We start from the raw sequence: 53,883 nt of genomic DNA on the forward strand, positions 1-53,883 counted from the left end.
CCAGACAACTACTGAAGTACCATCAGCCAGCCTTTCCCCACACATGATTACCTTCCAAAATGTCCACATCACTTACACAGTTTAAGAGGTTTAATCCAAAGTTAATGATATTGGTATAGTATCATTGATTGCTCAGTTTGCAGGAACCTGAGTGGTATTTGGAAAGTAATGAAAGAAATACAGAAAAGCTCAAAAGGCATCCTGAGGCCACAGAAATCAAGGCAGTTCTTTACTACCTTTAGGTCTGAAGAACATTTTGCTTTTTAAAAATCCAGAGCTGAGCTACACACCGAGAAAGTGGAGACTGAGGGGAGGTGACAGCACAGTCAAGCAATGGATTTGTTAAGAAGCATAATTTGGGCAGGAAAGGCAAAGAGGAAATCTCAGGACTTTAGATCAAGAGCATAATTTGGCCTCGACAAGGACCTAACTTTTGCCAGGGCTGGTTGGAACTGTTCAAGACAAAGTAATTTTGAACTGCAGAAGAACTGGGAAGGAAAGCGGCAACGTAGGAACAAACAGTGGAAGGAATGCACAGAGAAATGAAAGAATGAATGAGCAAAAACAGATTAAGAAGGAAAACAGGAAAGTTAGAAAAAATAAAGGAGGAAAGAAAGACTAGGAGGTGGTATCCAGAGATTCAGAAAGCCCAGAAAAACCAAAACCACACACACACGCAAATGAAAACCCTCATGTCAGCTAACACAATCAAAGGAAAAGTTGTGACTTGTCCTGGATGGTGTTTTAGCTGAAACTTTCTCAAGCTGTTTTTTTGGTTGTTTTCTCGGAAAATATACACTTCAGTCCAAGCGCTCTGAAGGGCAGTGAAAGCCACAGAACCCCAGGCCATCGCCAAGTATTATCTTTTCCTAAAAGTACTGTTCTGTTCTGTTATTTATTTGACAAAAATGTTGAGAACATTTAAACCAGAGGGAACCACACACTAGAGAAAATGCTTATTTAAACCAGCCTCAAATTACATTTATAATTTGGTACTCTGTTTTTAAAAGTACATAACAATAATTCAACTTTTCCAATAGAGTCAGGTTATGCTGCCCAGCAAAACACTCTGGACAATGTTTCCATAGGGGAGATTTTTCTGATCATGTTATTCTCTGACCCTACCAGCATTTCATACACTTTCTTTGGATCACCCTACACATTATTTACACCACGATACAACACAAATGGCCACATCCCATCTACACACCTGCAAGAAAACAAGGAAACTCATTCCAAGGAGGGATCAGGTTTAGTCTCCAAGCAATAGTTCATACCTACCCATTGACTTCTTGAAGAGGACAATCCCAGTTGGCTCCTTTGAAAGGCTTTGCTTTCAAAATATAGGTGCAAAACACACAAGCCACCATGGTCTTCCTGGAAAAAGGGCATAAATTTATGCTGTCCACTCCTTTCTGACACTCCAGTGTTAAATACTCTAGAAACTCCTGTTTTATTACCTTAAAGTGAGAGTTCAAGGAAGGATGTGTTTCAAAGCAAGCAAACCTGCAGCTGCTTGATCAAGATAAACACATACACAACAAGAGAAGAAAACGTTCATTGGTAAGCCTAGGATTTGAGGGAACCCAACTGCTCCACAAGTTTTATGCAACAAGTCCCTGCTCCACAGGTTTTATGCAAGTAACTTACCATATCCATAACTGTATTAAGACTATAACTGCTGATTAAAATACCCCTGAGAACTAGGTACTTACATAGTTTTATAAACTTGGACCTTAACTTCTTAATGGACACATTTCTGTGTTGTAGAAGTAGGGATGTAAACGCAACTCGTGCCTCACAGAAAACAAAACAAACAACACATTACTTATCTCCCTCTGCCTGGAGGGACATCCTGGGAGCCACCAAATCTGTTGCTGAGCTCTTCCGGCCAACAGACAAGATTTTCAGTCATGGGCAAACTTGCTGAGGAAGATCAGAGGTGGACAGAGCCCAGCCTTAGAAACCGAATGACAGACATTGCGACAGCAGCAGCAACGCAGAATCCCAGTGCCTCCTACTGCTCAAACATATTGAAATGAGCTGTCAGGTATAAAAGGGGCTTGAGAGCACCGGCTTGCAGAATATGTTCCCCAAGTCTACACCAAGCTAAAATTTTGCAGGAAAATCCTGACTTAAGTATCCACATAGTGCTGAATTGGCCTCATCACCCCGGGAATTACGAGAATCTCAAGACAATTGCAAGCTTCTTATAGAACTGGGGATTTTAATTTTTTTTAATTCCCTCCCTCAAAAAAAAAAAAAAAAAAAAAAACAAACACAGTTTTGGGAGCTTCTACTTCCATAGGATCTGCAGACCCTTCAGACAGCAGGCTAATTAGCTTTTCATTCTGAAAGTCTTAAAAGGGTGTCAAGAAAAAAAGGACATCAAGGTCTTTGGGTGAATGAATACAGAATAGCAAGCAGTAAGTAAGCCAAACGTTCTAGTGTTTCTGCGGTTACTCTTACTCCTAATGTGCTTTGGACCTGGTGGAGCTTAAGTTATGATAGACAATTTGACAGCCATCTGAAATGTGACATATTCAAAGTAAAATCTGTGACAACAAACCATCCAGGCAACAAATACAAGATTTGAATATGCAGAGTAGCATTAAATGAGAATTTGAAATGCTTTAGAGTTGGACTTTGTTACCTCACTCAGTGCCTCATTAACTAGGCTTAATTTTAATCAACCAACTGTCTTAATTTAGCAGAATTGTCTTCTAGGGGATGGTGAGAACTACAGGTCACTGCCACATTACATCTATCCAAGGAGCAGCATTTCTGGAGTGTTTGTCATTCTAAATGGCTTTGTTTCAGAAACAATGGGTAGGACAATTTTATTCAGCCCTGATGACAGTCTTGAGATCCACTTCACCATATTTCTCACAATGACAGGATTCTCAGAGATCCAAGTTTCCAAGCCGTTCACTTCAGCAAGATCACCATGACTTTGCTCCCATCTCGCAGAAAGGTCAAGAGAAAGCCGAGGTCAAGACAGCTCTTGGGCCAGAATACTTGGACCTTTCGCTATTGGGACAGTTCATCAAAAGATCTCTAAATTTCCTCAACTCCAAATGGGCAAGTTTTCTAGGAGCTTTTTTTTTTTTCCGCTCTTTATTAAGACAACCTGGGTTTTTTTAATTAAAAGAACAAGTGCCCTCCTGAGAGATAAACAAGAGGGAGGGGGAATCACAGGCAAGTGAACAGGATCCACTCTCTGAGATGCAGTTTGTGCATGGTTAATGGATGTTGGGCATTAATATTTCTTACCCTTTTGTCTGTGTTCACTGTAATAGAAACCCCTGTCTAGACTGAGTGGCTACTACAAGTAATCCCAGTAATATCCAGTAAAATCACTCTGAAATGCGATAGCTATAGTTATCAAGGAGCACCAGGATTAACTTGATTGATTGAACAATGGACTTCTGGTTTTTAACATGATCTATATATGTCCCAAAAAATAAAAAAAATATACATATGGTTGTAAACCCTTCAATGCAGGGCAACTTATCATAGTCTGTAAATGTACTGACACACCCTAAAAGGATTGAGATTAGTACTGCTCCAAAATGAAAGGATAAATGGCAATGGCCATAAAGAAACACTTTCACTCAACCAGCTCCTGCAAGGACAGGACACATCAACTACTCTGCTGGCAGCCAGCAAACAAACAATACACACTTGGTTCAATCTTTCCTTAAAAGTCCTTTCCTGAAAATGCATCACAGAGGAAGACGTTTGCACTAAGTCAAACCAAAAGAGCCATGTTCTCTTCCTAGAGAGACTGCTGCAGTATCTCAGCAAGTAACTAATTCAACAAGTAACTAATTCAACAGCAAGAGCTAGGTTCTACGGAGAGATACAAGATTACATTGAATGCATTTACTGGATTTAAATGAGCAGTTAAACTTCTAGGCCCAGGTGCAGATCATCATCCACTTCTGTTATGAGCACAGGAAGGTTTTTTTGCTGACCTAAGTCTGCAAGTGTGCAATAGATACCTTTGCTTGAGTTGAGATAATCTTTAGTATGGCTGGTCTTTCTAAAGACTGATTCACATTAGTGAATAATTAGCCAAAGAAAAAAAATAAGACTTGAAACCAGAAGTCCTGCACTCATTTCCAGCTCTGCTCATAGTCCTCCTCATGAACTTGATCAAACCTTTGAGTTCTTTGTCTGGGCTAGCACAGGTCTGGAAATGAGAAAAATGCTTCAATCTGGCACAATGGATCCAGAATTGAATAACAACATACGTAGTTAGATAAGAGATAAACCACTTTGCAAGCTAGAAAAGTATTAAGCTTTAGAAGAGTTACTTCATAAATCACTTTCACCTAAGGAATCACCACCTAAAGAGCTGAATCTCTAGAGTTCATTATCAATTCCCACTAAATTGAAAGAGAGCTATATTGACTCTACAGTAGCACCCATATGTAAGAAAAGCAACAAAAAAATACATATATGGTTACCAAGTGTTTTAGTACAGCGATATTCTCTTTAGGAATAGCTTTTTAGAATTACCTAGCAGGGAGGTGGAGTTTTTTACTCATCTATAGTGCATTGATAAACAACATGATTACAAAGGAATGGAAAACTACTAACCTTATCATATTCCTCTGATGTTCAGGTTATTTCTGCCTCAACTGTGCAATAACAAACAATAGTCAATCACTGAATTTTCAGGCTCTGTCTCATGTTGTAGTAAAAAGAGAAGTTTCCTTCCCAAGCATCTCTGTCTTCCCTTTCATAATACACCTGTAAATCACATTGCCTTTGCTTCCTGCATTTAAATGGCAGAACAGGTGGCTCAGGTTTGTCTGAAAAAAACAATTAAAAGGGCTCTCACCATATTGCTAATTGTTAAGTAGCTCATACTTACTCACCTGGGACTAGTCTGCTGTAATAAGGTGGAAATACTTTTATTTCTGGAAGCTGGGTCTGTACACAATATTTAATTTAATACTTAAAATGAGCAAGAGGTGAATGATTTAAGTAATTTCCACTCCACCAGCTGCTATAGAGCTGTGACAATTTCTTAGGTGAAGACATGGTCCATGTCTACAGAACACAGTTAAAGAGCTCACTGTGCTGACCTGATATTGAACCTTGTGCTGAGCCATTCTCAGAGCAGGAAAATATTTATTTTATTACAGCCCTGCAGAACTCATCCCAGCCTAGGCACTCAGATTAAGACCAAATGTGTTGAGTTTGCGTTAGGTGAAGTTATGAGAGATCTGTATTTGGGATTTTATCTGACTTCTTTTGTAGAGGCTAGTGATGCTGAAATGGCACAAACTAAAAGAATTGCAATAATAATAGTGCTCAAGGCATCTTGCATGTTCTGCTGGGGACTTCATAAAGGGGATAGCCTTATCCTGTGTCAAATATTGTTTTCAAAGGATTATGTAACACAAGTATCCGAGAATACTAAGAAATTCCTTTTACAGGAATATTCATGAGGCTCTCCTGGCTGGCTGAGCAACTTCAAGCCTTTGAGTCTTGGCTTAAATCAGTTCCTTGCGTATGACAGGGCCTGCAGACATCTCTAGACCTTCCTCAGTAACAGCACAAACCATCCCCACAGCAAGAGAGAGGTGGAGGAAAGAACCAGAATTGGAAAAATGTCAAACTGTGGAGAGTTCATAGTGGACATGTGACTCCAGGCATAACCCAGATCTAACCTTGGGAATCCTCAAATATGACAGAAGGGACCATCTGACCTGTGCTGAGACTTACGTCTGAGATGTACAGTAAGACACTGATGAAACACACTTTTATGTTTCTGACTTTCACTGCATTAATAGCTATTTCAATAGCAATGAAAGAACTGAAATCTCCTGGGGTTAGACATTGATGAAGCCATTAAAGACTTTTCTCACCAAAATTTCTAAGTAATCCATGTTCTCATGGTAACAGCAAAATCCCTGTTAAAATATAGTTGCAAATATCCTGTTTCTTTTTATTGCTGAGCTGATATATCAGACCTGGAATATGAGATATATGATATTTCCATTACAACCATAATGTCTCCTTGGGACCTATATGGTGTCACTGTGTATTACCAGGCTTCAAGAGTGATCCTGAATACAATGATTTTATTTACTAAAATATCACGTATACTAGTTCCTGATCCATTTTCTGTAATGCAAAGAAAATGAAAACTAATGAAAACTAAAAGCTAATCCTAGTATTTTAAAGCCCAAATGTAAATTTCAAACTTAGAAAGTGTGGTAGGGAAAAGCAGAGGAAGAAAGTGTTAAGTTAGAAGTTCTTTTATCTGAACATGACCACAAGAAAAATGCCAAATGAATAGCACAAGGCTTTACTAGTGTCTCTGGGCATATTTCTGTGACTGTATGAAAAAAACCCTTATAAAGAAGGCGTTATTTGAAGACGCTGCCCGGTTCTCATACAATTTTCCAAAAGTGTAACAATATATCAGTAATACAGAAACCAAGATCTGCCACAGTATTATCTATCCAATCTATTTGGAAGTAGCTTGAGAAGCAAGGAAGAGTGTTGAGATGCAGATGTTATCAATTAACCAAAGAAGTTAACAAAACAACTTCAAACCGCAACAGTTGTTCCAGCTGAGAAGTTTGAAGAGTGTATTGAGCTGTTGCTGTGCACTCACTTCTTTCGTATGTAATGATAGGAAACCAGTCAGACCACAGCTGTGAAATCCCAGCTTTGGGAACCAGATCCTCCCTGTCAAATCCAAGGCTTGAATTGCAGGGGATGCCCAGTCCCCAGGCATAAATCACAACTGAAGCGCAACAGGTCTTGTAAAATAGTTATTGATAAACAGAGTGATAAAGAAATGTAAACCCACTTCTGTCAGTGGCCAAACCAGCAGTGATACAAAGGTTATGTGAATTGCTGTTTAAAATAATTCCTCCAAATCATGACAAATAAAGCAAATGTGTGGGAAAGGATGATCAAGTCTAGAAATGGAGAGGAAATTTGCTTGTTCTGTGCCCTGAAATGCCATCACCTGACTGAGGTGCAGTAACATGAGAGTATGTGGGTTTTTGCAAACACCTCGTCTTCAGACTGTGCTGAATCCTCAGCACCGTCCATTGACCACTACCTAGAACAGCTGAACTATGGCAGAAGGAAAATCAGGGATTTGTATTTGTTACTGACAAGAAAAATGCACAGGAGAGACCCAAGTCCCTCCTCATCTACTGCAGCTGCTGGACTCCCAGCCCCTGTCTCTCCCTTGTGTATTTAGTGCACCCTCTGACCATTCTAGCAGGTCCATCACATCTAACTAAACCTGGTATTGAAAGCCAACGTACAAATGCACCCGGGGGATGAACATGATTGTTCGTTCAGCCACTGAAGGCACTGCAGGTCCAAGAGAAGCCTGAGGATGCTGTAGGACTGGAACAGGCTGCCCAGAGAGTCCAAGGAGTCTTCTTCTCTGGAGACATTCAAAACCTGCCCAGACGTGATCCTGTGCCATCTGCTCTGGTGACCCTGCTTTAGCAGGTGGGTTGGACTAGATGATCTCCAGAGGTCCCTTCTAACCCCAGCCATTCTGTGATCAGGGTAGTGTCTAGAAGCTGTGGGAATGAGCAGAGCCTGTGGTGCTTCCTGCAGGACCCCAGTGAGCCAAGCAGAAACTGCTTATCACCTCTGTAAAACTCATCCAGACTACAACTTCTGACCTACTTCCATGGAATTTAAAACAGAGTAGAGGAAACAAGTAAATTCAAGATAAATGCAGGTTGCCTGCAGAGGCATGATGTCTTGATTGTGACAAGGCTCTCAGTGATGTCCCTGGCTCAAAATCTTTGGTGAGAAACAGCAATATAACACACTGTTGAGCCAACAAGGCTCTTCGGTGGCAAGCCCACAATGTAGAGCAAACCAGGGAGAGATTGTGGGTTACATGGTTGGAAGCACTAAGAGACCAGAACAATCAAGGACAGCTGAGTAACTGTACTTCTCACAGTTAATTAAAAAATCAGTATGATTCAGAAGAGTGCAGCCAGAGGTTTATAAGCCAAAACGTGGTGTGGAATGTGTGTGTGTTGGCGTGATTTAAAAGAAATAACAGCAAGAAGTACTACATTCTCTGATACTGAAGGGACGAGAGAGAAACAATAAAAAGTTGCTGTACCTGCAATTTGTCAGTGAGTTCTACAACATGCCAAGGGCAAATGGGAGTGAAAGAGTTTATTTCACTGCCTTGGAGCAAAGAGACATCCCTTCTGTACCATCAAGTCCTGCATGCCATGGCCACTAGCCCAGAGCTGCTCCCATCCATGCTGTGTCATTCGGATGGCATCTTATCTAAGGTAAAACACTAACTTCATTGAGTTCATAGGCAAGTGGTTGCACCAGCACAGAGCAGTTCGAACAAGGTCTGAGTCACACAGCCCTGGCACCTGGTGCACCAATCTTTGCATAAAACAGGACTGAGCAAGGCCTCCTGGGTTGTCGAGCCTTGTCTCCTGCTATCACAGGCACCATGTCCTCTAATCCCCTTCATAAACACAGCAGCAGCTGTGCAAGAAAAACCTGGACCGGCTAAGGATGCTGAATGTGAGGTGTTATAGGCCCCTGTGTCAGGGACATTTGGAGTATGCAAAGAATGCAGCTTTGTGCTATTTATAAGAGCAACATGATATTTTATTAATGAAGCTGGAAAGTCATATATGCAGGGAAATACCCAAGACCTTAATTATGCCAGAGAGGCATCAGGGTAATGCAGTACTTGCTTTCTACTTCTGGCCTTGAGTTCAGAGAATTATTTTCCTCTGTTTCAACATTTGGTTGAGCACAACATGCCAGCAGGAGAGAAAAAAAAAGCACGGCTTTCCATTCCTGCAAGTACCGTGTCTGTTTTAAATCATGAGAGAAGGAGACTTCTAATGAGGCTGATTCATATAATGATGTATTTTACAAGCTATTCTCAGCAGATTCACTGCAATATGTCATTCTTTATGCACCATGAGAGATATATGAGCACACGAGCTTATGAAGGGTGGGGAAGTCTGAATAACTGACCAGTTTTGCACCTCATGTGCTGGAGAAGGAGAGAAAGAATTGGAAGTTCACATAGACTATTGCTTCCAAACCCTCCAGACCTCAGGTCCACTGTGAACTCCACTCCAATAAATACGAACATTACAAGACTCATGTCTTAAAATTTATTTCCAAGGAAGTGTCTCATTTTATTGCAACATGAATAAGAGACTCTAAGGCAATATTTAGTTTGTTTTATGTTTCATAAAAAAAAAAAAAAAAAAAAAAAAGACTGTAATTTCATGGAGGCTCTAACAGAAATTCCTCTTTCCATCCAAGCGGAAGAAATCATGTTCAGGACCTTTCCCTGAGGGCTCGAGGAAAGCACATTAACATGGAAACTCCCACTTTGCTTTATTTGTGAGTTACTCTTCCAGTAGGATGAGGCTGGAATTGAGGGAAGCTATAACTGCACTAACTGGCCAAAGCCTGTGACATTAAGGGGTAGGCAAGGATGCTGAGAGGATAATCCCAAAGATGCAGCTCTCCAGTTGATGAAAATCAGAAGAGACAGATAATCACTGGAGAGATTCCCACCTAGAAAGAAGCTAATTGCATGGGCTTTAAGTAGAAGGGTGTAGTTACTCTAGTTCTGCCTGTCACTTCTGTCATTGCTGGCTTTCGCAGCACTGTCTTTTAAGATGCTGGAGGAGGGGTCAAGGCCCCTTTTAATGAAGTGAAAGTTTGAGTGGGAGGCCTGTCCAGATCAGCAGTGGAAAGAGAAAAACCACATGCAGAAAGCCCCATGCATGGGGAAACCAGAGTTGCAGCCTGTTCCAGACGCAGGAGCTGCTGAAGCACAGATGTCTTCAGGAAATCTCCACGGTGAGCCCCAAAGAGTTTTGACCAGGTGAGAATGTCAGTCCACGCCAGCGCCTGGTTCTGCCACACACCAACCAGCAAGGACATCCCGACAGCGCCTGGTCCCCGGGACCACTTGCCGGAGGACAGTGCAGGCATCTGACTGGTGAGTCCCACCTGGCCGCGGCTTTTCAAGCCACGACATCCCACCAGCACGGTCACAGATCTTTTCCGGGCATCTCTTTGCAAGCCCCATGCCTGCTGTATGGAAGGGGCCCTGCTTTAGCCTTTTTCCACCGCCAGTGTAGCAACCTGATTTCTGGCAAGCAGAGCTGGCTGCCGTTCCCTCACTGGGCTGCCAATATACCTCTCTTTCTGGCCCGAGGGGCCACTGGAGAGCGATAAGGGCTGTTGCCAACTCCCTCTGCCTGGGAACAAGGGACTCGGCTTGGAGCACAAGCCCAGATCTTAGCGGTTCCCTGCTGCAAGCCCGCAGACCAGCCCTTCTGGATTTCTTAAAGGCAGGCTGCCTTTACATACTAATTTTCTTAATTTTTTGTGGCCTTATCGGTGACTTAGTCATAACACCGGGGTCAGGCACCAGCTGCTGCCTATTCCCACGGTGTAACCTGCCCACTTCACTGTCTATCTTTAAATGTAATACGTGGTGCATTTGTGTCTGGTACTTTCTCTTGTTTCTGCAATTGAAATTTTATCCGTTCATGCAGTACCCAAAATTCTGCAGAGACACTTGGCCTGAATACTCATTTCATTGTTGAAAGCCAATACTGTTTTAACAGATGCAGTAAAATTGTGAGAATCTAAAGTTCACTTTTCTGCTTTAACTACCGCAGATGAAAGGGGGCTACTCCACACAGCTGAAAGCCTCTCTCACTTGCTGGCACATTAGTTTTTAAGGTGTTCTGGTAGTTTTCAGTCCGCTGTGTTGCCTAAGTACTTTAGTCCAGATCCTCAGCTGCAGTGAATAGATACAGCTATGCTTCAGTCAGCAGAGCTATGCTGATTTATACCATCAGGCATACTCTTTTTTATATATAGATGTCCTTAGAAAGTAATCAGCAGGCTCCCTCAAGCTGATTCTACACGACTTGCAAAACTGTTCCTGAAGTTTCAGCACACAGCACCCCTGGCAGCATCTCCCCTCACTGCATACGCTTCTGTCCAGGGCACAAAGGAATCCAGTGGCAAACTCCCAGCCTCCGCTCAAAGTATTGTTCATCCTCAGACATGCTTGACCGTATAAGTTTTGTATTGCCTTGCACAATTTCAAACATTTCATAATGACACGGAAATCTCCAGACCAAGCTGTCAAATGATTTTCATTGCAATAATTTAAAAAATACCAAACCTGTCATTTCCTCACCTCTAGGAAACAAAACCAGATCATGCCAAAGCGTTAGCAGTGCACACTTAGTCTAAACCCGATGTTTTTAGATTCTCTTCCAATATCATTTTTGCCCTGTGAGTTAGACCAGTGCAGACCAGTTCCCTTCTGCGTTTGCAGCAACTAAACATCCTGTGGAGATGTCAGGCTCTGTTTAGTGTACAGAACTCACAGTCCTGCACTACATGGCTGTCTCCATTCAGCAACACAGTTCCTCTGTTCCCTGCCGACCTTGCAGGTTTGTCACCATTTGAAAACAATTATTTTCCTCTGACTTGGCATTTTTGGCTGCTGCCCAACTGCTTGCGGGCACTTTGGGATTTATAGTGAGAGCACCTCAAAGGAATAGTTATCTTGAAAGCTGAAACTATTTCCAAAAGGCTAAAACGCATCTTTCAGCTGAGTGCGGTTTTCCCTGCTAGAATTGCTTCATATGGACCCAGCCAATTCATTTTCCTGCAATGAAGTGGTTGCAGGAATACCCAAGGGTCGGGGCAGAGTGAAGAGGCTGATTGCCTCTTACCTCCAAGGACTTTAAGACAGCTGTACAATTGACTGCCCTTTAGAGATGCTTTATATAGTGGATGAATGTGAATCAGATCTTCTAACCAGAATAACTTCTTATGAAGAAATAATGTAGAACGAATTAATTTGGCTAGTAAGCAAAGCTAATAAAGATTTTTAATGTTCACGAGAGAAGGACAGAGGAAGATCCAAGGGTTAGCGCCAGTCTCAGCTCTCACTGAAGTGTTTAACACCCAGACCAGGAGTCCTCACACACCTAAACATGAAGGTCCTGACCCTGACAGTCTGTCTACCGCCATGCACCATGAGACTGCATCACTGATGAAGAACACTGGGAATGGGAGCTTAGGATAAAATTACATCAGCTGTACCTGCCCTCCAGACTGTAAGTCAGGATCTTGACATCCTCATGTGCTGTATAGTGATGAAAATGATTGTGTGTAGTCCAAACAGGCATCTGGATCCCAACTTTCCTGGCTAGTGTTTAGCTGTAGGGAAGCCTGAGCAAGCCCCTAACTTCAAAAAGGGGGAATTGTGTATGTAGCAGAAATAAGATTCCAGACTTGGAATTGGCACCATTTTCCTAGATGAAACTTTCCAGGTCTTTGTTTCAAAGGTGACTTTCTGATAGAGAAAAACAGAAATAAAACAAGAAATGTCAAAATGTTTACCTTGCAGTTTTCTCTTATTCAGTGCAGCCCAGACATCTTTGACTTACTTATCACAAAAACACTAGCAACAACAACAACAAAATCCCTGGTTTTGGTGTAAAGAACTTCTTTCTTGGGGTAACACATCTAGCACCTTATGCTTTTCCCACTTTTTATAAAAGGGGAAGGCAAGATGTTAAACTAGATTTGGAATTTGTGCTTTGATCACCAGCTATGCCATAAAGGGCCATGCCAAGTGGAACTTTCTACAGTCTTCTTACAAAACACCCTTCTACAGATCACATAAAGATCTGGACCTCACTCTGGAACATTTCAGACTTGCTGATTTCTGCAGTTAAGAAAATTAAAAAAGAGCAATATCACTAACAGCACTTTTGGAAATGTTCAATACCCCAGCCTTGTCATGCAGCTTGTTCATGGTGCCATGAGTCCACCTCATGCTCCAGCTCACATTTCTGCCCCCTATTATGACCCACTCATTTAATAAGAAGCAAATACTTTAGTCGTCTTTCAAGCCTTGTTTCTGCAGTTGCAATATCTTCCTGAAGTGTAGGCTTTCACCTGCTCATTAGTAAAACATGCAGATTACTATGGTAAAAAGGAGTGAATCCATGCACCTTTACACTGCCAGCAAAATGTCAGTAATTTATGATAATTACTTTAGCACAAGTCAGATGAATTGAATGGTCGGTGTGATCTGTGTCATTGTTCTGATGGTGACAGTCACGCGTCATCTGGAATGACACCACCACTTGACCAAAGGGGACAACAGGAAACCTACACAAACTGACACACAGACAAAGAATTGGGTATGCACGGAATTCATTCCAACATAAATAAAGTAAAATCGTATCCACACTGGGTCTAAAAAGGATTTTCAAGGCTCTGTCATGGCATGACAGGGTTGTCAGGCACTGGAACAGGCTGCCCAGGGAAATGGTGGAGTAACCATCCCTGGAGGGGTTTAGCAGGCATTTAGACAAGGTTCTGAGGCACATGGTTTAGTGATAGAGTTAGGTTATGGTTGGACTCAGTAATCCTGAGGATCTCTTCCAGCTGAAATGATTCTATGATTCTATGAGTTTATGAGTCTATGAGTCTATTCCTTTGCAATTAAATGAGCTTTTTCTCTTTCCATACACAATAATACATATATGTAGCTATCACAGCAAAAGTAAAGCTTCAAGCTCACCTTTAAATAGATATTTAACAGTCTGTATTCCATTATAATAGGTGGACATGAGGAAGAAAGCCATCACCACTGGACAAAAAGTTTCATGCTGCTTGTCAGCTGTCTGTGAACTGCGATCTGGGAAAATATTCGCTTAGGAAGATCAGTCAGAGACAGACATGATATAAGTTGACACCTCTGCCTTCTGCAGAGCACTCAGACTTACACAAGCAGATGCATGAAATGGAATTGAGCCTGCCTGTTTTACAAAAAAAGCATCTTATGCCAATGCTAGCTTTGGCCATACTTCATTCTCAGGAGTAATTCCTGGCATTCCCTTTGACTGTTTCTCAGCACACCAACAGCTGAATGATCTCACAGGAAAGCCCTTCTCACAGGGTGCACCATCCTGCCAGGACTCTGCTTCTGCTCGTGCCAGTGCTACCTGCATGCACTGATCCATTGGAGTGCCTGCAGTTCCTTCGAATGCCTTTCCCCACTGAGAGACTACCATTAAAAACTGTTAGTAAATTCTGTTTGTAAGTGCTTAAGTCTGTTTTCTTATAGAAAAATGAAGCCACAAGCAGGATAAGAGAGTTGGAGAAAAATTCCTAATGCCTGGAATTCAGCGCACTTTAGAATAAAATACAATAAATTTGCTTAGTGAGTGACAGCAGCACTTGGTAGGATAGTAATTGTGAAGCACACTATTTATCAAAGCTGTGCTTTGCATCGCAGCTTTATTGGGCAGATTTCTTTGCAGAGCTTGACTACATCACCATCCAAAAAACTCATAAAAATGCAAAGTTAGGTCTTACCTGCCTTCCCTGGCCATGCAGTTCCTTGACTTGCACTGGATTCCTGACACCCTCACCTCTTGCAGACAAGAGCTTCGTTCAGCACAAGTTTTAGATGATATTCAGATTGCTTTTGACACCCAGAGTGCTTAATTCTTCGGGCTGTCTGGAATATATTGGCATCAGTGGTGAATAATTCCTCCCAAGTCATCACATCAAGCCTGCTTTAGTAAATCTTTCCACTTATTAAGAACAAATTTAAACTGCCCAAATATGCTTATTTTTTGTAAGGAGTCCTTTAAAAATAGTTCATAAATTTATAAGCCAGCATGCACTGCAAAAATACAATAAAAAAGTAAAAAAGTCAGTGACGGATTTTAGCCCAGTTTAAACTGTCAGCCAAATCCTCCCGTCTTGTACAAAGCAAGCAAGAGGTTTTGCATAAAAGCAGTTGGCAAAGTCCTGCTGGGGTTAAGATGTTCTTTCTTAGGCACAGGGCAACACTTCATCTGCTTTATTAGCCCATGGCTGAGTTGGTATCCACATTCCTGAACAGGCAGACAGGATTTAGAGAGGAACATGTGCAGACCCAGTGACTCCGGCGAAGGGGAGGGGATCTCCCCTGGACCCAGCTGGACTCACAAGCTTCTCGCATGAGCTCCCTGTGCCCTTGTTGCTTACAGCCCTGACTCAAGCAGCAGATACAAAATTGAGTCACTGAAGCCCTGGTGTATCCCCTGAAATGTTGCCAGACGCTAAAGGGGTCCTTGGGAGAAGTCAGGGGACCAGTTGCTTGGAGCAACCTGTGGGTTGTCTGTGGCAGCCACAGGGAGCAGGGCTCACGGCTGCCATCTGTATGCCCAGGTTTTAGCTGAGCAGTGGGGCCAGAACGTTGCAATATTGTCTAAGAAATATCAGCAAAACTCAGGGGAGTTACTGTAAAATCTTAGTGACTCAGAGCTTTGTACAACTGAAAGCCAGACTTTCTTCAGCAGCACATTTACGGCTTTCCTCAGGCCGGTGGACCAGCGCAAACACACCAGCCACTGCCCGGTGAGGGGACCTTGCACTCTCTTCACACCACTTCTGCTACAGGGTAGTGGCTTTGAATTCTGCTGAGATCTGCCCTCGCTGGTGGGTGTGCAAGAACAGGTGCAGGTCCAAAACTGGCTGTTATCCTACTCTGCCCGAGAGTACGAGCTGTGAAAATTGCAGTGGTTTGGTCAGTGTGTTCTTAAATCAATGATTCTTTTAAAGAAACAGACTGCCAATGGATGGAGAATTCATTGGTATTGCAGGAGTGTCTTTTAAAGATGTTCCCCCAGGACCAGCTTGAAGCTTCTGCTTGACAGGTGTACGTAATGTACCGAGATCCAGGGAGAAATCCTGCCCTGTCAATTCATCTGAAATGAGGCAATGAACAGAAATGACAGAGGCAGAGGTTTCACATGTGAGTTAATTTACAGCATCTCTAAGTGTCTGCCATTTCAGTACTTGGAAATCCTGTCACATTCTGTGAGAATGTATGAATTATAAATTCCCACTAAAGGCCTCACACATACAGATATTTCGAGAGTTAATAATTGCTTATTTTTCCTTTTTTATGTAACAGAAAAGACAAAAGGAGTTGCAGCCCCTTCCAGAGTAATCTATTTCCCATAATGATGGTACTTTCCTATGCTAGTAAGAGTTGTATTTATCATTCAGGAAATTATTCTTCTATGCTTGCAATATAAGTAGATATAAAGCATTTTGGTCTAGCTTTTATTCAGGCAGATTGATGCCTTGAATAAAGCCCACATCTCAATGTACAGACAATATTAGGCAAGTCAAAACAAAACCTGATTTTAATAAATACACAGTTTGGGGTTTGAAAAGATTTTGCTTTTTTTCCTCCAAAATATACAAATGCCAACTGTGCACCTCACAATATTCCCACTGAAAACAAGTATGATTCCACTGCATGAGGCGCAATCAAAACAAAGTGTGTCTGTAGAGCACAGAGAAAGGTTATTGAGATACCCAGAGAAGATTATGGTATCCTGCTGCAACCCTGGCCTCTGGGTTTGAAAATAGCAGTTTTGCTGCAGAGCACTGTAACTCTGATTTCCAGTTGGAACCTCTTGATGGGAAGAATAACATCTCAAAGACCTATGGACTTGAGGAAAGGGTGGTTAATATTTTAGTTAATTAATTACTTTGAAATGACTCTAGATTATACCTTAAATTATTCCCCAACTTTTCTACATCCCCATAGGTTCTCTTGATTAATTTGGTACTAAGTACTATTTGAAAAGCTGGCTGCACACAAGTATATATGATGCTACAGCTAGTTTGGAAACATTTTTTCTACAAGTTTTGTGTTTCTGTGAAGAGCTACAGTCACTGCACCATAGGTACATCACAGTGCTTCTGTGCCCTGTGTTCAGAAAATACAGAAGAGTAAGCAGGGGGATATTGCATTCTGCATCAGCAGTTGTCACAAGTCCACCAACACACATCAACGTCAACACATTTATTTTTGCCACGTATGGTCTTGCGGTATTGCAATACAGGGGATAGACCTGACACAGTAAAGGAAATTTTTATTTTGTTTCTGGAGGTACATTCACTCCTCTGCCAGATTTCCTCCTGCAGTCCCAGCCTCTACAAGGCTGTGATAAGGGAACACAACTCTTAGAATATCTGCCCCATGCTGAACTGTCTGACTTCGGGATCCAATTTTTGGTAACACATACTGCTGTGACTACATCAGTAAGCGGTGATAACAGCTCTTTTCTCCAGGGCCACATTAAGCTGCTTCAGGGCAGACTTTTTTATGTCCTCTTTCTCATGCCATTATGCACAAGCTTCATGTACAAAAAAATCATCTGTCACTTCCAGTTCCTGCAACATTATTCTGACAATAGTCAGTCACTAAGAAAGTCCTTGATGTCAGAGGTTTCATCAAAGCAAAGTAATAAATATTGCAGAAGTCAGCTTGTCTTCAGAGTCCTAGTGCTTTTGCCAGAAATCTCACTTAGTCCTTCAACACTGTGTTGTCAAAAGAATTTCATTTGTTGGAGTTTCTCTTTCCTCCCGCTGCCTTTTTTTTTTCCTCCCCTTTTCTTTTTCTTCTCTTCCCAAGGAAATCAGGGGCAAATACAAGTGAGATACTGTACCATCTTTATCACTCCACCATCTGCAAATGGTTTCATTCTTCTGACAATTTCACATGCAACCTTATAAAAAGACCTGGCTCACTTACGCTGCTAACTTCAAAGATGTACAAAGCTCTGTTGGACCAGTCTATGCTGGTGGGGCAGATAAGAGGAGGCTGTGTTTGATTTCTGTGAGAATCTGTCTCTGTCTCAAATGGCTAATGGGTGAGAAAACATTTCTTCCAGTTGTAGAGCTCAATCCTTCTTCAAAATGAAGGCAGAGAACAAATTAGCAGCCAAGTGAGGTAAAGGAACCCTAGAAGTAGGGAACAAACCTCAGAATTTTTCCTGTCATTCTACAGAGAAGCCTATGTAAGCTCTTGGCATCCCTGTGAATATTTCAATGGAATTTAATATTTTTTCTTTCTCCTTTTAATTCTTTCTCTGTGAGGGAAGTTTAGTGAACTCCTCGAAGCAGGATACAGAACTCAAGTCAACTGCATAGTGCCCATCTTTGCCCAAACCATCTTTTCCTTTGGATGGCACAGATGTGATGCAGCGATGTCTGACCCTCCCTGTCTTTCCACAGCTCCATCCTGTTGATCCGAAACAGTTCTGCCATGTGCTCGCCCCTCCAGCTGCTGTTAAAACCAGGAGGCTTTGGGGATGCTGAGGAGCTTGCAGTCCTGTGCTGGGTCTGGCCTGCAGCCCACAGTTCAACACAAAACCTTTGTACCTGACAGAAGGACAGAGAGAAACAAGTCTTTGTTGTCTCTTTGTTAAAGGCACCTCTCTGAATGTTTCAGTAGCTGTTTTGTCTTTTTTTAACATTTTTCTATTTTCTATCTGTTGGAGAAGGTCATGACATTGTATTTTGCCCTGTGGAAATGTTAAACAAAAATAAAGCTACTTTTATTTTCATTTCCAGTTCCTCTGAATATCAAAGGAATGTACATTAGCCCCTTTTCTTTCAAAATGACTTTTTAATGAGAACAAGTTTTTCCCAACGCTGAGGACATGGCTTTCTGTTCCCCTGAACATTCTTGGGTTTGCTTTAAGAAGTTTTGATGAAAATTACTTTGGTTCTCTTTTACTAGAAAGCTTCCATGTAGCAAGGCAGAACGTTGCTTGGAAATGAAGACAAGAAATCTCTGATTTTAATGCTTTTATAAAAAGCCTTACTTTTTTTCTCCACCTCATTGCTCATATTTGAAAAAAAAAATCAGAGGACAACATTTTGAATATTGCTCTTTGGCTCTGTGCTCAAACCGAAAGTTTCTTAAATTCTCCTTGACTGCTCACAAGCCCAGAGGATTTCTTTTTATTTTTTAAGCCTCTCTAGAAAGTGCAGCTTTTTCTCTGGGGATGAGTTCTGAAAGAAACAAATGAGAGATGAGGAATTTTGGTAGTCCGTTCCCTCTCTGGCTCATTCCTTTGTCTTTCTCCTGTCAAGACACTTTGATTCTGCATCCCCCACATATCTCAGCCTTTTGAGGCATTTATAAATTATAGAAGTATTTATTATTGTGGGGAAAATACGATCATTCACTGAACTCATCGTGAACTTTGCACACATGCTCGCTCCTTTGGTCTTCAGATTTTTTTTCATAGCAAGCAACCCCCTTGCGTAAAGCCTGCAGACAGAATTCCAACGCTGAGAGCTTGGCAGGTGATTTCAGGTTCATACTGGGGACCCTGGAGTAAGAGCAACATGTTAAAATGTCCACTGTATCCAACTCTTTTCTAAACCAAGTCTGCAACTTTCCTTCCTGTTTATCTCGTTTATCACATAAATGCAGCAGGCACCATGTCAGTGTGCAAATCTCTGGGAAAAATAACAAACAAAACAAAACAAACAAAACAATCCTACCCATCATTGCACATAGCTTTATGAAGAAGTTTTTGTGAGATTTTCCATTCCTCTTGTTGCTAAAATATATGCTTATGAGGATAGGATGTGAAAAACTGAATGCAATTAAACTGTAAGTTTCACTTTCTCTGCTAAATAATACAAGGATCTGCTGGTAGATATCTAACAGGCATCTTATTGTTCCTTCACTGTTCTGAAAACTATTAAACAGGATAGTTCAATGTAGAAGAGGATTCTGGATATCCAGGTGTGAGAGAGATTGATAATTCCTAATATGTGCGATCTGATTGTGGAAATACATGGTAATGTCACATTTCCTTCCATACTCTTCCTTAGAGCTGAAAAGAAGAAGAACGTTCTTCTCAGTGTGTGCTGTTCTGCTGCAGCAAAGACACTTCTTGGCTATAGACACCCTGGATTTGAACTCAAGCCCCCAGAGAAGGTCATTTAATCCTCAGAAACACCTCCAGTAGCCCCCTTAAAGACTCCTCACTTACTATGTCTTGTGTGATATCTTCCATTAAAGCTACCATGGAACCCATACTCTGCCTGATCACTAAATGATCTGTTCTCCACCAGGCCAGAAAATGAGTGCATTTAATAAGGATTAACCCCTGCTGGCACTAGGGAGCAATAAATATCATAACACCGACATTTGTAACGCTATAGTTATCATTGTGTCAGCATTTCTGTTATAAACCAGGGTTTGGGGTGGATTAGAACTCAGCCATAAAATTTTCTCCAGGCTGAAACTTGGCATGAAAAAGAAATAACAGTCTATGATTATTTTTTTTTCTCTTTTTTATTTTAGCCTTTTAAAAAAAGAAACCTCTTCAGTCTTTTTTAAGTTGTAAAAGGGAAGAATATGAGACTCTTCCCAAATTCTTGAAACTGGCATCCGTACCTCTGGGAACAAAGAAGGACTCTGCTGCGGCTGCATTTAGGGGTGAGTTTTCATTGGGGTATAAGAAGTTCAGGGATTAAAGATGCTTTTTGGTATTTCTTAAAAGCCAAAAGCTTTGTCATATTATACGCAAGAGCTCAGTGCTTTAGCAATGGTGCTTTAAAAGTATTTTTTGCCCTCCTTTTTGTGCAGGAAAGTGGATAACTTTAAATGACCAGGACCTCCAAACCACAGTCGGTACCTTGACCACACTCCGAGCAAGGAGTCGCACCAGGCTCCCTGTTTGTGCCAGGCTTTCGTGACACAGGGGACAGGCTGGGCTATCTGAAATCAGGTTTGTTTGAAGGTCTATTCTGAGCTCAGCTCAGTTCCCTCTCAGAAAACAGATGCAAAGAAAGACAACCTGATGCTGCTGATGGTGGGAGGTGTGGAGGAAGAGTCAGCACAGACCTTTGCTGTGGGATGTCACACGTGAGTCCGAGCCGGGTCACAGCTGCAGACATTCATCCCCCTGCTCCTGACTCGCTGCCGTCCAACAGCACCACGGAGGTTTCACTGTTTCTGGAAGTGCTGCTGTTTGGAAAAAAACATGATTTACCCTGCAGTGTATAAGCTCACACTGCCAAAAGGGTCACCACTGTTTTGTGTAGACCTCAAGAGGAAAACATGAGTTAGTTTGTTCCGCCAAAATAAGGTTTTCTTTTAGAAACAGGAGTGCTATTTTTTTCTCATGCAGTCTGAGGTATAATATTGAGTTCCAGTTTCCCTTAAGAGTTCAACTTCATCATCCTCCTACTAGCATGGTTTTATTTTAGTTACCAAATATTTGAGGTTAAAGTGAATAGTTCATCTTTAATGGGATTATCTCTTTCAATGTTTGCTTTCATTACAGTTCGAATTGCTCTGAGCATGAGAATCTAACCTCACCAAAAGCATATTTTTGTAATTTGATACAAACTAAATTTAACCTTTGACTCTCATCTATAAAGACGTTACTTTTTTCCACCAAAAAGCAGAATGTTAGATTAAAGATCTGCCAGTTTCAATTTCCAGGTTGCTAACCTTCCTGTGATTGGGTCCTGAAATGTGGAAAGCTCTGTATTTAGTAAAGGTATTTAATATTAATAGTAACAGTCAAGATGGTCTTATACCTGCTGCTTACAATAGCTAAATGGAGGTTCTCTGCTGGCTTTTAAAATAGAGAATAATTTTCTTGACCCACACCGTGCAGTACAGTAGAACTCTTTGGACAGAGATATTTAAAATAAAATCTTCCCTTTGAGATACTTAAACAGTTTATCGCAGTTCTTTTGTTAAACAAATAATTCTCATGCGAGTGCTTTGGAATATTAAGCCTGTGCTTAGGAAAAGAAAGATTCATGTTCTCTCTCCTGACGGCTTTAAATGTGATACAGAAAGGGAAATGGATTCTCTGTATTAGTCTATATTTTCCCCAGTAAATCATCAGGAAAATTGGAGAGAAGGGATTGCTTTTTAGAAAAAAAAAGATATTTTTGTTCTCTGCCGGAAGAATCCTTCTAAATACGTGAAGTTTTTCACTTCTACTTTTATAAGATGAAGTGTTGAAACTTTCAGTGAAAAATCTTTCCAGATATTTGTTGGGAATTTAATTTAAAAAATAAACAAAGCACCACAATTAAGCATGAATGAAAAATTACTATGTCTCCTGTTCTGCAAAAGATAGATCGAAAGTGGATCGACTGTCAGAGCTCTGGTGAAGTCTGAGATATTTCTTCCCTGCATTTCTGCAGTAACGAAGTAAAGGGGGAAACGGCTCATCGCAGGCGTCAGGACATGAAGGAGAACGTGGGCGCGTGTATTTATTTAACCCAGGAAAATTCACTATGAATTCTACAAAATCCTTCCACTGGATACAGTTCCTATGACTCTATTTTTGTACAATTCATAGAAAAGCCTTTGTGTTCAATTACTTACTCAGGCTCCATATGGAAGACGGATTTAGATATAAAAATTATACTCTGTAAAATCTGTCCATTCTGTACAGGGAAGCAAGCAAGAAAAAAAGAAACCCACCTTATATTTCAGCTCTGCAGTCATCAGAGAAGAACACTGCAACCAAAATTCAAATTTTAGTTTGAACACATACTGCGCTAATAAATGGTCAGCTTAGAAGCATTTCCTGTTTATACACTGTGTTAATAAGCATCCATCACCCATGTCACATATACGGGATACCAAATTCAAATGTCAAACAAAATGTAAGAGGTCACACATTTTCCTTTGCTAACTAAAAGTGTAATTCATAAATATTATTGCTACCAAACTCTCCATCTACAGCACTTGTTTAGAAATATGCACATGTAATATAAATTGTGATTAAGTTAAATGGGTATATTATTTCCTGTTTTAAGGGTGAACAGCAGCATGAATTATGTTTTACTCAATAGGCATTTCAATAAAAACCTATAGAGTAACAAGCTGCTATCATATAGTTCAGCTGCGCAGACTAACGTAGAAAGGGTCTTATGATCCACCACTGATATTTAAGCTGTTCCTGTGTCTGTTATTTCTGCTGATGCATAGAAAAATATTTCCCTAGTTCAGTACCCCTTTCTATTTTTCGATATAAAAATAAAGTCTGCAGGGGGGTTCTACGTGCAGAATAAATAAGATAAATTTAATCAGCAAACATCAATATTTTTATTTTTACTGACTGAAGAAATGTAGGATTTGAGGAAATATCTCTGTGAGAATAACCATCAATGCACACATTTAGAAATGACTCATTTTAGTTCACAGAAATCAAATACTCAAAGAACAAAATCAGCCAAAGATTTTAAAAATGGCTTAAACATATTTTTGAAAATGGGAAATATACTTTCTACTGTCATGTAGTCATTAGATTTTGTAGAATTTTCCGAGGAGCCTGCTGTTGTGTCTCTTTCTGTTTGATCTGTATTTCCAGTTAATTTGAAGCATTTTAGGGCCTGATTCAGAATTCTCTGTGGTCATCTTAAAGACACGCAAAGCTGTAAACAGATTAGATTTAAATGATCTGAAGTAAAAAAATGAAACTCTAGTGTTACAAGCAATAATGCTGTACTGACAAAACGTTCTCCCTTCAGGCCCAATTGAAGATTTCTCACAAACAAACACAATGAGAACATTAAAATTGAATTAAAAATATACCATTCTTGCCACTGTTATATGAAAACTGCATGAGTTACTTAGCTTTCTGAGTGCAATTAAGCAACAGGAGCAAAGGCACATTATGCTAAAGAAATATCTTAGATTGTATGCAAAGAGGGTTATTCCCAACGAGGAGCTGCATAGCCCAAGATAAGGAAGCCCAGTTGCTGCTTGTCTTGAACAACTGCATACAAAACGCGGTTACAAACACCATCAAATCAAAGGCTTTTGAGGCAAATAAGAATGCCACACATTCCCAAGTTATCTACTCTCTTTTTTTTTTAAGCTTTGGTAGAAAAGAGATTTTACCAAGTCGCCGGAGTCTGGTGTTCTTTTAAAAGCTTGTAAAATGGGAGTCTGAATATTTTGTTTTATTAGGAGGAATATAGCGCATAGCAAATGCAAAGATTACTAAAAAGGAAGGGGTGCTAAGTGCTTTAAGATACTCAGAAAGGAAAATGAGTTCCATATTCTGAAAATCATAGGAAAGCAGACATATAGGAACACTGTACATTAATACAATTCAGACTGTTTTACAGTAGTATAAAATATTTTATGTGTCCCTACTTATGAAGTGAAGGAGACACCAAGGCAGATAATATCAAAAAGGGAAAGACATCATTCCATTTAAGTGTTCCAGTAACACAGAGTCGTATCATTAAAATTCCAACAATAATGAATAACTAATTTTGTTAATTTTATTCTCCATGGATTGGCCACTGAATTTCAGTAGTTGAAAATACAATAACTTGCATTAAATTATTGTCAAGTTTCTGAGTTTTTTCCTTGAAAGCAGCTGAAAAATACAAAAGAAATCCAAAATCCATGTTTATGAATCCCTGTGCTGAGTTCATTTTGCTGTAAGGTCATATTGTTTATTTTTCACAACAGTTTTTGGTACTCCTGAAAAATTCCTGGATAGAATTTCCCAAGAGAGGGTCTGCATTTCCACCTTACCCCATGGGGACCTGGATTGTCTGTCCATCTCCAGGGTAGAAAGATAAACCCCCGGCTGGTCCTGGGAGCAGCTGCTGGCAGTCGGCTCTGGAGGGAGAAGACGCTGGGCAGCGGCAGCATGGAGGCTCTCAAGGTCATCTGGACAATAAAGGTCTCACATGGGAGCAACCAGGATTTTCTGGATCCCAGGGGGGATCTGGAGCTTGGGAACCACAGCCCAGTCCACAAGGGAAGCAAAAATAATTGGGGAAGAGGAGGCCAGCAACTACATATCTCTTGACTGGATGATGTATGGGGAAGTCCACAGGGAAAAAAACCTCTCCTGGCATTTAATAGGGGAGGGGTGGGGGTGCGATCCAGCCCCAGGTTAGGAACCCCCGCATGTTCAAAGGAAAGCTTTTATGACTAAAGACAATGTCCTTATATGAGTGAAGATCAAACCCTTCCTAATCTTCTGTTGCAACAGACAAATGACTTAGTAACTGTCTGCATATTCTCCACACAAGCTTTTTAAAAATAACAGACAAAGTTAGTAGAGTTGGTATCCCTAACTATTGAAAAACAGAGACTGGATAAAGTAAGAACGCATTTGCTTTCCTCTCCAAGAGGCCAAATCGTTGGTTTGGTTTGGTTTTTTTCCTTTCTCACACAAGCAGTACCATTTTCTTGGGAGATATAACTTTTCCTGAAGACAAATAGAACTAATGCCACCATGTCCTTCTGGCCCCGAAGTGCCCTACGCATGTTTCAGCTGATCCCAGTTTGCTGGGAGAGCTGCTACAGAATCTCTCCTTTTTTTCTACTTTTATTGCCAAAATCCATATTTGTGCTCATATGAGATTTTGACACAGTTAATAAAATCTTTTCCTCTTCTAGATGTTTTGTGAATGTGCATTGACACGCAAGTAGACCTCTACATAATAGCAGTAATTTCTGTTTGCGAAAAATTAACCAGTGTTGCCACCACAGATCTTTACAGTCCAGTGAGGTTTTAATGATACACATTTCCCCTCCTCCCCAAGATCTCTTTTAATTAAAAGTAAAACTTTTTAAAATTTAATTAAAATTAAAACTCAGTAATTTTCATAGGTTGTAAAAGAGCTCTGTGCTGTTTTCATTTCCTATGTACATTGTTTAAAGCACGTCCTCCACTGGAGGTAAAAGTGCTTCACTGCTAGGTTTCCATTTTCTTTTCATTCACACCTGTGAAATTTTACAATTGAAAGGAGATAATACAACACCTAGACACTGATACAGAATGCAATGTTGCAACTCCTCCTTCATGTCAGAGGCAAATGGTGAATCCTGATGGGAGGAAGGCTGTGGGACACAAATTCTACAGTAAAAGCCAAATGCTATTTCTTCCTGTTTATAACTGTGGAACTCTGGCTCAGCAGTGCACCAACACATCCCAGGCACTGAGCATGTGTACAGCACAGAGCTAAATCTGCATTAAGCCCTCAGACAGCAAATGTAACACGACTGTCAGGTAAGAAGAGAAATTTTATCCATCCATAGTCAATTAAGCTAATTTAATTCCCCAGCAACTCAGTGGATAATGTTCAGCCCTTTCCATCACTTGTTTTGTTCCACTGACATTCAATCACTTATTTATCTCTTTTGCCAAAGGACCACACCTGAGTTGTGATTTATGGAGCACAGTCACAAGGGAAGAGCAGCCTGTTTTACTGTTGAATATTACATTTCTATTTAGTGAGTAACAGGTTCAGCCTGCACTGGTAACTTGGAGGGAAATTGGCAACTGACACTTGAATCCTCCCTCCTGTCCAACTGCATTCTCTGCTTTTGTTCGAAGTACCAAGCTTTTCCTGTTGCCTGTGTGGACTTTTCATGCGCTGCTGGGTTATCTTGCAATATTTCTTTCCATGTACCAATGGCGTGTTTTCACTTTTAGGTATATTTAACAAACCTGACACTTCTGGGAAGACTCAGTCCTGTGCAAGCATTGGTAGAGGAAGCCTACCATGACTCAAACACATCATGTTTATCACTAACAAAGACTGTGTCTACAGCTCCTGAGCAGTAGGTCTGACTATCCCCAAAGCACTTATCTCACAGCACATTCGTGATAGCTTTGATCTAATCATGGGCAATAGATAGAGCTGAAATTTCAGGATGGCCAGCAGCTTAACTGGCACAAAAACCCACTTGGATTGCCAAACATCTGGAGATCCACCCCTAAAATTAAAAAAAAAAATAAAATAAAAAAAGAAAAATCTACAAATTACACTCAGACCAAATTTCCAGGAGAAAAGGGAGAATGTGTCTGGGAAAATGCAGTTGTCGAAGTAGCTCTCAGTTGGACTGTGTTTAGATGGGTAGGGTGGGGGAGTAGGGGCAATTAGGATTTTTTTAATAGGAAAACAAGGTTGTAAACCAACATGAACTAGTAGTGGGCTTCATGAATAAATGCAGGCTTCTGGTTTCTGGCCCTGTTCTCGGAGGTTCTGAGCACTTAAAATTCATATTTAAGGCAAACAGACCTTTAGATGTTCAACTATGTTAAAGTCATTGAAGTCTATTGTGTCCCTTGAACCCCGAGACACAGCAGCCTTTTAACTGCAACTTCCCGTGGCTCATTTCCAGCACAGAAACATAAACATGTGAGGTCTGCTGACTCTCCTTCTCCGTTTAGACTCTGGGAACTTGATAAATGCAAAACATTTGCTTACCTTATGAGAAGAGGAAGTCGTGCTCTCGATTGCAAAATTTTGATGGCAGAATGAAGGACTTGCTGCTGTAAACCAAGAAAAATAATGCTAGAAAAGTGCATTTTCAGACAGATTGCGTGGATTATTTTTTATGATTTCTGACTGTTTTGACTTGGCAAAGCAGGAGTCTAACAAAACAAGTGATGAAGGCTCCTGGCATGTGACTTCTCAAATATTTAGCAAGTATTTGTAAGCTTTATTAAGTCAAGATGAGTCATCCATCTTGACTTGCTTACATGTATGTATCATGTACTATGCTACGTAGACCAATAGAAATTGTTAGTCATTTGTTTTATTACTGCAGGGTTATATTTCAGTAAAACTATCTAGTTCTGATGCTGTTTATTTTCAGAACAGCTCGAGGTGCATTTTATAGGTCTGCAAAGCCACTGGCCTTTCTAACTTATTTTCTTGGCAGAGGAGACCCAGAAATGTGAAGTAGAATCTCAGTTTTCAGTTTAAAATTAAAAGAATAAGTTGCTTTCCCTTTTCTTTGGGGATTGTGTTCTTGGAAATATAATTCTGGTAAAGGCAGAGCAATTACTCTTGCCAAAACTCTTTCATTGCTCTTTGCACAAGGCCAGGTCTTCTGTAGCCAGGAAAAAAGAAACCCACAACTGTAGGTGTTTTGATTTTGGGAAAGCATCCACATGAGGTACAGTTTAAGAAGGGAGTGACAATGACACAGATATTTGCTGCAGGGGGCATGGGCATTTTAATATTTCTGGGGTTCAACTTGTTCCACTTAAACGCATTTTATATAAATGTTTTTATACACACATACACACACACACATATGTATTATGTATAGTCTCTTTAGATCTGTAGCAGCCACTGGCTGCCCAAAAGTCCTGCACCAGCAGCCACTGGGTTTGCACAGACTGCCTTGCGGTATGTGCTGGGTAATTCAAGACCAGGACAGAAATATGGGATTTCTCAGCCTATAATAATATCATAACTGTGCCATATTATTGTATAATCATTGGAGTAGGGGTTATGGCCAGCTGTGCCATGGCTGGACAAAGTCATTTCTTCTGTAACTAATTAATGAGGTGAGTCCTCTGCTTATCACAAGTGGGGTGAGCAGGTTTTTGACCAGAAAAAAGGGTCAGCCCACTAAGAAGATTGCAGCATGATCTAATGAGCTGTTTATCAGTCTGACAAAGGAATCAGATTGTGCCGATGAAACATTATGAAGTCATACAGGCCACAAGGCAATAATTTGGGACATGAGTGTTCAACATATGACCTAAATCTAACTGAGGTTTGTTCATCTCACCAGATCTTACTTTAAGCCAGTTCTGGAATTACTGTCTGAAGCCAGGAAACCACACAGCTAGGACTTATTTAAAGAAATAAAATAAAATAAAATAAAATAAAATAAAATAAAATAAAATAAAATAAAATAAAATAAAATAAAATAAAATCTGTTTTTTTTCTGTGAAAAATTGTTGTTCTGACTAAAAGAAACTTGCAGACAGTGTTTTCTTTCTACTAAAAACTTTGTCTTTTCACTGAAAAAGGGAAATCCTGGGCACTGAAATATATCTGCTGAAAAGTGCAAATTTTATGTATTAGTTCCTGCCAACAAGTTGCTCATAATGGAAACTTTATTTTCATCGTACTTTCTGCAGAAAAATCTTGCCCAATATTTTATCAGCTCCACACATCAGTAATTTCCATTTGCAAAGTCTACGCTACATTTCTTCATTCATGTCTTCATCATATAAACAGTCATTTTTATTGCGCTCTCTCACTCTTGCAGACCAACAGCACTTCTTCAGAAAAGAGAGTAAAGGAAAGTTAACTGTTTTCAGTAGATGTGTTTTTTAAATCAGTAAAAGGGAACAGATGGAATGACATGTGAGAGATTCTGGAACTGAAAAATATTTCAGTAGTAAATACATATATTTATGTGTGTATAAATCACATACATGAACACACAGGCACACGTGTACGCACAGATGTGCATGCACACGCAAACAGCATATACATGCTGCAAGTTAAATAAATGCAGATGGAAACAGATTTATGTTTCATAGCCAAATGCTCTTAACAGTATCCAAATGAACCCCGAGAACGATGTTGTGGAAGTATATTGTATCTGCAATAGCAATCTACCTAATCTGTTCTGGACCTCATAGGTTTTTGGCTGATGTCTCGGCGTGCTCTAATGTTGCCAATTGTGCAGTAAATCTGCTGGGTCATATTACTAGATATATCATACCATTCACGGTACAAATGAGCCATCAGCCAAGAGCAAACACCAATATGGATGATTTGTAAAAAGAAAAGACAAAAATAAGTGGGACTGCCCTATCATCTTACAGTTGTGTGAGTGAAAAATGAATTCTAATGCAGAACACCTGCACCACATAATGAAAGTCCTGGAAAGCAGTTATGGCTCAGGAAAGCTGGCTCGCGAGCACAACATATCACTGCGTCCACCATCCAGGAACGTAAAGCACCATAAACAAACCCAAACCAGCTCAGACTGGACACCACTTTTGCCTAGGTGTTTTTCTGATTTCTAAAAAGCAGTAACAAACTTCATTGCTTAAGGTATTTTGGGGGAAAACTTAATATAAAGACTTTCCCAACTCAGTCTGGTAGATGGGTACTGACACAGGGTGAAGAGTCGCCCAATTTGAAGGCCCTAGGGAACACAGAAATAATGGGCACTGCCCTTCTCTTAGCTCAAGTCAATAATTTCTTCACCAAGTTCAAAACCATATGGATGAGCCACTAGATTTATTTTTCAGAAGACATGATTTCAAGAGGCACAGTCTGTGAGTAGATGCTACTTCTTTAGACTAAACATTATTGGAAAACAATGGAGAAGTTTTAGGGCACAAAAGCCCTTGTAGAAGTCATCAATGTCAAGCCCAACTCAGGCTGAGAAAACCTTCTCTGCTGGTGTAATTACGTTAGTAATTTTGTTAGTCTGAGCAAAAAGGGTGGTTGGTGTCTGAGAAGCTGAGGAAGGTGATCAGATTTTAACCCTGTGGGACAGAGAGCAGGAGTTTTGGAGGGTTAGCTGGAGAAGGGCGTTGTGTGAGGAAAATTGTAATGGCCAATAAAACCAGAATTCAAGAGACTCTACCATGTTCCTTGGGAAGCTGTTTCTGTTAATCACATGTTTAAAAGTTTACCTCTTCATTCCGGTTTTGATTTTTTCATGTCTGGCTTTGAGCCAGAGGGTTTTGTGTGCCAACCTTAAACAGATTTTTACTTGTGATATATAAAGTTTGGTAGGACAACTCAGAACTACATTTCCACTTACAGACCTTTCCTTCCACTTCAGAGTGTTTCCACTGATTTTTAGACAGTGTCTTCTTTTGTATCAGAAGGTGGAGTTCCTAATTTCACTCTTTGGAGGTCAAACATAATACAGCACAGACTGCGTAGAAAGGCACTTAGAAAATGCATACGGAAGGTCTAGAGAGATCGTGAAAATGCTGCAAAGCTCTGCAATTAACACAAACCAGAACTGGTTCACGGAGCCTTCTAAAACAAAATGGCTGCCTTATTAAAATTTAACGTTTTAAACCTAAATCTCAATTTGAGTGGCAAGTACAGGAAAAAAAAAAGCTGAGAATTGGTTTCCAGGGGTCTGGTCCTGTGTGGTGAACCCACTGGTGGAGTGACTGTGGATTTATGCTGTTGTAAATAACAGCAGAATTGTCTTCCTTATCAGGAGATTTAACTATATTGTGCCTTGTAGTCTTGTTATTCTATGGAAGGCCTTTATGTAACATTACTGGTTGTCCTGAAAAGATCTGGATTAACTTGGAAGGTATATATATTGCAGATTGGATTAGACTTCAAAGAGGTGTTGTCAAAGGGAACTTTTTAAAAGCTTTAAAAATTAGTTGTGCCAATATAGGCTCTTTCCCTTTGAACATAAAAAAAAAAAAAAAAAAAAGCAGAGTTTAATATTACTTATTTAATATTACTTAAATACATCCAACAATTAAATTGCTTAGTACTCAAGCAAACCACACAGGGGGGTTTTCAAAGGAAAGTGATGGTGATTCAACCACTTCCCTGGGCAGCCTGTTCTAATGCCCGACAACCATTTCTGTGAAAAATTTTCCTCATATCCAATCTAAACCTCCTCTGGCACAACTTGAGACCATTTCCTCTTGTCCTGTCACTTGTTACTTAGGAGAAGAGACCAACACCCTTCATGCTACAACCTCCTTTCAGGCAGCTGTAGACCATGATAAGGTCTCCCCTCAGCCTCCATTTCTCCCAGTTCCCTCAACTGCTCCTCCTAAGACTTGTGCTCCAACACGTCTGACCATACCAGCAACTTCGGCTCTGAAGCACCATGCAGGGTTTAAACTGGGGACAATGAGAAAGTGATGGGCTAATTTCTGGCCGGTGCCTCATGGCCAGTATCTGTCCCAAAAGCTCCACCCTGGCTTGGAGGAACAAGCAGGGAAGAGGGATGGCTTCACACCACCCCGTGTCCCCCAGCCCCGGTGCTGCTTTCCCTTGACTCTCCCCATGCCATTGCTGGAGGCAATGGACAGTAAAGCTTTTAGGTAATTTGTTTTACTTCAGGGAAGATGAAGCACTAGCAAATGAAGTAAAGTGCTTCTCCAAGTATACTTGGTTGTTTGTAAGGGCACATGAAATGAGGGTAGAAGTGCAGATTTTCTATTGGGAAGAGTAAATACAGAGGGTAAAATGTCATTGCTTTTGTAGAACATAATAGATCCCTTTCTGTTTCTCCTAAGAAGCCTGGGAACTCCAAATGAATTTGGGGGCAGTTTTATTAAATGAAAATATTCATGCATTATGAGCTAATATATATCTTTCCAGCCCAGCCCCGTGAAAGGTCAGTTTAACAAACCACTCTCTCAGGAGCTGGGGAGGAGTTAGGAGCTCACAGTAATCTTCCAAATTGCACTCTACCTTGGTTTCTCATTTTGCTAATCAGTGGCCAACAAATCCCAGCTTTCAAAATTCATTATGAACCTGCTCTGTACTATTACCCCTGCCATTTCCCTTGGGATACACACTCTGCACATCCCTCTGGCTTAGGTATCCTCCAGGTTGCCTTCTCCATCTTTCCCATTCACAATCATAACCAACTTCTGAATATAGGTCAGCTATAAATAACTGGGGTGCTGCTGTAAGCATGGATTAGTGCCAATGAAGAAGCAGAACAGAATGAATGCTGGTGGCCAGCTCTGTTCCTGTGGGGAGCTTTAAAATCCAGTCTGGGTTCCAGAAGATCTCTGCCAGTGGAAACTGCCCAGGCCCAACACTTCATCACTGTATCTCCTGGCTGGATCAGCCCCACCCAACTTTATTATTAGACAAAACTTTACAATTGGAAGTTCAGGTCAACTTTTCACAATCTGCAAATTAAAAAAAAAAAAAAAAAAAAAAAGAAAAAAAGTAGTTTGAATTTTCTCCAAACTTTATGTGACCCGTCTCCCCTTTAGAGTAGATCTGGCAATTTTAGGGTCTAATGAATTTTCCAAGTCCCAGTAAAAGGGGAAGCTGCCTGCAACTCTGCCTATAAGCTTCCAAGCCTGCCAGCTCCTCAGCTCCTCAAAGCTCAGCAGTGCTTTCCACTAGGGTGCCTCTTCATGGTATGTGCAACAAAAGTGTAAGTTTCTCCTGGACTTTCTTCTTTTTTGGTTACCGTCTGTCTCAAAGACACACCAAAAAAAAAAAGAGGATTAGAAGTGGAGTTTGGCTGAAGAACCATGACATCTGTTCCAGTGCCAGGTGAATGCCATTTTTTGAGGGTTTTGTGACAAGAACGCTACTTAAGAGTATGGCTAGATGAGAAACATGTCCCACCTCTGTCCTGTGGATTCTTGATCTAAGACTGTGGAAGCTGTGAAAGATCTATTTTCTGCAGCTTCTTTAAAAGCCAGAATTTATTTTATAAGGACACTCAACTATTTTATCAGCTGTTTTAGATCAAGTATCCACTTGTATCCAGAGGAGCAGTGGCTACTTCTTTGCTTCCTCCCCAACCCTCTGGAATTATATTCTCAAGAAATAAAATAACAGTAGTCATTGTTAACTAGCCATAGCCCATCTGTTTGAGTTTGTCCTACAAAAGCCATATGAAATATCAGCCTTTGGCATTCTTTTGGTGTCTGGACATTACAGCACATTATGCTCAGCCAGCATATACAAGAGTTAACCTAGAATGAGGTCAAAATACCATGACAGCAAGATTCAGGGGGATTTTCTCTCTCAGTACTCAACATCCTTGATTGCATGGGCTTGCAGCACAGCTGCATTGTCATACTCAAATAAAGAGAATGGAGATGGTTGAGTTTCTTACACTGGGATCTGGGGTTTTGTAAGTCACCAGTGTGACCTGGCTTCATGCTGTGCAAGACAATGTGGGCACCTCAGAGTTAGATATAAGTGGATAACATGCTCCAGCTCATCCTTAGGATGAAGGTGATGGAATTTCCCATTCACATAGATGCATTGACAAGAAGCAAATATAAAGCAGTATTCAGAAGCAGACAACTTTCCCTCCTCACTCCTGATCAGCCACAAACACTGCCCACAAACATATGGACCCTTCTGCTAGAATCCAGCTTTATGTGCATGGACTCTCATAATGACATAATATCCAGATCTCCTCACCAGACTCAGCTGTAATTCTTTCCCAGGACTGCTCAGCCCAAGCTCCTTCCACCTAGGAAGATTCTCTCACTTCATGCACATGGAGGCTGAAATAAATAGCCACCTGCAACAGGATTCACTGAGCATCTCCCAAAAGAACCTATAATGTTACATGCTGCATGTTCAGAAACACTCCTGCAAATTTAAGCACACTATTGTTTGCTTTCCATATGTAACAGAAAGGCCACATCACCATATGTCCAAGAATAAAGCAAATCCTCCTCCATCTTGCATGCAGAAGAAAAGGACTGACCTAATTCATCTCAGGTTTCCTCCACTTTGACTCAGATTTTTACCAGTTTCTCAACATGCAGGTAGAAATCTGAATGGGTTGTTCCAAAGCATGTGTTTACCTCCTTCTACAACAGAAGGACCTTAAAGACTTCACCAGATCTTACCCTTTGCCTATCTTCTGTTGAGGAGTTGCCACCATCAGAACACTGCCCACTTCTTTTTGGAGGCTGGGGGCCATGGAAGTCATGTCACTTGTCACCTAGTCTCTTCACCAACATCTGTTGCACCATCAGCCCCCACCATGTCACATGAACTGCAGACTCTGCACCAGAGGAATTACGTGGAGCTTGAGGAAGCCATGATTTATGTTGCAATACAAATTGCATCGTAAGTTATGCTGCGCTCAAAGGCAAGGGATGCTGACAAGAGCACCTGTTGTCCAGATTCTTTCCTTCTCTCCAGACCACTCTCCCTCAAGGTCAAGTCATGGCCAGAATGGTTTAGGGTTCAGGTCACAGGGCTTCACAAGTAGAAGGTGTTGGGGACAGTTACTTAGTCAAATTTTCAAGGGGGAGTTTTAAAAATGCTTAGTATATAAGAATAGAGGAATTTAAGTCAAAATTTGTAGAGACAAAGTAAATAATAATGGCTAGACCTACCCTGGCTCTCTAGGCTGAATGTCTTTGATAAAAACAGAAATCATAGTAACAAATACCCATCAAGCAAAAAATGAGACAGATTATCTGTGCACTGTAATGGCTTATATTTTTTAACTGTTCTTTTTCTTAGTTACTAGCACATGCTGATGAACATTAGCAAAGCTTACAAGGCAGACTTAACAAAATTTGTATAGTTCACTCTCACACTTTAAAAGTTTCTCAGCCTCTAGGGGTTTAAAGCTGTTCGTGTCAATAGCTGTGATCAGTTCACATCAATAAACCAGAGATGAGCAATGGCCAGCCATGCAGGAGAGCTAAATATTCTGTTTTAATGGGTAATCATCTCTGTTTTTTGGAAGTGTTTTTTCTCCATCACTTTATGGAAGTGTTCAGTTCCCACCAGGCTGTCAAGGAACACAGGGTTTCTCTTTCATTTAGTTGCCTTACATCTCGCCTACACAATCTAGAAATTAAGAAAAGTGAGATGACCTGGTGTGATGTTCTGGTGTTAGTGTGGCCCTGCAAACAAATATCTCCCATTCAGGCCAGAATAGCAAAGGAAACGACATAGCCGTCTGCTGGGTTTTTCCACATCATGCCCTCGTTTTCCCCTGGGAACATTTGCTTGGGCACAATCTGAGGAACTTTAAAAAAAAAAATTCTCCAGCATAGCCAGTCAACTGAAGTGACTCTGCTCCCAGAACTACCTGTCGTGGTTATTTCAGGTGCCCAAAGCAGCTATTTAGAGCTGTTCGGTGCAGCTGCTACAACCTGTCCTGAACATATTGAGGTCTGCAGTACACACAGCTTTCTGTCTTGTCTGTGGCATTCAGAAGGACATGGCAGCATAGCAGAGGTAAGACACAGCATTAACAACTGCGCTGAGGCTGAATCTTGGACTTTGATCCCCCCAGTGTCCTTTGGACTCCCCCCTTCATAACATGCCTGTTGCGATGCACAAATCTTTGAGATGAACTATAGGAAAAGGTGTGCCGTATTTGTTCAAAAATTAATTATTGATGTCAGTCAAACTCCTCAGCCTTGAAGGTGTGAAGGGGAAACATTAAACCAGTGCAAAGGTCAGCTTTACTAGGACCTGCCTATACAATGAAAAGAACTAAGGCAGAATGATGAATTGCCAGCAAGTTCCTGTGTGTTCAAGCAAACGACAAACTATTAACCTGTAAAACTCAACATTGCAATACAGGAATTCAGCTTTGGGATAGATTTTCCACTGAAGTATGTAAGCAGGAGGTTCTGTGAGTTGCAGATCAGATCTGTTGATTTCTTCCTTCATATTTTAATCTTACGCTCAATAACTGAATACTAAATGTGGAGAAGCAAGATCATGCAAAAGAAAGTAGAAGTTGACGAGAACAAAAGAGTGGCTCCTCAGCTATACACAGGTGAAAAGTGGAAGACACTTTCACCAAATTAACTGTACTTTTTGTTACAATGGATATCCAGATTCCTGTGGACTGAACAAGAAAGTGCTGGTGGCATATGGAAAGAAGATTCAAACGGACCTTCCATTACTGGATACTGGAGTCTATTAATATGGAACCATTTGTTAAACTGGGGTAGTAAAGTACTCCTTTGTTTATAATCCTCTTGTTTCCAAAACACGCCACTTGTGAAACAGGAAATCTCTTGAAGTCAAAACTTTCATTGAGTTACACTTAAAGACCAAGTGTAACTAAGCCCAGTGAATTATACAACCACACATTGGTATGGATAGAAGAGCAAATAAAATAAAAATGGCAGTTTTGACAATAATGTACTTCAAATACCCAAGATCAACACTTTTCCCAGTTTTCCTCAGTTACTGGGATGAAGATTCTTCCATTAACCTGTTTTTTCTGCTATAAAATTGGAGTGCTTGTTAAGAGAAGGCTCAGGGGCTGAAGTAGTACATAGCCAGCTGCCATGCTTGCATGTGATCTATAGTCCCAGCTTGCAGAGAGTTTTTAATGTAATGATTTTACAGCCCCAGGGCTCCCACACTTGTTGGGATATGAACAGACACTCACACATTTAGGAACCTAAACCAGACCAGACATTTTTGTTTAGGTCCTTCAAAAGTTGCTCCCTCTGTTTGCTTTCCTTAGTAATCCACCAGTGTTCAACATCTGGGACTCATCATCTGTTTTCTGATGACGATGAGGTATCTCATATTTTGAGCAAGCCCAGCAAATCTCATTGTATTGCCCAGTAAGTTACTAGGCTATGTCAAAAGAACCCAGTGGGCAGTCAACTGAGTCTCTGGTCATCCAGCTCCATCTGGGCAAGGTCTACCTGATTTGGATGGGATGTCACATCTGTTTCAATCTCTCCGACGCAGTTTTGTTATGGAAATGCTAACACTAACTTCATCTAGGACATAAGCTGACAACAAGACACTCAAAAAAGCCAGGAAACATTCCATTTCCAAGATAGAAATGAATTTTCAAGATGCTTCTTGGAAATATGCATATATTTTAAAAATAAACCACAGCAAAGAAAGCAAAAGACTCTGATAGTTTATGACACTTATCTCAGTTTAAAGTGAATTCAGACCAATGGCTTGGGTTATGTCTACACTAAATCTCAAGGTCTGCCAGCAGGCCAGTGTTAGACAAACTTTCCTGTAGTTCCAAAGAGAGAACCTGCAAGCACAGCTTTGTGCTCAGAAATTATTTTCTGACTGGGTAGGAAGTTAAAAAATTGATAAAAAGCTGGTTTTATCTGTAATTGTTTTAGTATTATTTACTAGCTGGCACTTTGCAAACAAATACAAACTATGCTGTCCACAGTCCCTAGTTCCACTGATTTCACAGGAGAGAGTCTGGAGTAACACACCTTCCTCAGAGCTTGTACAGTCCAAATTATGAATAAGCGGAACTACTAGTTTCAGATATTGAATAACTACTTTCCTGTAGTTCCAAAGAGAGAACCTACAAGCACAGCTTTGTGCAGGGCTACAGAGTAACTCTGCATCCTTCCCCAGAGTATGAGGAGACCTCAGTCCTCTCATGCTGCTGTGTGTGCATGGTCCAGCTGCATGGACAGGGCATGGGTGTGCAAACACATATCACACTCAACACCGTCCTTGAGGGTGCTCTCTGCGTCCACAACTGACACAGGCACCAGTCCCTGGGAGGTAGAGATGCTAATGCAAAAATAGTCCTGCAGGATTTTAAGAGGAGCTGTGGGTACTCACCACCTTGTCTAACAGAATCCAAGGCTATAAAAAGCAAGAAAAAATAAATAGTTCCTATTTTCATAGGTCTGCAGACTTGGCCTGCCTGAGAAGTGAAATAACTGACTGCATTGCAGCTAGACTTGGATTGTACACACAGGAGAATACTTAGACCCATGCTTGTATTTCACATGCTTCACAGGTTCTGAAGATTATGAAGATCAGCTTTGTTTGGCTGTAAGTTATACTGACCAGACAGATGCAAACACACCTGAGTAATGCCACTTCAACTTGGAGTTTAACACAGATAAGTCACCTGAATCGAATTTATTCACATGTGTTTTTAAAGACTTCAGTTCTCAGCTGGAGCAGCCAAGGCTCAGGACTCAAGTGCTGACACCCTTAGTGGAAAGACAATTCAGCTGGCTACAAACATCAGCAACTATATTGGCATCTGTCATCACAAATATATTTTGGTTTTAGATGGAAGGAGAAAAGAAAACAAACACAACATTTTCTGGTTAAACAGAAACAGAGTAGGGAATCACTGAGACTTTCTAAAGGAGAGTTTATTTAATTTATTCTTCTGTACACACAGCCAGTTTGCCAGTATATTATAACTCAACTCATTTCTCTGGTGACCCATGGCAACCTCTGGATCAAAAGGATTACTTGTGACTCATAACTTACCTTGGCTAAATATAAATATAGGGGTTCAGGTTAAGTAATCTAGGCCTTAATCAATAAAACATTTAAAGTGACAGTACAAGGAGGGATTTCAAAAGTTGTGCTATTATAGTGTTAACTCCTAGTACCTGCATTTCTGGGGCTGTCCTTTCCTGATTTTAACACAAATGCCCCACATCAAGGATTTTCCATGCATTTTGTGCATACAAGTACAGCTGCATACAGTTTGAATATTCTCCTGCTCAACAGAGGACATATGCTCCTTTTTCCCCACAGGAATACAAGCAATCACCCCTATGTGGAATACCACAATTAGGTGATCATAATTGCATACTTAATGGGCTTTTATATGTCTTGACTGCCAATTTCTCATATGTGGCCACCTGAATGGATGTCTAAATATCACTTTTGGGTGGTGAGGTTGATAAAAAATGTACAAAAGTCTTATTTCATATACTTAAATTGGACCATTGAAGTGCTCAAAACTTGCTTAGGTGCCTGTATTTCAATAGCAAATCTTATGTGCAAATCAGCCAGCCCTGTGGGCTAGTGTTGGCAACCAGAGGTTGAGAAAATACAAGTCGGATAAAATGCGACTCCTTTAAAAGAAGTCTGGAAGCTTTCCAAATAACTACAAGGATGTAAAGATTACAAAATTGTTTCTTCTCAGTCAGGGGAACCTGCAGGATCATTCCTACTTATAGCCATGGTGGCTAGTTGAGGGATGTGGTTGTCAGTCCATTGGGCCTTGGGACAATTTCCAAGTGTACAAGCATTAACAGATTAGACTTGATATGGAAATTATTTTCTGACTGGGTAGGAAGTTAAAAAATTGATAAAAAGCTGGTTTTATCTGTAATTGTTTTAGTATTATTTACTAGCTGGCACTTTGCAAACAAATACAAACTATGCTGTCCACAGTCCCTAGTTCCACTGATTTCACAGGAGAGAGTCTGGAGTAACACACCTTCCTCAGAGCTTGTACAGTCCAAATTATGAATAAGCGGAACTACTAGTTTCAGATATTGAATAACTACATTTTTCCCTTTCTGAAAGAAAGAGCCAAATTTGTATCTGGCTTTTATTCTTGCCCAAGGTAATGGAAAAGAGAAGATGAATTGCAGCCTTAAAAACCCTTCCATGAGTCCTCCACTATGAATTATTTTATATAATTCACAGAGAAGGTGACATGATTTACATCAATATATACAGTTAAATTGTTCTATATTGTAAACCATTAGCAAAGAGGGATGAAGGGCTTATAAAGAGGAGTGGGGAGACTACAATGTTATGACAGAATGAAAAATTTCTTGACATGCAAGAAGACATCACATTGTTTCCATTGGAAGATACTTGTGTATGTTTCCTACAGCAACTATAAGATCTTTGCCCTGTGCACTGGAGACTATACTTTGTTTATTTTTATTATATACCAGAAACTTTTGTACAGAAGAGCAGGGCAGATCACACTTCAACTCCTCAAGTACAAAGTGGGGTCCATTATGGAGGCATGTTTCAGGGGATGTAAGTCACAGGTTTTATCCAGTCTACAATGTTCATACAAGTCCCCAACAGTGCCAAAAGGACAATTTTTATAGCACAAGGCTGGTGCTTGAGAAAATGTGAGATCCAGTTACCCCGTGTGTCTCAAGTGAAGAAGACATGTTCTCAGTGTCAGCAAGTTGGGCATCAAAGCCAGAGCTGCTGCAATGTGAATCCCCTGAGTTCAGGGAGTAGGAGGTAGAAAAGTCTCCTTCCTCCCTGTGTGCAAGAGCTTCGGAGCGTGGTGCTGCATGGTCTGGGCTAAGAAGACCAGAATTTGAGGTGGTGTCCCCAGCTCCCAGTGTTGGGTTTCACTGTTGGAGGATCCCACAGGAGGTTGTGGATGGAGGAAGGAGGCAACGAACCTACCAAATACTTTGTTTTGAGAACTAGAACTCACCCTGGACAAAAAGGATGGGAATGCTAGGAAAAGAACTAGGAACACTAGGAAAGGAACTGCTGAGTGTCTGTCTTGTTGCTGACACAGACAACTTTGTCCTTTCCATCATCTACTCTTGTGTTCTGCTACAACTCCGGGGAAAGGAACAGTTTCCAATCCAATATGGGGCTCTGATACTCTCTTCATCTTGGTAGTGGCTTCAGCCTTGCTTATTTGTTATTGTTTTCTGTCTGGTGCTGAAGATTCCTAAGGAAAAACTGCCAATTAATCCCTTAATCATTTCTGCAATTGTGTTTCAAGAAACATTCTTGTTTTCTAAAAAGTTGTTTAATTTTTCCCCCCTGGGGACCCATTAAACTTTCCTTTCTAATCTCCTAACAATCTGGAATGAGGTCTTTAGTAGTTCTGCTTGTTGTGAAACAGCTTTGGGAGATAACTCCTAGTCCACGTTAACTACACTTCAAATAATCTTTGTGTAACTGTGATGCAAACCCATAATCTCCCAAAGCAAGTTTATAACCATTTTAACAACCGAGTCTTAGGGAGGTTATTGCAGGATGGGCAGGGAGAGAAGGGTGAAGAACTGCCCAAGGAAGCACAGTTCAGTTTGTCTTCCAAACAGCTCCATATCTCTTAAAGCTTTACAAGGATGAAGAGACTGGTGAACAAACAAGGAGACCTTATCTCAAATAAAGAAAGAGGATCCCATTTTGACCAGCAGCCTTCTTCTGGAAGGTCATATAAGCACATACTTGTTTCCTTGCAATGAGACAGATGCATGAGTTTCATAGGACTCAACACCTTCAAACATAAATGAAACATACCCTTGGGATAATGAATATACCGAGCTCTGACGTCTGAATGCACACACATAACAGCTGTGTGCTGTCGTCGGGGACATCAATGGTGAGTGAAAAGACAGGTTAAAGCTTTGTATTTGAACACTGGAGAATATATTGCGGTAAAATGTTCCTCAGACAAAGTCTGCCTCTGACTACCATCTTGTGGCCTGCCTTTCGGTAAAAGAAACCTTGCACTATCAAGGACAGAAAGCAGATTGGAATTTAAAAATAAGGTGGTTTCAACATCTCTTCAAATAAGACTACCAAGACCACAGCAAAACACACAGTAATATACAAGGGCAGAACTGCTTCTAGAAGATAAAAGCCTCTAAATATAACTTTCGAATGTTCTGTTTACTCAATTGCTTTTAATTAAACCCTGCTTGATTTGGGGAGTCAGCCAAATGTGAAGAACAAAAAGGAAAGCAAGAAACCCAACCCCTCAAACCTTTGCTCAGTAGTTGAATTTTCACAGCTTTAAAACACAGTCTTCCTCCATGGGGGCACAATGCTTCTGTCTAAACCTGCTTGTGAGAATTTATTATCCCTGTGTGCAAGTCTTTGAAACCATGATTTTAACGGTAATAATTTCTAAGCAGTGAAATTCATGAGAGGCTGTAATATAATGCCAAGTCTATCCTATTATGGTTTTAATTGGAATATATGTTTTATGTGTTATTAGAGAAATGTTACTGTCCTCCTTATGCTTAATACTGTATGAATAGCTAAAGCCGTTTAATGACTGTGTAATTTATTGTCCCTATAGTTATGGCATTAAGCTACAAGTCACCTAATACTTGCAAACATTGTAAACTCCAATTACAGCTACACCAGTGATCCTTCTGTCAACTGAGCCAGAAATGACTGAATGATAAGGTTAAGCACTGAGCCACGTAGCACAGTTATCTGGAGCTCAGCACCTGTACTACAGAGAAATGTCCAATAAACTATGGTTAAATAGTTTTACTTTGTTATCAGATATAAGTATAGCAAATACAACCAGCTTCCCGAATTATGTTGATTGCTTGGATCCCACCAATCTTATATGTATTTGTCAGCTTTATCCTAATTTACTGCTAATTGTCAATCACTGATTCTCAAGAACCTGAGAGATACCACAGGCACCAGAGTGGATTCTGCCTACCCCTACAGAAATCTTGCAGTTTCATGAAAAATTGCCTGCAGTTTCTGTGGAAGGTGGGCTATTCTTTTCAATTATCCACACCTGTTTGAGAAAGTGCAAAACTAGATGACAACAGAATTCAGAGAATTTGGGACCAAGTTAGACAGCTTTTGGCTTCTAAGTGACAGTAACTACTTACCATTTGAGGGTAATCTTTACCTAGAAAGCAAGGTAACCTTCAACAGCAGTTGTAAACTGCCAGAGTACAAAAGCAGACCTGAATACTGTGGTCTGGCAACTTCAACCAAGGAATCAAAAATTCACTCAGCACAGAGAAGTCAATGCAAAAAAAGTCCTATAAAGACCAACCTGAAAAAGCCCCCCAAAAACAAGAGACTTCAACCATGACAACAGAAGACATGGCTAGTGTCATAAAACATACACAATCCTAATTCTTCATTGGCTTTTTCTGAACATGAATGGTACAAGCCTAATCTGTAGATCAGAAGACCAGCAAGCTACATGCAGAAACTAAATCGCCTCCATGCAAGCTTGTTATCAGCACAAATGGCTCTTCAGAGTCATTAACAATTTTATCTTCAACGAGATTTTTATTTTTCATTGCTCAGAAAAAGGGTAGGTGGAAACAAAAGGGGCTGTCTAGACTGATCCCCTTTCTGAGCAGTTCTGCACCCCATAACTTTTAAGCGGCTTCCAAATACCTATCTCTAGTGTTAGCTTTTCAAACCTCTCTATTCCAAAAGTAGAGTTGAAATTCAACTTCAGAAGTGACTTATGAGTTAAGGTGGGCTTACAGAAAGAAAGGCAACTTCAAAGGTTCGTTGGATCCAGGTACTCTGCACCGTACCACTCAGGTACCATTCCTGGGTCACAGTCACTGTCATTTCTGGTGAAGCTGTAAGTGAAACACAAACACACAGTCTATCCTAGGGACATTCTGTTTCTATGTAGTAAAACTTTTCCTAAACAATCTATTTGAAATATTCCTGAGATGTGCCATGAGGCTGAGGGAAACTCTATCACAGTATTAAATTTCATTTCCTTTTTAAAGGTGGAGATGTGTGAGGATTACAACTTCATTTATTGATGATATCGTGTTTACCTGCAGAGTCACTCATGGTCCCCAATTTGCTATTTACCACATGCTTTGCAATACTGTAGTGTACAAAAGTATCATAAAAAACATCGGTCTGGTTTATTATACTTCCTATAAAAATAAGTAGATTATATGTGTGTATCTATATTTCCACAAACTGTCACTTGTATTTGTTTTGGAGGGTTTTGAGCCAAGCAGAAGGCAACAGTTAAAGAGAATCCCAGTACCAGTTGCACTGAGATTATTACAAATGTTAGTGGAATTCATCTACTGGATGATCCGTGATGCCTGTGTAATTCCTCTGGCTAAACATTCCATTCAAAAAAGACATGTAGCAAATCAAGTGCGCAAAATGGATAAATCACGTTTCCTCACTCATTATTTGTGATTGCTCACTGAAGCCACCTAACACTTCTGCAGCCCAAAGAGGTGGACTAAAACTTGCTAAAGAGGAAAACAGTAACTTATGCAGTTCAGCCACACATTTTTAAATGAATGAGCACTCTAATTACATTTTGTGATACATTTGAGATTTGTGTAGCTTCATACATTTCCCATGACCGTCCAAATATTCATGAAGAATTAATAATATGGTCCTGCCGTTAGCAAGTTCCATTCATTCTTATTTGTATCTGGCTATAATCAGCACCAAGACCCCAAATATTGGACGACTGCATTTGATTCTTGAGTTCTTTTCTTTTTGTTTATGTCAAAGCAAATTAGCTGGAAGGAGCCTGACAAGGAAATCGAGCAAACTGTGGAAGGTCGAGAGGGTATTTCACTGAAATGTAATATAATAAGTACAATTTAAACAATGACAAATCCCATTCACCTCTTTTGTTTTCTTGAAATGTTTAGAATTATTTTTAGCCGTCTTCTTAATAAATAAAATTGTTCTATTAGTTTGGCATACATTTGGATTTCATTAATTTTAGAACATTTTCCAGGCATCTAAAATTAAACAGATGTCATTGGGCTCATTTAGACCTCAAATAACCCTTGCAACAAAACCAATTATTCAAGGGTCAGCTGGAAGTTGGAATTTTATAATAAAGAAAAGTTTAAAAGTTAAAAAAATACAATGAAGAAGAAGAAATAATGCCAATTCCCTGTCCACACAATTGTTAGTGCAACAACTGAAGATTTGTTTTATTGTCAGGGGAAAGGGTGGAGCCACAGAGTGAAAGTTCAGGAAAGCCAGTTTATTCCCTGAATGCCGTGATTGTTCCCTTTCCAATGGGGATTAGTCAAGAAATCTTTCTTCCAGGTTTCTAGGTCTATAGTAGCAATGTATAGCAGCACAAAGGTTTGATTTTGCTCTGAAAGTTGATCCTGCGGGTCAAAGAAATTTCCAAATCACAATCATATCTGAGCAAGCGCCATCCCAGGAAACAGCAGAATGAGCAAAGGCAGAACCTGGCAGCCCTGGTTACAACCCCATACTCTAAACAACGCTTCCACCTACTGTAAGAACAAAGGGGATTAGTTTTGCCTTGTAAGCACAAATTGTAATTTGCTAAGGAGGTTTTAGGCTGTGGGAAAGTTTTGCATCTCTACTAGCCTCTTTGAAACTTCCAGCTCCTCAGCTCAGACCCAGCTCCACAAGCAGCTGATCTGATATTTGGCACAAACGGTGCAGCAGGTCTGCAGCAGGAGAGCTAGGGAGAGGGACCAGGCTGACAACAAGCCATGGCAAGGATGGGTTGGAAACCAGCTGGAGATATCTCAGGGGACCACGCTCAGTCAATACAAGATGCTTGGGGTGAATAAATGGCTTTTGTTAGCCCTATGGAAAGGGAAGCTTGGAAACATGGTAGAAAGACAATTGCTTTCACTTTTCCCTCACCATACCAAAGAAGTGACCAGGTTCCCAGCTCTGTAAGCATCTCCAGATTTACAGGGGTGTGTCTGAGATCAGATACAAAAAATCCAACCATTGTGATTTCTTCACTGAAAATTAGGAGCTGGGTTTCACTTAGCTGAGCAGGACGGAAAATGAAAATTTCTTTTCCTTTGTAACCTGAGAGGCTTAGCTTAGCCTGCCAGACTGCAGAGATCTGCAGTGGCCCCTGCCCTAAACTATACCATCCCACTTAGCTGCCAGGACTGCTAAACGGAGACCTAGAAAAATGAATAATGTATTGTACAAGAACTATATTACCATAACTTTACAATCCTGCTGCTAGAGGCTGAGGATCTTTCTGAAATACTATCAAGCATAATGGAAAGGGAGTACAGGGCTAACATCTGAAAATCAATTTAATCATTGACCTCTGAAAATCACAAGTTTGCTTTTACCTTTTTTTCTTTTTTTCAGATACAGTAGCTATGACTCTCCATCTGACCTAACATTAACTTTCTGCAAATTATAACAGATGACTTATAAAAACACCCCTTATTGCCTGGACCTATTTTATGCTGCTCTTGCCTCCTACACAATTGTATTTTGTGGTCTCAGTCGACATGCTGGCTTGTTGCTTTGGGACTGAAATTGGTCACTCAAGCCATGACGGCTGTTCCCAGACAGGCACATCAGCCCAGCTGAGCTTCTGTCCACAGGAGGTTTAGCTCTAACACAAAAAGATACAAGAATGTGACAGGCTCAGAGGAAAATTCACACTGATGAGCAATGGGTAGAAGCCCTATGAACAACCTGAGCTGTTCTGAGCACAGCTGGGGAAGGAGACAGTGCTCCACTTTGAAAATCCTTCCAGACCAGTGTCAGGGCCCTGGCATCTACCCAGCCAATCTGCTGTGGGGATCTGTATCCTAAACAATGAAGAGTAACTTAGAGAACAGGGGGATGCAAAGTTAGTAGAGAGTTTTCCGAAACAGCCCTGTTCCTGTAGAATCTCTTTTGATCAGTGAGGACCCTGAGGATCCTGCTTAAAGGTCCTCCTCAGCAGCTGAGAGGGTACAGGGTCTTCTTCTGCCTACCCTGAGTCTGGGTCCTGGGCTTAGGTCTGGGCTCAGGTTTGCAAAGCCAAATGACCCAAACTGACAGCATTAACAACAAGTTAATATAACCCCCCTGCCAGGGCTTTCTTGCTGGGTGAGCCAGCAGGTTTGTTCCAGGGACACAAGGGGACAGTCAAGACATGGGCAGTGTGGACATAAAGGGAATGGAGTGAATACAACAGCAATATGGCAAACCCTATCCTAGCACAAGCAGCACCCCAGTTCCCTGTGTCTTACTGCTGCCATGTTCCTGGGCACTGGGGATTGGTGACCCTAGGGAGGACAAACGAGTTCAGATGGTTGTTGGCTGAGGGTTTTCTTCGCAGAGTAGATTGCAGCCTGTGCGATTGCTGGGCTTTGGGTATTTCAGATCTACTCAGCCACACGGCTACAACGGAAAGTCAAAAATGCTACGATTGTAATAATTGCATTTTCAGACTGCTTCTTCATCAAACAAACACAGAAAAAAAAAGTCCACGAATTTGAGGACTTTTATTGATCTAAGATGCCAAAGAGCATGAGAGACTTAAGGACAACTTCATGGATGGCGGTCCCTGATGTCTTTGCTGAGCTGTGCCAGGCTGCGAGGCTGCATGCGAGCTTCTGCCATGAGCCGAGCACAGCAGATCACAAGCCTCGGCTGCTGCACCCAGCGCCGGAGTCAGAGGAGACTTTTTAACATGGCCCTGGTCACATTGTCAACCCATTGCTTGTAAATAATCTCAGATAACAGATGGCAGGAAAACAGCCACCGTTGCAAATTAGTACTAAATTTTCCTAGCAATAAGATTACCAGACCTGCCAGGAGTTTGTTTCAGTTAATGCAGCAGATTCTGCTGCAGAGAGAAATGCCCTGCAGTAACCACAGCCTTCACAGAAAGCAAACATACCTCTTTGGATTTCAGTTTTTCAGTAGATTTTATTTTGGTTTGTTTTTTACATTTTCCTCCCCCTTTTACTTAGTGTTTTCCAGGTTTAAAAACCAAAGGCTGCTCATGGTGGAGGAGCAATAGTGGCTTTCATATTTAATAACTCTTAAATCTTGTTCAACATGTGGCAATTGTTAGGTAGATTTGAGCTGCAATTAAAGAGGCACCCTTCTTTCTCTTCAGTAACAATATAGGCTCTTAATCTGACTAAAACCATCATATTTTAAGAGCTGAGATCATCCTGAGGCAAATGGCATCACACTTAACTTGGATCTGTTTTTCATAGGGAAGTTTAAAAGTTAAAGTTCACTTTCCTAAAAGTCTTCCATTAAAGAGCCAGCAGCTCTGAGCACTCTTTTCAAGTATCCACAGGTACCTATATCATACAAAACAACATCTGGGGGATGGAGGGGAGAGGATAATTACTGAAATTCCTTTGTGAAGTCCCTTTTTCTTTAAGAGCCTGAATTTGGACTCTAAATAGAAGTGAGATGAGGGGGTTTTGTTGCCTGATTATAGATTTGACTCCAGATAAAAGTACTATTTGTGTGACTCAGCCCTCGCAGTGCTCACAGGTCTGATGTGGATAGCTGATAAAGGCTGTGAAAGATAGGAACAAACAGTGATAAAACAACCAAGCGCAGTTTGGCTTTGAACCAAAACACATGTTAATAAAACCTGCGTGTTTCATGGAGAGACATTTGTGTTTCCTTTTGCGGTGCCGAGGTGGCTGTAAATATCCATAAGGAATCTGGGTTTGAACGTGGTTGGTGCTGTCACTGCGGCCCAGTGGCTGGCCTGGCCTACTGTGCCCTGCTTTGCTCCCACAGTGGTGCTGAGATGGGATCAGGACACCAGGCTCATGGCTCTAGTTAGTTTCACAGCTTTTGGGGTTACAATTCATTTTTTTCAGCTACAACATGAGGAAATACCTGCCAGAGGACCAAAGACAGGTAGCAGGGCTGAAAGATTATAGTAATGGCAGCTCACACAACAGGGTCAAATAAAAGTATCAGAAGGTGGAAAAATATTTATTTTCCAGTCTTGTCCCTATTTCACATTCAAGTTCCCCTTTGCACCTCAGAGCATTAGTTCAGGTGCCTCAGATTCCTGTTTTCCCATGACAGCTCCCATCCCCTAATCAGCTGCTATTCCCAGTGCCTTACCCTCTCTCCCCTTTTCTTTCTCTGTTTTTCACAGACCTTACACTCCAGAGCAATGTCAGTAAAAGACGTGAGTCCTTGCTTTGATTTACAGCCTTCATCTGTGCGAAGGTAAGAAAGCTGCCGTGACAACAAAAGTGTCTTTCAGAGGTATAAATACCAAGAGGTATTTATTAATATCCACTAGTCATGCTGCTAAACCCCTACGTCCTCCTTTGAAAAGATAATCCTGTATTGTAAAGGCTCAACAAATGAGAACACCAAGGGACTTCCCTCATTTATAATACCTGCAAATGACTTGAATGAAAATACCTCCACAAACTATCAAAGTTTGTGGAGGGCACAAAATTGGAGAGGGAACAAGTAACGAGGAACAAGGGATTTGAATCCACTGGTTGCCTGGACCAGTGAATCAAAAATGCAGTTTAATGTACAGAAACATAAAATAATAAGTCTGGGGCCAGCAAACCAGACAGAAGGATATTATACTGAATGGTGATGCATCATACTGACCAGTGAAAGGATTTAGAGGTCACTGCAGAAAAATCCTTGAAGCCTTCAACTTGGCACAGAACTAAAATGAAAATAACTCCAGGAAAGCAGCAGAGGCAAGGGGAACGGATGCAACCTTCCTCTCCTGTCTGTGCAGCAAAACAGCACTGGGACTTTGCTCTAATTGAAACAATACTGTCTGGTCCTGGGCAGCATAACACAGAGACACACGGGACACTCATTCCCTGTGTACCCCAGCTCCTGCCTCTGCACCACATGACATCCCCATGGCTTGGCCTCCAATGGGCACGGGGGAAACGGCAGCCCAAGGTGTTCATTTATTACTGGTAAAGAACTGCGCAAGTTCACTCCAAGGCTTAGTGATGCTGGTCAGTGCGAATGCAGGAACCCAAACCCCCAGCTCATTTGTTCGTCTGTTTGTTCTTTGCTTCTGGCTCTGACAAGGAAGAAAAGCCAAAGCAGTGAAAGCACAGAGTCCCCACAGGCATGACAGGTTTGTCTGTCTGAGCACAGAACAGCTCCCTGAATCCAGCAGCCACTCGGGGGACTGAGAACCTACATCTCTATATCCATAGGACCTTTCTGATATATTTGCAATGACCTGTCAGAGATAAAGTGGAATAGTGAGGGTTGGGGGAGAAGCAGCAAAGGCGATAGGGCAATTTATTTTCTTCCCCATGTCCCTAACGAGCAGTCTCATTTAGTTATTTTCCTTCTCCTTCCTCTGGCAGAGTGCTTCATCGCTCTTCCCTCACAGCTTTCCTGCAAAAACATCGACCAAAAGAAATTTTAAAACCTGCTTCCCTCACAGTCGATTCCCTGTTTGAACCAATACCTTCCCCCATTCCTTCTTCTATAATTGTAAATACAAATATACAACCTTTAAGATTTGCTGAGCTGAACTGCTAGTGAGCTGCAGGTAAAGGGCTCCATAGCTCATTAACAATATCCTTGGAGTATCTTAATCCCTGCGGGTGATAAGCTTGGACATTGAGGGGAATATATAGTTATACGTGATTGGCAATGGTGATCAAATTTAGCATTGGTCTGAATCAGCAGCTCGAACACACACACATGCACTCAGCCTTGTAAGATGGATTTGTCAGAAACAGCAGATGGGGAAGTGTTTTCTCATTCTTGGCTTGCTGGGCAAATATATTACCTCTGCCAGCTGCTCCTGAGTTCATTCTGTTTTTTCCCACCTGGGGGAGCAGCAGAGATTCAAAGCCAGACTGTCAGCACAGGTCCTTCTTCCCTGTGAGGTCCAGACAGGTAGGACAGGGTAAACACCCCTGGGGGAAAGTTCCGATGAGCAGCCAGAGGATGCAAGCACTGGGAGAAATCCCCATTCCTGTCCCTCCTCTTCTGTCCCTCTGCAATCCCTTTAGCTCTTCTTCTCTGTCCCTCCCCACCACTTCTGCCCTTCCACAGCTTCCCAAAACCCTGCAGAGGACAGGGCCAGGAGGGATGGTGGGCAGCAGGCAGGTACCACGTCTTGTGTCTGGCGGAGGAGCCACTGTCCGGCCAGGCGGGATAAGGGCGACCAGCCAAAGGAGGATCTTGCAACATCTGGCACTGTCTGTTCTTCTGCTGTCTGCCTCTGGCTGTTTTCTTGTCTAAATGGATAGATAATCTGAATGTATTCCAGCTGATTTAGTGTATATGTGATGCTCAAAATGAACTTGGGGATAGAAATATGTTACTGACCTATTAAGATGCCTAAAATACAGGACCTGGAATTGCTTCCAAGTCCCTGGCTCAGATGCATGTCCTGGCTGTCTCCCAGCTCCATGACAGGTGAGACAGATGTCAGATCTGCTTTCTTGCCCTGCCCCCATGTTTCTATGGGAAAAAAAAAAGCAACAAACAACTGGGTGCACAAGTCCGAAGCCACAACAAAGCCCTACAGAACTAATGTGGCTACCGGTCCCAGTGCAGAGATGTCCCCACAGCTGAGGTGGAGCCCCTGAGGTCTGATATGACCATTCATGTTGCATGGAAGTTTTAGTACATACCAGTTGGTTGCCTGTCAGTTTGATCTATGACAATTTCTTATTGAATAAATAAGATTTTAATGCTGCCAGTACATTTTCTTTTCAGAGGGAGAATGACTTCCATCCTGCACAAACATCAAGGAAAATAAAAAATTCTTTGATGCCATAATAAGCCATCTCTTCCATCTGCCTCAGTTGATATGCTTTTTCTACTACTCACAACATTTTAAATATGTATATATACTAGCTAAATTCAAGTTTTCTTATTTTTTTTTTCTTTTTGCTTGTGTTCCTCATTCAGCAAAGGCATCTGTCTCCCCTCCTGTGCTACAGACCACTATTTTCCAAAGCAGGCTTTAAAGGAGGAATCAAGTAACAAAGAAAGGTGAGGCTGAATGCAACCTTCTGAACTTAACTTTCAGAGATTTTCTGAAAGAACAGTCGGAAAATACTTAGGAATGTGAAGACATTTTCTGTGCGTACTACTGATGCCAGCAGGAGCTTAAAAAGCAGCCCTTAAGGTGCTTTATTGTCTTAAAGAAAAGTCATCGCAATACTAGAGCAAAGATGAGCAGTTCTAGCTCCTGCTCTTCCATTCGTGTACAAACCGTTAAAAGACAAGAAAAACTACAATAATAAACACGAACAAGCTTGCTGCAGCTGTGCTTGTCAGCTCCAGACGTTAGTGTGGCTAATTCCAATTGGGAACAGTTCCTAGGCTTGGTGATAAATTAATCCCGACTCTGATAGTATGTAAAGATTTCTATACACATAAGCTGAAAGAAAACTTCCTAAACTGCTTACAAATTCCCCTGTATAGTTATTTCAGTGACTACACACCAAAATATTTAGTCTGTGTATGTTTTCTGATACAGTGCAATCTATTTTTTATTTTTATTAAATGATACTAGAATAGGATATGCTTCATCCAAAAGAAAAAGATTACGCACAGGCTTGCACTGAAATTGCAGAAGTATGAAGTACAACTGATGGGGTAATGTCTGTTTTCCCAGAGATAAGCCGCAACTGCTTTATAGGAAAAAAGCAGCGCCGTTGAAACCCTTCTGAGAATGGCCCAAATTTTATTTCAGATAGCTGGTTTTGGAATAACCCACAGACTGACTGCTAAAATCAGGAAACATAATATCATTCACTCATTTTTTTTTCCATCTGTGCCTGTGTCTGTGTTGGTCCATTGGCAGAAGGACACGTCCCAGAGGAAAAGGAGAAGACTCACTGGCTAGATGCAAATCCCCAGGGCAGAGATCAAGCTTGGCCAATGCCTGGGAGACATACTACAAGAAGGATACTGGAGCAGTGGGGTCCTGGACAACTGGGTATCTCCTGCCAGCTGCATCCTGCCCCCACCATCTCTCTAACTCCTCTGTTTTCTCCCTGACATTCAAATTAACACACCGCATACATTTTGCAGTTGATTTTGGTTGCACTTCTGCAGGAACTATGGTTTTCAGAATGTTATTCACCTGGGCAGTTTCATCTCAGCCCCAATGAATAGCTTCATTCTGGAATAACAAATATAAACAGAGGGAAGGCTGCTCACCACAAGGATTCCTTTATGCTGCACCGTGAATTGTTGGCCAGTGGCCATTTAGCATTGAAAGGCAAGAGCCACCTGTGTCAGGTGTGTTTAAAGTTCATATTGACTCCTGCCCACCGGTATTTGCATGATGGGCAACATCAGAGAAAGGTGCATTTAGTCATTAATTTTTGCCTGACACAGGGAACAGAAATGAAAAGGAGCCCTTTTCTTCCAGGTACAGCTTTTGTTTTCCAGTGTGATCAGTCAACGACCAGCTCTGCGTCAGCCAGCGCGGGGCAAACCCAGGTCTAGTGTGTTGGGGACGTTCTGGGGTCCTCTCCTGCGCCACCAGCCCACACCCAGTGGGACCTGGCATCTGTCTGGTCCCCACAAACCCTCCTCTCTGCCCCTTGCTGCCTCCCAACTTTGCTGGATGTCAAGATCCGCTCAGCCTCACACAACGCAGCTTCCTGGGAATGGATTAGAAAGCAAGATGTGTGATATATTTGTTATGGCCATGACTTGCAGGGAGAAAACTGTGACTTCTAGCAGTTTTTTGTAGGTTTTGTAAGCCCAGCCAGCCTGCTACCTACTCCTTCATGAATTTTTACAGCTTTGGCTCCGTTTGTGAGAGGTATACTAGAGAATGGAGGTTTTTAATGGATTTAAGTTATTAGTTATGTCTTAGCAAAGGGTGTAACATTCTTTGTGTTGTAAAATAAAGTCTGTTTGTCTTCTCTCCATTTCCCATGGCACACAGTGTTAAATACAGTGCACCGTTGTTGTTTTTCCCTCTGAAGCCGGCTGCAGGGAGTCTTGGGCCATGACAGTGCATCAGTTGCAGTTGCAGTGATTGCTGCAGGTGCAGGATATCGTACCAGTCACAGCCCATGGGAAACCCTAAGGAGCCTCATCCCATGTGGGAATCCTCTTCCCGTGAAAAGAGGGGGACCACAGGTTGTGGGAGCACATGGCGTGGCTCAGTTGGGAGGACTGGAGGGATTTGTAAAGGGTTTTGGAGCCGAGGGCTCAGCCATGGTATGTGCCACTGGAGGATTTATAAGGTTTCCTTTCTGTTCCATAATGGGAAACTTTATTGGGGGGGAAATTATGATCTCTACCCATGCTGATGTACCTCGCCGATGATCA

At 41.2% G+C, this 53,883-nt stretch overlaps 2 long non-coding RNA genes across 2 annotated transcripts; one reads left to right on the plus strand and one right to left on the minus strand.

Annotated features, from left to right (window-relative positions):
• Positions 1-8,927: 8,927 nt before the first annotated feature.
• Positions 8,928-22,953, plus strand: LOC110359589 (uncharacterized). The gene is made up of 3 exons (XR_002414877.2): positions 8,928-10,006; positions 20,231-20,365; positions 20,516-22,953. It is a non-coding gene; the product is annotated as an uncharacterized LOC110359589 (long non-coding RNA).
• Positions 16,231-24,581, minus strand: LOC135575414 (uncharacterized). The gene is made up of 4 exons (XR_010466138.1): positions 24,452-24,581; positions 22,379-22,414; positions 20,774-20,896; positions 16,231-18,285 (listed from the first exon to the last, which is right to left on the minus strand). It is a non-coding gene; the product is annotated as an uncharacterized LOC135575414 (long non-coding RNA).
• Positions 24,582-53,883: the final 29,302 nt, after the last annotated feature.

The sequence above is a fragment of the Columba livia genome, chromosome 14 (assembly GCF_036013475.1).
Source record: "Columba livia isolate bColLiv1 breed racing homer chromosome 14, bColLiv1.pat.W.v2, whole genome shotgun sequence".
NCBI lineage: Eukaryota > Metazoa > Chordata > Aves > Columbiformes > Columbidae > Columba > Columba livia.